Genomic DNA, 72,089 nt, shown 5'->3' with positions numbered 1-72,089 from the left:
AATTGATCACCACATTTAGATGACATATAGCAGTAATCTATATACAATAGAATGCACATTCTTAATGTCTAGTTCAATAAATTTTAATAAATGCATACCCCAGTGAATCTGCCATCCAAGATGATAGCACATTTCTATCATCTGAGAAAGCTCATTCCCTTTTCAGTTAGTCTCCCTCCCGCCCTTGTCTCTCACCCAGTAAGTCCCACACCACCACTGTCCTCATTTTTATCACAGTAGATTAGTTTTAATGACATGGAAGAATGGCCCTCTTTTTCAGCATCTCACAAAGTTGGCAATCAAGGTCAACTGGGGAAATTTGTCTATTTTTGAATTTCATATTCTTTCACGTTTGGCTTCTTTCACTCAACATAACATTGTAGAGATTCATCTGTATTTTGCATGTGTGTTCCTTTAAATTGCTGAGTAGTATTCCATTGTATTAATATACCATGACTATCCATTTTATTATTGATGGGCATTTGAGTATTTTCCAGATTGTGAATAAAACTGCTATGGATATTTGTGGTTTTTTTTCTTTATGAGATCACAGGTTTTCACTTCGGGTATATACCAGAATTGAATTGCGGGCTCATAGGGCAGATCTATATGCTGAACTTCGTGAGAAAAGAAAAGGACCGTTTTCAAAGTATTTGTAACATTTCACACTTCCACCAGCAATGTATGAAAGTTTCAGTTGCTTCTGCATCCTTGTTAACAATTGGTCAAATCAATTTTTTAGCCAGTCTTGTAGGTGTGAAGTGGTCAACTTTAACTGTGTTTTATTTTTGGAGAAAAACTCCTCATTAGTCTGGTTTCAAGTTTGTCTAATAGATAATTACCCCAACCCCATGTGTCCTGTGTCCATTAGAACTGGACTTTCCTTGTGCACTGAACCACCCATGTTCTCCTGACTCTGTAATGACAGAAGATTGAGGGGGAGGAGTTAGGAATGAAGAAGGAGGAAGGAGGGGAGAAAGACAAAAACAGAAACGGAGAGAGATACGAGAAGACAGAAAAAGGCAGAGCAGCAGAGAGATGGAATGAGATGAGGGAAATAGACAGTTAAGCAAAGGGGGTAGGACCAGATAGAGGAAAGCCAAACAATGAGAAAGCAGGAAAATTGATAAGGAAAGAGAGTAAGAGGTGCGTGGGGGTGAGGGGAGGGGACAAAAAAGAAAGTGAGGAGGGGACAAGGAAGGGAAGGGAAGATAGAGATAGGAGTTGAAGGAAGAGAGAAGACCAAAGCAAGGAAGAGAAGCCAAATCCTTGCTATGCTACCCAGCAGGCACTTAGGAATGGCCCATGACTGTGGGGAAATGCATTAGCAAGATCTGTCTCTGTTCTTGGTGGGCTGACGTCCAAAAAGCAGAGCTGAGTTGTGCTGAGAGCATTCCTCATTAATATCACAGGCTCCAGCCAGCCCTAATGGCTTCTTAGCCTTGCGTGCTCCCAAGAGATTAGAGAGCTGACATGTTGATAGGGGAGGTGCCAAGCTGTGTTCACAGAGATGGCACCTCCCTGGGCCAACCTGTGGTCCGATGCCAGACCAGGACCTAGAGGCTGCTGAGTCACCTGGAGGGTAAGGAGTAGTTTGTTTGGAATAATGGAAACACAATGAATCCAGTTCCTTCTTCTAGGCCTGACCAGGGTGACAAGCAGCCCCTGTGAATATAGTTAACGGTCAGAGAGAAGCCGTGTATTATTAGTCCGTGCTTTTTCCAGTGGCAAGTTATAGGAACCCATTTTAATCTTGTTTAAAAAAAGAAGGGTCTCTGAACATGGCAGAGGGCACAGCCACCTCTGTTCCTGTTTTCAGGGCCTATGACTGAGGGTTGTTCAGGTTGTACAGTGATATGGTGCCAAAGAGTTCTTTTAATTTGAAGAAAGCTGCTTTTTCCTAATTCATGCAAAGGTACTATGTATATGACTACGAAGACCCTGGACAGTCTTTTACTCTTCATCTCTTGGCTCTGCTCTGTCATTCCCTTCCAATGGAGAGGGGCTCTTCTACCTACATGGGTCAATGATGGCTCACCAGTGAAAAAGTGATGCGTTTTTTCTTTATGGAAGGTACCCTTTTATGGGCTACTGTCAGTAATAACCAAAACTTGATCAGCGCTTTGAAAGTATTTCGTACTTTATTAGCTTGTTTAATCCTTACAACCATCCTGAAAGGTGGGCATTTTAATTTCCATTTAGTAGTGAGGAAACAGAAGCTCAGAGACATAAAATGACTTGCTCAAGTTTACCTGGCTTTACTTAGCTCAAGTTCAAGACTGCTGACTTCAATCTGGTTCTCTTTCCCCTTACTGTAATTGCCTCCCCTGTTGGCATCTTTGAAGAGTGGGTTTTTGTAGTGTTTTATAGTGTCTGGTCAAATTAAAATTAAGGGAGCTAGAGAAAAAGAAAATAGGCTAGGAAGAAAAAGTGTTTATATGCATATAACGGATTTTCTGTTTATCAGTGGATAACATGTTTTCTTCTATGAGGAACCATAATTCACTCAACAAATCTTAGTTCTCATTAAATTAGCTTTTATGTAGTCTTTCAATTCAGAAATTAGTATAAGTCCTAATAAATAATTATATTTCTTCTTAATAGATTTGAAGAAACTTGTGTGTTCCTGGTTCCTGTTACAATATTTTGGGCAATACCTGTTGCTGAATGAATGCATTTTCTCCTATTAGAATCCAGAATCCTTTTCTCTGGAAACTACATATTTAATACCTTGAAGAGCCACCAGGTGGCGTTGCAAGATTGCCTACTGTAGGTCACACTTGCTGAAAAAGAATTCTGAGCTCAGAGACAAGGAGCTGAAATGTGATTTTTGGTTTAAAAGAAGAAGGGAGACAGAGAAGAGAAAACATCTTTGGTCTTGGCATCCTTTGCATTCACAGTTGAGCCATAGTATGAGACCTCCCGTGGTTTTACGTAGGCATTTATGACTCCTTCATATTTGATGCATTTTCTAACTCCTACAGGTCAGGGGTTCTCCTATACCTCTTTGTACTCAATACAGGCTCCAGCACATAGCAGGAATGTGATAAATTCTGGTTGATCTGAGATGGCTAGCTCTATTGAAAGCTAACCCCCATAATTCTTCCACGAATTAGGCTTCCTTCCCTCCATTCCCTTTTTGGTTGATGGCATCTGCAGCCCTGGCATTGTGGTTGAATTCTCAGAGCCACCCTGCTGCCCAGCAATCCCCCTGTTGAGTCTCTGGTGGGCAACAAGTCTCATTCCCTACAGTAATTGTGTCAAAACTTCAGTTCTCTCTTCAATCCTCCCTCCTCTTCCTTGCTACCTCTCCCTTTCAGGAGATTACCCCTCGCCCCCCAATTCACAGATAAAGTGACCTTTGAACTTTCTCCTATTCCCATCTTATCCTCCTCTGCTCTCCTCTTGTGATGCTGGAAGTGGTGCCTTTTATTTTGGTCAAGATGAATTCTATTCACCCACACTCTTTCATTCTTTCATTTGTTCATTTATTTACCAATCCTTTAAATGTTTATTAACTATTACTATGTGCTAGGTTCTAGGAATACCGTAGTGAGTAAAACTGACAAGGTCTTATAGAAGAGACAGCTGCTTATTAATTGAATAACCAACCTGCTAGATTAGTGGTCCCCAACCTTTTTGGCACCAGGGACCAGTGCTTCTACAAGATTCTAATGCCTGATGATCTGAGATGGAGCTGAGGCAGTGATGCTAACACTGGGAGCAGCTGAAACTACAGATGAAGCTTTGCTCACTTGCCCACCACTCACCTCAGGCTCCTAATAGGCCACGAACTGGTAGGTCCACAGCCCCAGGGATTGGGAACCCTTGATTTGGATTATTTCAAAGCCTCAGATATCCATAGTCTTGGAGAAATTGGCCTGTGGACATTTTTCATCGTCTTATACCTCTTTAGACACACTCAGGTTCTCAGTGTTGTAGTGCTGATCCTGCTAATAATAATTCCCAAACTTCTTGGCACTTAAAGTCCTGCTTGTGACCTAGGTGTACCTGGGGAGACTTGATGACAAAAGTGAAGAATGTAAGGTGGCAGAATGTAAGGTGGTGGCCACAGGGAGAGAGATTGGATCTTCTTGGTTGTTGTGGTGGAGTGTCTATTTTCTGGCTCCTGGCTCCATAAATTCCCAGAGACAGACAGCAGAAGGAGTGTGATTTCTAGTAGAATATTTTCATGGTGTGGTTGTGTGTATATCTTGGCTGCCTTGTCCTAAATTTATATCTTAATTTCATATATCCCAGAAATTCTGTAAGTCATACGGTAACAAGTCCTTTTCTGCTTAAACTAGCTGAAATAGATGAAATCAGAGTCAGTCTCTCTCCTTCTCCATCTCTAGCCCAGACTCTGATTTCTGGATCCCTGTACCCAACACCCACTGGGCATCTGCACCTGGGTGCTCTGCCGGCACCTCAAAGTTAACATGTCCTAACTGAGCTCAGCATTTCTCCGCCCATACCTGGGCCTCCTCCCAGGCTTCCAAAATGCAAACTACTCCAAAAATACAGTCTTGATTGTGTTCTCTCACAGCTCACCAATCTCTAATGATGCCTTTCTATAAAATTCCTTAGTTTGGTTCTTACCACTCGCTCCTTCACCCGCACAAGGCATCATCCATAAAGAACTCCTCACGTTCCTCACACTCGTGCTATCTCTCACCCTGGACCCTATGCTGCTGTTCCTTCTGACTGAAATACTTCCTTTCCCCATCCCTCAGTTGGTGCTCTCAGGCTCTTCTTTTGCACTCTTCCCAAGTCCCCAAGATTAAGCCAGATATTCCTGCTATGTGCTCCTGTGGTACAGGCAATGGGTAATGAAAGGTGAGAGGAAAAGAGAGAGATGCTTTGAGAAGATGGAGCCTTGGGCATAAAGAAGATCTGCTGTGCACAACATCTATTGTTCAGATATACTTCGAGGCCTGACTCTGTGACTCTATTGAAAGGAGCATCTTGTTCAAGGCCCAGAATAGCTGAGTCATAGCCTAAGGTGTGTTCTGAACAGACCTTCGATCACTGGCCACATCTATCCTAAGGGATGATGCCCAAAGCATGAGACTATTCATTTTTAATGCCTTCCATAAATAGGCCGCTTTGCTTTTTATAAGAGCCTGGGCTAAGAGTGATCAGTTTCATTGACCCTTAGAAGTGGCATCACAATGGCATCTTTGACTGCCTCCTAGAGCTGGTCCTTCAGAGAGAAGAGCTGACAAGCACAGCGTAGCCCTAGCCCTGACCTGGGTGGCTGGAATTGCTTGCTTTGCCATTGGCTTACGTGTGGCCCTAGATAATTCACTCCTCCTTCTCTGGTAGTCCTTTATTCACCTATAAAATGGCTATAATCATTTTTACCTACCTCAGAGCTGTGTTGAGAAGTATAATTAATGGTGGTTAAAATACTTTGAGAGGCACAGATGAAAGGCCCTATATAAGTATACACCATTATTATGATTAATGATATTTTTCTCTTTGAACACACTGAGAGATAGTCCTCTTAATTTAAGTCATTTAACTGCATCTAAGCTTTCCATTTAGGCAAGAGACTGTACAGACTCCAGTCTAGCCACACAAAAAAACTTTAAGCTTTGGAAATCAGCAGACATCCTAAAAGTGATTTAAATCCCTCTCTTATTTACTCTCTTTTGACATTCCCCCTAAATAATCTGACTTAAAAACTGATAGTTTTGTGTATCATGAACGATCTGTTTACCCAAAGTATTTCACCAAGTGTGAAGGGAGGAGGGCAAATGTTCATCATTGTTAATTAATATGCACTGATTAACTTGGCACTGGTTCAAGCTTTTCCCAGACCACAGAGAAAACCCAGACACCTGTGAGCCAGCAAGGGACTGATTTCTCAAGGTGGGAACCCAAGTGAATGGGCGGAGGAAGCTGATCTGATGTTCAGTTCACCTCACCTTCCCTGGGAGGGAGAGGCTCAGGAAGTCAGGCCAGGGCAGGCTCTTCTTCACACCGAGCAGTATGTGGGTGGGTGACAAGACAAGGGAGACACTCCTGAGTTATGAAACATAAATGTTGGTGGCTCAGGTTGGAGCAAGCACCCCAGAGACCCAGAGGTAGACCTAGCAGGGCAAATGGTGGCCACCTAAGGTATGTTCTAGTAACAAATCTGAGAAGCACACTTGTGAAGGTTAATTTCATGTGCCAACTTAGCTAAGGGATAAGTACCCAGATATTATTCTAGATGTTTTTGTGAAGCTCTTTTAAAAATGGAATTAATAGTTAAATCAATAGACTTTAAGTAAAACAGATTACTCTCCACCACGTGGGTGGGCCTCAACCAATCAGTTGAAGGCCTTCACTGAAAAAGACTGATCTCTCTAAGAGAAGGGGGAATTCTGCCAGCAGATGGCCTTCAGGCTTGAACTGTAACTCTTCTCTGGGTCTCCAGTCTGTCAGCCTACTTTGCAGATTTTGAACTTAACCAAGGCTCTGTAATCACATGAGCCAGTTCTCTCCATATATTTATCCCATTGGTTCTGTTTCTCTGAAAACCTTGACTTAATACAACACTCACCGGGATGTGGCCACTTGCATGTTAGGAATGCCATGTGATCCCTTGTTATAGTACAAAATTCGAAAGCACATTTTGTCAACATAGTTGTTTAAAATGTCCATTCCCTCCCTAGGCTGGAGGTGGGTGGTGGGTAGCAGTGTGGCATCTATCGTGGTATATTTAAACTAATCTCACTCAGCATGAGTCAGAAAAGGGAAGCTGGTACTGCGGGGGCCATATCCCTGTGACAAAGGAGCAGGCACTAGTTTGGTGTTTTTCTTCTAACGGTTGACATACATTTTTTATTTTCTATTTTGGGATACTTAGCATTTTCAGCTTCAAAGGGCCCTGCAAAAAGTAATTCATACACTCTTACAACAGCCCTGAGAAACAGTGGGCGCTATTTCCATTTTATGTCCAGTAAGACTGAGGAAGTAAGATTGTGACCCATCCGAAGTTGTAAATGGAAACCTTACTTGAGACTCCCTGGCCTCCTACTAAGACTTGCTTCCTTCTAAAGACATTCACAATTGGAAGATCAAAATGATTTTTATTAACAATAATAACTACCATGTACTGACAGCTGTCATGTGGCAAGTGCTATATAAAATACTCTGCATACATCATCCAATTCTTCCAACAATCCCATGTAGCTGGTGAGATAATCATCCATTCTTCACAAATAAGAAATTAAGACTCAGGAAGATTAAGACATTTGTTTAAGGTAGCTCAGTTGGGAAATGTGAGTGATAGGGTTTGAAGTCAGATTTGATTTTTTCCAAATACCACACCTATACCACCACATCCTAAGACCTTGTTTGAATCGTGAGGATTCACTCGAGAACAAGAGCTTGGAGGCCAGTGAATCTGAGCATTAGAAACTCCGAGCATTGTCAGATTGTAAACAACATGAAGGCAAGGACCTGGGCTGGCTCGTTCACTCCTGTAGCCTCAGTGCTTAGCACAGGCCCTGATACTCAGCAGGGGCTCAGTAAATACCTGTGAAATAAAAGAATGAATAGTAGAGTGTTTGGGGAACTTTCTGAAGAAATGCATTGAAAATAAATAGGGCAGCTTCTTCTAGCTGCATAAGAAGTTGCCAGTATTATTTTAGTGCCCCATGAAAGACGGAAAGCACAGAGACATCCTTGGAGGTCTAATGTGCGAAGCGATATGGTACCCAAGGAGTTATGGATGTCGTTTATGGTGTTAATGGCTTCTTCTGGACAGTGTTTTGTTTGGATGAACTACCATATTTTATATCCCAGCACAACTGGAGGAATAATATTGGGATTCAAAATATCATTTCAACAGGATGGAATGATGTCCACTACAACAGCCATCTGCGGGAAGTACCGGAACTCCGTTTACAGTGCTCCTCCGCAATTTCTGTCCACTAGAGCAAAACTGGCTTGGTCAGTGCTCTCTCCCAGCTTGCTGTCTTGGAATCTAGACGCTTATTTCTCATTGCCAATAACATATGCTTGTTATTGGCTCAGCCGTATTATCTTGGTAGGGCTGTATTGAATAAACTTATTTTTAATTAATGATATATTTTAATTAATGATATATTTTAAACTACTGAATATTTTTATCGTGATAATATATATATGACATAAAACTTACCATTTTCAGTGTACAACTCAGTGGCATTAAGCACACAAACATTGTTGGGCAACTGTCATCACCGACTTTTTCATCATCCCCTGAACTGAAACTCCATACTCATTAAACCATAACTCCCCGTCCCCTCCTCTCTGAAGCCTCTGGCAACCACTATTCTACTTTCTGTCTCATGAATTTGTCTTTTAGTTAATTTTATTGCCTTTTTGTCTTTTAGTTTTGAAAGGAAACTAGTAAGTGCCAACCCTAGGTGAATGGTTATGAAGATCATCCATGCTCTGGAAAGATAGGATGCTTTTTTCCTTCTTTTATCTGGGAGGAAAGAGTGAATCAGATGGCAGAGGAGAGAAGGGAGAAAACAAGATACTCCACGCAACCTCTCTGAGGCAAGGCTTAGGCATACAATCCCCCTGCAAAGGGGCTAGTGTTATCTTTATCTTATAGGGGAGGAATAGAGACTCAGATTGGTGGTGTGACTTAGCCAAGGTCATAAGTGCAGAGCTGAACTCAGGTCTGATTCCTAGTCCAGTGCTTTTTCCTTAAATCTTTTTCTTTTTGTCAATAACAGCTTTACTATACAGCATAAAATTTATCCTCTGAAGTAGACAATCACAATGTCGTATATTGCATATTCACAATTGTACAACTTTCACTACTAATTTTAGAATGTTTTAGCTTTTTAAAAATTGTTATTTTTTGATTAGAGTTGACATTCAATATTATTTTATATGAGGTTTCAGATGTACAGTATACTGGCTAGACATTTATATAATTTACAAAATGATCTCCCTGATTAGGCTAACACTCATCTGGCCTTATACATAGTTATTAAAATATTATTGACTATACTCCCTGTGCTATACTTTGCATCTTTGTTACTATTTTGTAACATCAATTCTACTTCTTACTCCATTCACTTTTTACACCCAGCCTCCCTCAGCCCCCTCCTACCTGGCAATCACCAGTTTGTTCTCTGTATCTATGACTTTGTTTTCATTGTTTGTTTATTTAATTTGTTCTTTAGATTCTGCATATAAGTGAAATCATATGGTATATGTCTTTCTTTGTCTGACTTACTTCACTTACCATAACACCTTCTAGGTCTATCCATGTCATTGCGAACAGTAAGATTTCATTTTTTTTTTATGCCTAAGTAATATCGCATTGTGCATGTGCACCACAACTTTATCTAATCATCTATCGATGGGCACTTAGGTTACTTCCATATCTTGGCTATTGTAAACAGTGCTGCAGTGAACATAAGGGTGGATATTTCTTTTTGAATTAGTATTTTGGTTTTCTTTAGATAAATACCCAGGAGAGTAATTGCCAAGTCATAAAGTAGTTCTATTTTTAGGTTTTCGAGGAACCACCAAACTATTTTCCATAGTGGCTGTACCAACACCAATAGTGAATGAGCGTTCCCATTTCTCCACATCCTCACCAACAATTGTTTTTGATTTAATGCTGATAGCCATTCAGACAGGTGTGAGGTGATGTCTCATTGTGATATTAATTTGCATTTCTCTGATCATTAGTGACATTGAGCTTCTTTTCATATGTCCATTGGTCATCTGTATTAGAAAATTTTTATCTTGCCAGAGAGAAATCCTGTACCCATTAGTGGTCAGTCCCATTCCTTTCTCCCCACTAGCCTCTGCCAACCACTAATCTACTTTCTGTCTCTATAGATTTGCCTATTCTGGACATTCGATATAAATGAAATCATGCAATATGTGGTGTTTGGTGACTGGCTTCTTTCACTTATCAGAATGCTTTCAAGGTTTATCAATGTTGAAGCATGTGAACAGTTATGAAGATTATCCATACTCTGGAATGTTGGGATGCTTTTTTCCTTCTTTTATCTGGGAGGAAAGAATGAATCAGATGGCTAAAAAATATTTAATTCTATGGATATATCACATTTAAAAATTTATTCATCTACCAATGAGTATATGAGTTGTTTCTACTTTTTGACTATTAAGAATAATGTTGCTATGAACATTTGTGTACAAATTTCTGTGTGGACATGTTTTCATTTCTCTTGGGTATGTACCTAGAAGTGATATTTGCTATGTGTAACCTTTTGAGGAACTGCCAAATTGTTTTCCAGACTTTTCCACCAACAGTTTATAAGGGTTCCAATTTCTCCACATTCTTGCTATTATCTGTTATTTTGTTATCTAGAACCACTTGTTATTATCTGTCATTTTGATTTTCGCTATCTCGTTGTGGTTTCTTTGTGCATTTCCCTAAAAGGGAATGATGCTGAGGACCCTTTAATGCGCTTATTACCCATTTGTATATCTTTTTTGAAGAAATGTATATTTAAATCCTTTGCACATTTTAAAATTATTTTTCTGTTTATTGTTGTGTTTTAAGAATTCTTTACAAATTCTGGATATAAGTTCCTTATTAGATATATGATTTGCAAATACTTCTATTCTGTAGGTTGTCTTTTTGCTTTCTTGATGATGTTCTTGAAGCACAAAGTTTTCTATTTTTGTTGAAGTCCAATTTATATATTTTTTATTTTGCTCCTTATGCTTTTAGTGTCATATGTAGAAAACTATTGCTTTACCCAAAGTTACAAAAATTTGCTTTTATGTTTTTTTCAAAAGTTTAAAAATTTTATCTTTTACATTTACGTCTATGACACATTTCGAATTAATTTTTGTATATTGTGTGAGATAGGAGACCAGCTTCGTTTTTTTGCACATAGTTATCCAGTTGACCCAGCACCATTTATTGAAAAGAATATTTTTCCCTCATTTAATTGCTCGCCACCCTTGTGAAAAATCAATTGATCATAAATATAAGAATTTATTTCTGAATTCTCAATTCTATTCCATTAATCTATATGTCTGTCCTTATGGCAGTACCATAATGTCTTGGTATTTAAAGCTTTGTAGTAAGTTTTGATATTGGGAAGTGAGAGTCATCTAAGTTTGTTCTTTTTCAAGATTATTTTGGCTACCCTGAGTCCCTTGCATTCGCATATGAATTTTAGGGCCTGCTAGCCTATTCCTGTAAAAAATGCAGCTAGGATTTTGACAGGGTTTGTATTGGATCTGCAAATCAATTTTGGTAGTATTGCCACTTTAACAATATTAAGTCTTGTAGTCCATGAACATAGAATATCTTTCCATTTATCTAGGGCTTTAATGTCTTTTAACAATGTTTTGCAGTTTTCAGTGTACCAGTCCTATACTTCTTTTATTAAATTCATTCTTAAGTATTTTTTTCTCAACTTTATTTTTGATTGTTTATTGCTAGCGTATAAAAATACAATTGGTTTTTGCATATTGGCCTTGAATCCTGCAACCTTACTGAATTAACTTATTAGTTCTATTAGTTTATTAATGGATTCCTTAGGATTTCTATACACAAGACTATGTCATCTGCTAATAGATATAGTTTTACATTTTCCTTTCTAATCTGGAAGTGTTTTATTTATTTTCTTTTTTCCTTTTTTTTTTTTTTTTTTTTTTTGCCTAATCACCTTGCCTAGGACCTCTAGTGCAATGCTAAATAGAGTAGAGAGCGGACACCTTCATCCTGTTCTGACCTTAAAGGTAAAGCTTTCAGTCTTTTACATTAAGTGTGATCGCTGTGGATTTTTGTAGGTGCTCTTAATCAGGTTGAGGAAATTCCCTTATATTTCTAATTTGTTGAATGTTTTTATAAAGAGTGTTAGGTTTTGTCAAATACTTTTTCTCTATCGAGATGATCATGTTTTTTTTTCTTTTTGTTTTGTTAATATAGTATAATATATCAATTAATTTTTAGAAGTGAAAATAACCCTGCATTCCTGGGATAAATCCCACTTGATTATGTGTATAATCCTTTTTACATGTTTCTAGAGTCGGCCAGTGCTTTTTCATCTGTTACAAAGCTGCATCTCACCAGCCTTTCTGTTCCTCGAAGCAAACAAACCTCTAGTGGTGGTGCTAAATCACATCTCTGATCTTAGACTCTGCTGCATGGTAAAGGCTGACCTGTATGCTAAACTCCATCCAGCTAGTTCCTCGGGGGACCCCTTGGAGCTTGATGAGATCAGCCACAGAGACAGCCCAGGCGACGCACCAGGGCTGCTGTTTTTCTCCCAGTGTGTGGGAGAAGCATGTTGGTGAGTTGCCTGTGAGTTTAGTGAGCTGATGTACCAGGTCTCCTCTGACCATCCTATTATTAAATATTTTGTTGTCTGGCATCAGACCACATGTCCAAACTTTCAGCCTGGGAAACATGGCCTCTGTTTGTCATTATAGCCAAGCCATCCAGATCTCAAGCCCACACAAAGCACCATTCTGTAATACGGACCATCGTCCATGGCTGCAACCTGGGGAATGGTCTGGCTCAAAGCAGATGTTCCTCTGCCTCAGACTCTTGATTTTCCTATTTGGTTCTATTTTTCTGTTTTGTTTGCTTTTTAAACACTACAAAAAATTCAAGAGAAAAAACTCTGAAACCTGAGGGATGAAAATTTATTATAGCTAGTTAGTAGTTGGTGGCTTATTAAGAACCTTAATTATAACACATGGCCCAAAATGTACCTGCAGTAAAGGAAAAATAGTCAGTAAATCAACTTGGAGCAAATTTACTGATGAAATTATAGGAGTAAAAGAGCTTTAGGTTTGGAATTAAATCAGACTGAATCCTCAGAGTTTATGACTTTCTGTCCTTAACACCATTACTATATATTATTGTTATTTGCTAGAACAAGGCAGAAGGATAAGAATCCTGGGTCCTCTATGACATTTATGGGCCTTGAGGCTGTCATGCCAGCCCTGGAGCCTCCTCACTCCTTTTGGAACATCCAAGAGGCTGGCTGTAGGGGGCAGGTTCATTCTCTCTCTCTGATGAGCTTTGAAGATAGCTTCACATCCGGGCATAAAATGGTGTTTTGAACATACTTCTCTCAATAGTCAGAGCTGATCGTGCCCCAGTTCTTTTTTTTTTCTTTCTAAATATTTTTTATTAGTTTCAAATATACAGTACACTGGCTAAACATTTATATAGGTTTACAAAATGATCCCCCTGATTGTTCCTTCTCTCCTCTGGTTTCCACCTAGCCAATATATTCATGCTAACTGCCCCAGTTCTTGAGGGAAAATCCAAAAGGCTACAGGATACGCAGAACTTGCCATGCCCATGAATAAGCGAGCTTGCCCAGAGCCTTCCCCCGGGATAGTGTGATGTGGAAAGCAGGGTGAGTGAAGCTGGAGTTTTAAGTTCTCGGCCTCTTGTAGCTGGGAGATTTACCTTAATTAGAGACCGAACTTCTGTTTCGTTTCCTGTACAATGAATTAACCTTGCTTCTCCGGGTTGTTGTGATCACCGAGTGAATGTATGCAAGGTATTCAGCAGGGAGCTGGACACAGAGGATGCTCAGTAAATGTTGATTTGCTTCCTTTTTTCTGTTAGTTGTTCTGTAGCTACGGACTCAGAAAAGAGTCAACAGCGCATGGTAACTATAGGATTGTAGCCATAAAACCAGGCACAGCCATGCCATGAAAAAGTTAAGAGCCAGAAAGCCTGGGTTTCAGTTCTGGCTCTGTTACTTACTAGTCACATGGTTTAATACAGGTCACCTAACCCCTCTGAGCCTCAATATGTTCATTTTAATAAGAGGTGATAACAGTTTCTCAGACTGAGGCACTTCTTTTCTTGCTGCTGCTTTGATACTTATATACAAGAGTTTGATTTTCATGCCTGGGCCAACAAAGCCTCCCAATCTTTTGCCTTTCCCGTCTCTACTCTCCCCAGAGTGCTCCTTGAACTTTTCTGTTGGGATGACTGGGTCATGGCTGGATTGGGATGGTGATCATGGGCCCCTTAGTTGTGGCATAGAGACCTTTTCTGTTCGCTGTGGTGGTTAGTAGCATGTGATCTGGGTCAGTCACACCTCCATTAAGTATGGGCTGTCACTTAAAGTCAGTGACCCTGATAAATGACTTCATTTCTGACTTTCCTCATATATAAAAATGGACTAATGATATCTAATACTAGCTTCATGGGGTTGTTGTGGACTTTGGTATTGGCTAATATTTATTAAGCACTTAATCTCAATAATTTAATGCTGGTTATTAAGTGCTTCACACAAGTTTCCTTATTTAATTCTTACAACTCTACGAGATCAATAATATTATTATCATTTCCATTTTATAGATGAGGGAATTGAGAAGCCAAAGGTAACTAATCTTGTTCATGGTTACATAGTTATTGTATGACAAAGACAGATCAATGCCCACATCTTTCTGACTTCAGAAGTAATCTCTTAGTCAGGTAATGATATACGTAAGGCTCTGAGAACCACACCTGGGAAAGGAAGGCCACCCTGCAGCAACACAGCTGTTTCCTCATAAATCTCACACCTGGCTCATTCCCAGAGGGCTGAATGAAAGAAGCAAATGAGTAAAGCAAAATTGTTAATTAATCAAATTCTACTGAAGAGCAGTGATTGCATGAGGTTGGGCCAAAAGAGGTGGAGGTAGAGTTTAGGGCTAATGGTGGATTTTCCACCTACTTACTATGGAATGGTGTTTAGCCTAATGAATATTCGCAAAGGGTCTTTGAAATTTGTGAGATGAAAGGCCATGCCCTGTTTTTCAAGGAGCTTTTCTAGTTCTCGCTGATCTGTTTTTCTGCTATTTGGGATGGAGGGCAATTAAATAATCTGTGCACATCAAAGATGCAATGCACCACTTCGGATCCTCACTGTGTAACTCAATGTTCCTCGTGTATAATGGGAGCACTATAAATGTCTGTTTTCACAAGTGAAGATGAGGATCGCCTGGCTTTTCTTGCTGGTTCTGCTTTTCTTCATTCAGCTGATCCCCTCTTCAGTTAATTGAGCACGCAGTTATGAGGTGCCATGCCATATTTATGTGGGAAGTAGTGGAGGAACAGAGATGGTAAAAAGGAGAGAAATGGAACATTCTTTTCCCTCTTTTGCATGCCAGAGTATATAATTGTCAACACATGGTAGTTCCTAGCACTAGGGGGTGTGTGTGTGTGTGTGTAGCAAAAACCTAATGCAGAGCAACAATAAAATGCTCGATTCCGAAGAAATCGGAATTCACTGCTACAGTGAAAGCTCTCCTGAAAGGCCCTTGAAGCTTAGCCAGGCATTTGGGCTAAAGTTGTGTTCTCAGGAAACCAGGTCTGGAAACACCTCTGAGGCAATGCCTGGGAGCTTTCCATGCACCCTCAGAAGCCATGGCACTTATTTACCCAAGATAGGTCTCAGGTTAGAGTAATTATAATTTGCTTGCTGTTACCATTGGCTGAGCCATGTCATTGTTGATACAAAGAACCCTGGGTGTTTCAGGCCTCCATTTCTAGACTTTCTCAGATTTTCTTTATCATAAACATTGGTGAAGCTCTTGATTGTCTTTAATTTCCTATTGGGTTGTCAGGTTGCCAGTATTTCCTCCTTGCAGGATTTCAGATGAGATACTATCTGTGTTCAGGCAAGCAAGCTGGCTGGGCTGGTTTGGTGTAACGATGTGAGGCTACAGGTGAGCTGTGCCTGCCTAGGGAGAGCATGAAATAGTTTCCGAATTTTCCCCAGAAGGTCTACACCACCAGTCAATCCGATAAACTAAGTTACGCAAAGGACATCCTGGTATGGCGGGCAGAGCTGTGGATTTTAAATCAGAAGTCTCGGGTATAAATAATGTCTCAGCTGCTTACTATGCCGTGTGTAAACTGACCAGCTCTCTGCTTTCTTCACTTAGTGACATGAGTATATTTGTTTATCTCTCCGTTTGGGGATCAACGGGATGTGAATGGTGAGAGGCTACGTGGAGGAAGAGATTTGTGGACAGTGTTGGGAGAAGATTAAAGAACTAACCCAGAGGCTGGGGCACGTCTACATTTAAATTGTTTTGTGGAGAAAATACTCTTTCCTTCATTGTCTAACTCAAAGGAACTCCATTTTAGGTGGCTCTCAAATCACATAGCTAAGGATCCATTTCCTAGAATAACAGGTGACATATGATAGGCACTTAAACATTGGTTGACTGGGTGACAGAATTAACTGGGTGCGTAATGGAATGTGTTATGTAGACACCTTCTGAGTATTGTGGGGACTTAACAGCATACTAAGTGTAGGAACTCAGATACCATAAAAAATAAAGAAAGCTCTAAATTTCTCAATAGAGAATTAAAAAAAATATTACATTATATATTACAGATTACATACCCAGCATTATTTCTAGCAATGTCGAAATAACTGAGTGTGTCCGTTATTAACCTATTGTCTCCCATCTTCAAATCTACTCTTCCATATTGGGCTCTGGGGCTGGGACTCTGCAAATCAACTTTCTCCTTTGCCAGCTGCTCCCCGGTAGCACCAGGAGGGGGCACTAGAAGAAGGCTGGAGTAGGCAAAAGGGACAAGGACAAGGCCCTATCTGTTTGCCTTTCAACATCTTCCCAGCAATACTTCCTCCTCACCTTAGCAGGGTTGGTGTGTTCCAACAGCAGCAGGTGAATCCAATTTGTGGTTTTCCTGTTGGTTGGTAGAGTCATACTCACGGCAACAATCCTCCCTGCCCGACTCAGGCCATTAGCTCCAGTTGGCCAGTGCCTTTTCCTCAGAGGTCTGTGTCTTGCCCTTGTTGCCTCCGTGATACCTTAGAGTTCTCTTTTCGCCTTTTTAGTTTTTCCAGACCTAGCCAGCCATTCTTTATATTAAATTATCTCCGTTCACATAACTGGTGTGGCAGTTGGTGTGGTGTGGACTGCCTTCTGACAGAAACTCTGAGTCTTAGAAAACTCTGAGAGCACTAATGACAAGTTATTCCGTTTGTAGGGGTTAGTGGGTCCTCCCTGAGTGACGACCTTTGTGGGAGGCAGGCACGGCGTGCATGGGACAGTTAGATATATGAAGAGGCACTGCTTGTTGCAGACATTTGAAGAGGTTTCCTTATCTGTGAGTTAGGGGGCAGATCTTTCAGTGGAGGGTGAAATTACAAACATCTCTTTCTCAGTCTTTAGAACTTTTTCTCTAGGATTTTAAAATAAAAAGCTGGAAGAGACTTCAAGGAGCGCTTAGCTCAATCTCTTCATTTTCTAGGCAAAGTAACTCAGGTCCAGAGAGGTTCATTTTGGCTTCTCAAGTTCAGTTAATTAAAGCCACATGTCTCTTGATGCTTATTCCTGTGCATTTGTCACTAATTAGTTTTAAACTCATCTTGGCCCTATTGGGCTAATTCCAATTTAGATGGCTCTCAGACCCACCTGGTCTGTACGGGGTGGCTGCGCTTTCTGGGGTTATTTTTTCTGGCAACCTCACATCTTAGATGCCATCGAGAAATTGCATTACGGCTTTGCGGAGGATATGTAAATTTGCGTTGCTGGCTTCATGCCTAAACATCAAAGTTCCCCAAGACTTAGACTTTGAAACTTTTCTTTAGCTACACTCACTCTCTAGGTGATCTTATCTAGTCCTAATTTTAAGTTGTTCTCTATTCTAGATTTAGATCTTCAATCTTGACCTTTACCTTACTTTCCAGACACATGTAACCAACTGCCTATGTATCATCTCCCCAGGGATACAAATAGAAAACGCAGACTTGACATGCCTGAAACTAAACTTTTATCTTGCCCCAGTCTCTCCCTAAGCTTGTTTCTTCCCCAATGTTCTCCATCTCCATAAATAGTACCATGATTCACCTCACTACGCCAAGTCAAAAAGCGTTGAAATCATCCTTGATTTTTCTCTTTTGCCTCTACATATAATTAATTGGAAAACCCTGTGGGTTCTACCTTCAAAATATATCCAGATTCTAACTTTTCACTTCCTCTGTTGCTCTACCCTTCCCTTAAGCAGATGACTTTTGTAGTCTCCTAATTCATCTCCTGTTTCTACTCTTGCCATCTTTCACTCTATTCCCCACATAACAGCCGGACTGTTTTAAAACTGCAAATCAGAGAACGAGAAACAAACATGGTGAGCCCTATGATCACTCCAGCTAGCTCCTTGGAAGTACTTTCCAGACTGTAGTGCAGGGAGAGAGAAGCCAAGCAGAACATGGTAGCCTTGCTGAGCTGAGGAGAGACAAATTTGTGGAGACTGAGGCAGCTAAAATTTGCAAAGCAGAATAAGGAAGAGGAAGAGGGGGCCACACAGAGAAAGAAATCTGGGGAGTCCCCTTGAGTCATTTAACTCATCTTTTGCCTCTGATTTTCTTCCTTACAATTAGTTGTGTGCAAAACCGACCACTTCACTCTCTCTTCTTACAACTATTCTCTCTTCAGAATAAAGCCTAAAGTCCTAAGCATGGCAAAGCAGAGGAGAGCATTGCATTGTGTATAATCTCTGCATTGCTAGCTGGCTGAAGTGCTGGAAAACCAGAGTAAAAGTACCTCGATTGAGTCTGACTTGCCATTCTCTATAGTCCTTGAACCTGGCCCCACTCCTGTGGTCTGGCTAAACTAAACCATCTAGAGGGAAAGAATGCCAGGCAAACGACAACAGCACCATGCGGTAAGTGCCATCATAAAAGCCAACACTGAATGTTCTGTTGGAAGCAAAGAAAAAGGTGCTTGGCTGTGCTTGGAGTGGCAGGAGAAAGTTGAATCTTAAGAGATGAGTAGGAATTTTGGTCAAGGTGAAAAGGGGCATTCTAGTCAGAATATAGTATAGCATGGATGCAGAGGTGTCAGATGATAAAGAGTTTGATGTGTCATGCATATGAGTTTAGATACATCCTGACAGAGAATCACTGGAGAATTTAAAATCAGATGTGTGTCGAAAGGTGACTTTGGCAACAATGACCGGGACAGATTTAGGTAGGGACTGGAGGCAGGAAACCAGGCAAGAGATAATGAGGGGCAGAAGTAACACCATTAGCTAACATTGATTCAGAGCTTACTGTGCTCCTGGCACATAGTATGTCCCCCTTTAATCTCATTTTATCCTAACAACATTCCTATGAGGTGAGGAAACTGAGGCAGTCTGTGGCAAAGCTAAGGTAGAAACCCAGGTAGTGGCCCCAGAGCTCATGTTCCACGACAGAGAGGATGGACTCTAAAATCTTTTAGAATATTAAGTAATTAAGGGATAAGTTTCCATTTCCCTCCCGGAACAGTCTAACTCACAGAGTGCTTGATTTGGCTTGTGGGAGGGTCACCAGAAGCCAACCCAATTTCCCCTGGGCAAGAGGACATGAGTCAGGCCATCTGGGCTGGCAGCTGGGCTGGTTTCTTCTGAGCTTTGCTTGCTTTGTTTCTGCTTTGTCACACAATGCCACTAGATTAGAATTACGAGTTACTGCGGCAGGCCGGTGCCAGCACGATGCATGACGAACGTGCTCTCCAAATTGGGAGGAGTGTTTCCTATGGGCTATGTTTAGGGCACGTATGGCTCATCAGGAGGTCCAGAAAATGCCAGCATTCAGAGATGTATCCGCAGCCTCTGTAAGGCAAAGCAGATGGCTCTGTTTTCTCTGAAGGACTAAATTAGAAGGAAATGAATTCCCAACATTTACCACTCATCAACAAGGTAGATTTTGAAGACCAAAAGTTAATAAAGAGTGTTTCAGTTTGTTTTTCCCAGGTCATTTCTACCTAATAGGAACGTGAGTTTGTTTTAAACTTTAAAATTAAACGCTCTCATCATCTCCTTGTGATGGCTGTGCTATCATACTTCTTTTGCCAAGGTAAACTTGTTTCTGCTCCAATGGCAGTTAGTTGGATGAAGCAGAAGCAAAGCAAGCAGGAAACCTTGCTTCTTGAGAACCTCTGTCAGTGCCTGAGCAAACTCCAGCAGCTCTTGCAACCACACGACTGGCTTGCAGGTCCCTTTAGTGTGACAGCGTTCACAGCAGCCTTGGACCTACCGAACTCTCTGTCTTGCAACATAAATCCACTAGCCTCACATTAAGTAAACTAAAGTCTTTGAATTAACCCAAATTAAGTAGTTGAAATAGAGAGTTCCTTGGTAGCATTTTCACCGTGTTTAAACCTATAGATCCCAAAGAATCTCTTCTTCACTTCCTTTAGGTCTCGGATCAAAGCCATCTTATCTGAGGGGTCTTCCTAAGGACCGAATGTAAATACCAGCATCCCTTTGCCCTGCCCACAGCATTTGTCTCTAACCCAGTTTTCCTGATTTATTTTTCTCCATAACACCTAGCAGCACCTGATAAATATATTGTTTGTCATCCACCTCTCCGTACTAACAAAAAGTTCTATGAGGGCAGGGACTTTATTTTGTTTACCGCTCTATCACTATTATCTTGAACAGTTCTTGGTACTAGTAGATGCTCAACAAATGTTTATGGAATGATCAAATAAATAACTCCTAGCTTACTTCTAATTACATTAGTCTAATGTGTATTCGGAGTTCATGTTGATCATCAGGGTACCTACTCAAAATCTTTCCATATCCTTTGTCCTTTTTCCTCATATCTTACAGTTATAGCATTCCTCACATGTGGCAGAATTTTCTTTGAGTTTTGAAAATGATTCCTGTTGTCAAAGGCCTCAATCATTAGAATGTACAATATTATCCCTTTCTTATTACTTTTCATCTCTTTTATTTTGTCTTTACTTTTATTTCCATTGTAAGAATGCTCCTCAACAATCTCAGTAAATCCTTAAAAGGGTCTGAGCATGGCCATGTGCCCCAGCAATCTGTCAGAGGGCAAACGACTGCTTATACCAAGTGCTGGTCAAGGGCACTTTGCCTCCAGAGTTCAGCTTTGTTTTTGTATGAAAGTTCATACATCACAAGTTCACATATAGAAGAGCTTCTCCACTTCCAGATGTGAGTAGTGTTATGCCACTGTCCCTGTCACCCGACTCCCACAGTGCATCTCTCAGAGGCCCTGAGAAGTCTCGCTTCCTCCTTTTTCTCCTGCCATTCCCTTTGCCTGGAATGTCCTCTCCTTTCCCCTTGTCCAGCTCAAACTCCTCTCCTCCTGAGGCTTCCCTTTCTGCTCCAGCCCAGAGCATGATGCCCTCTGGTTCCTTCCTCCAAAGTGATACCTGTCTTATCTTTTCAACCAGGCTCTGAACAGTGAGATTCTGTGGAAGAAACTCTTGGACTTGGAGTCCGAAGTTCAGCCTTGAGCCTCATATCTGCTTCCTCTTGGGCAGCCACCTCTGAGCCTCTGTTTCCCCTTTGGCAAAACAGTGATAATCATTTGTCCCTGGACAATGTGACACGACTGTTTGAGGGTCAGATATGATTATGTGGGGGAAAAAGCATTGGAAATGATTCGGCCTACGCAAAGATCCACGCATTATCATTATAGGATTTTGTGTGTTATGCTTGTAAAGAAAAAAACACTTATTGTTTTTCTTTACACTTTATTCCGCATGCTTTCATGTGCTGGTCAGCAAATATGTGGGGTTTTTCTCACACCAGGAAATTCTGCAATACCAGCTGGGTGAACTACAACTCAACTCAGTTCTGATAACACCTGGGGACAGCATTGGACGACCCCCCCCCCCCCCCCACAGATTAAGGGCTCAGTCTCACCAGACTGCATTCCCCTTGCTACCTGTGCTTTTACCTACTGGCTAGAAATCAGAGGTTCCCAAGATCCCCTTTTTAGGTTTGATTAATTTACTAGATTGGCTCACAGAACTCAGGAAACCAGCTTGCTTACTAGATTACCAGTTTATTATAAATGTATATAACTCAGGAACGGCCACATAGAAGAGATGCATGGGGCAAGGTATGGGGAGGGCACATGGCTTCCATGCCCTCTCTGGGTGCAGCGCTCTCCCAGCACCCTCCATGTGTTCACCAACCCTGGCCTTTTGGGTGAGGGTAGGAGTGGGGGTGCTGAAAATTCCAGCCCTCCAATACTGGTTAGCTCCCCTGCCGAACAACCCCATCCTGAGGAATTTCCCCAAAGTCATCTCATTAACACAAATTCAGATTATGGTTTGAAAGGAGCTTGTAATGAATAAAGATGCCTTTCGCTTTCATTACTTAGGGAATTGCAAAGTTTTAGGAGCTCTGTGCCAGAAATGAGTGAAGAACAAATTATATATTTCTTATTCTAAACCATAGTATCACAATGTCACATCTAGAACAGCGTGGCCTATACTAAGAACTTCACATAAACCTAGCTGATGGGTGGTGCCAGCTACAGAGTACATTTAACAACAGTTGCAAAATGAAACTACTCAGAACCGACTTTGTTTCTTTCCTTTTGGGAACGTCCACATCTGGGCCAGGTTGATGAAAGAGGAAGAGAATAGAGGAAGTTGAGTTCTTAAAGAGCTGTGCATTCAGTCTGTATAAACTACACTGCATAGTTACATTTCCTGAACCCCTTTGCAGGTGTGGGACATTCACTCATTCATTCTTTTGTTTATTCATCCACCAAACATTTATCGAGAGCCTATTATACCCTAGGCACTGAGGAAACAATGACGATAAGGCGCATCCTGCATCACAGCCGGGTTGAGGGATCCTGTATGTGAACAACAAGATGGTTACAATTGGAGATATGTCCAGGGATGGAGGGGGCACTTAGTTCAAACCTGGGGGCTACTGGTTACTCTCAGAGTACTGTTTGCACAGAGAGTGAGAGGGTACAGTGGGCATGTGACAGCACTTGCTAGGGCAAGAAAACATCCAATATGAAGGGATCCATCAGACTATACTGTTGTATTTCTGAACCCACGTCCTCACTCACTTTAGGGCCATACTGCTGGGTTATCAGGGGTCAGGTGGCATGGTACTTGTCTCATTTATATAAAGTAATTCGCTCTCAGCATACTGCCTTGGAGGAAGAGGCCAAATCAAGGTCCCCAAATAAAGAACCCTGAGTTTCTCGACTGTGTTTTACTCACTTTAGCCGCCTGTGGATAAAGCCACTGCTCAGGCGATGATACTCGGACACAGGAAGAGCTAGTTGAGTCTGTTTCCGAATTGGATGATTCTGAATTTCCTAGACTGCTGCTTGGGTAGGTTGGGAACCTCAAAGCCTCTTAGTCAAGGAAAGCCATTTCCCTCTTTTTCTTTTTGTTTTAAATACTTTATTAAATTTCATAAAATTTTAAATTTAAAATAATAAGTTATTTAAAAATAAGTAATAACAAAAATGAGCCCTGGGTATAATCACTGCCACTGGGGTGTCATTGCTTCTAGTTCTCTCAGTAAGACAGGGCTGGGAAATATATACGTGTACAGCAACCCACGCATACGAACATCGGTATTGCTGAATCTATACATTTGTATCTGTATTAAGCCAAACATGAGTTTATACAGATGTCCTTGACTAAAATCCAGCACTACATGGATCATTCTAGCATTCCCTCTTTGCTTATCTATGACTTCTTCCTTCAACATGGAGAAACCTGGCTCCCGCCATCCGCCTCTCAGCCCCATTATACATGCAAAACAGTTTTATAATTGTTAACTCATACCAGTTTGAGAAACGACTTTAGATTACAGTGTTTATGTACAATTCCCTTTGTCTTTAGCCTTACTGTTTCTAGTCAAAACAACTTTTTCCAATTTTTCCAGAGCTACTTAGGGTAGCTTCATTTCCATCCCTCCACTCCCCGTAGTGCATCTCCTTCTTTTGAAATTATTTTCTGCCCATTTGACTTGGAGAAATACTGAATGTTGATCTGTCAACGAGTCTTTGAGCCACGAGTTTCTCTCAAGTCAGTGTGAGACCTACAAGAGTGTTTCACCAGACGTGATAGACAGATGAGTCTTCTAGATAGTGTTCATAAAATGGTAAAATCATTTTGTTCGCATATATTTATAATTATACGAATCATCCTGGCTTAACCTGGCAAACGTGGAAATTGATATACTATATAACAAAGTATAAAGAATGAAATGGAAAGATTTGTGAAACTCTCCCAGAAGAGCTTTGTGGTTCATATTTCTAATAATGCGTGTATCATATTATATAAACATTGTCATAATCTGCAGTAAAATCAATATTTAACATCCACAATATGAGTTTGGAAAAAAAAATGTCAGTCAACTCTGGTCTGGAAAACATATGGTTTTCCCCGAGAGAGTAAGGAATATAAAAAGATGAGATATGCTTGAAGACACAGAGATGGAAGGGAAATTATCGCCTTTCCCATTTTCCCCTCACATCGGGGTGGCTGTGCATTTAGATTTTCCCGACTGCTTTAACCTCTTCTTCCAGAACTGAGGGCCCTTCAATCCCTCCTTTCTCCAGGCACTTTTGCTTTGCACACTGTAGGAAACTCAGGAAGCAACTGTCATGTAGCCAAAGAGTAGACCTAAGCCTGCCTCGAAAATCGATGATTTCGACGTAATTTCAGAGAGCTATTTCCTATTTGTCAATAAACACTTTTACAGGATTAATCATGAATCACATTATGGCCAGCACCACGTTTCAAACGAGATGGTGCTCTTCCCGCCCCCAAAAGCCCTTGATGGTGTGCATTACCCAGCCCTTTACGAGCTGGAGCCCCGCCCAAGGGCAGCGTGGTGGCTCCTCTACCCACTTCATTGGCCACAGAATGCTTGCACTTTGGTGTCTGTAAGAATGAGTTCCTTTTACGCACCAAGAGAACAACCACAAGAGGGCCTTTTGCCAGAGGCAGAACACTTTTCTCCTCCCTTGCTTCAAATCCATCACTTTACTCAGAGGTGTTTTAATGGAGAATAGCTAATAAAGCTTTTTGCTTTGGATTTTTTTTTCCTCCCCAGGAAACAGTATTTGGGGCATATACAGCCCTTCTATCTGGTGGACTGACTGTACTAAAACCTATACCTCCCCAAGCCCTGACACCCTCACAGCGCTGTCAGGGCTGAGGGAACAACCTCGGGTACAGTGCAGTGTTGGGCTCAGTGCAGAGTATTTAGCGCATCTCTCATCTGGATTGTATGTGTCGGGCTTCATGCCAGTGGAGAGCTCAGGGGAAACTAAAGAAACAGGTTTTGCAGGGCACTCAGGCTTTGGTGACACCAGCAGGGCCACCCAATTCATTTTAGTTGAATAGGTTGTTTCTGCACAAGGCAGCATGCCCAGATGAGTGCAGGGGCTGCTCCCTTGTTCCCTGGTGTGGGGCTGTGTATGAATTTCCCGAGGGCACTGTAACAAACTACTACTAACTGGGTGGCTTAAAATAACAGACATTTATTCTCTCCCAGTTCTGGAAGCTAGAAGTCTCAAATCAAGATGTGGGCTGGGTTCTGGAGGCTGAGAGGGAGAATCTGTTCTATGGCTCTCTCCTAGCTTCCGGTAGTTGCCACAGTCTTTGGCATTTCTTGGTTTATGGCCCCATAATGTCAGTCTCTGCCTCTGTCTTCACATGGCCTTCTTCTTTGTGTGTGAGCTTCTTTCTCCTTCTAAGGACACTAGCCATTTTAGATTTAGGGCCCACCCTAATTCCATATGACTCCATCTTAACTAACTACAACCCCAAAGACCCTATTTCCAAAGAAGGTCTCACTCTGAGGTTCCTGTTAAACATACATTTCAGGGGCGGGAACATTATTCAACCCAGTATAAGCTGCATCAACCTGCAGAAGGCACCTTTTTAAATTTTGCCATTGGCTCCATCAGCTTGCCAAGTTGTATCCTCTGCTTTATTTTCTATTTTGTGCGAAGGTGCCACATGGGCTAGCAGGGGCCCTGGATATCATCTATCAAAGCAGTCGGCTATGCAGGAGCCATTAGTTTGCAAGGTTCCTGTCCCAGGGCTCTGTGAAAACTGCCATAGTTTGTATGGCACATTCAGTTTTCAAAAATGTTTGTTTCAATGACAGTAAATAAACCTGAAGAGAAAACTTCCAATTCCTGCTATTACAGCAGGCTTAAAAAAAAAGAAAAAAAGAAAAAAGGACACCAGTGGTAAGAGAATGTTAACCCCAAAAAATCGTTCCAAGAGAAAAGGGTTTTGTGGTCAAATAAGACCAGAGAATTGCGCATCTGCTATTCTCTTCCAAATTAGCAATGCACATTGGCTTTGTAAAGGTTCTGACAAGTCCTGCAGTAGAGAGACCTATTAAACTTTGTTTAATCCAGTGTATTTCCAGTTAATTTGACCACAGAGTTTCCTCCAATCCTTTTTTTTTTTTTTCTGTAAATGAATAACACCTATTACAATCCATGGAACTAGTGTACAAGCAATAAACTCTGAGATCTTCTGGAGAGTGGTCTAGAATATAAATGTTAGAATCAGGCTCAAATTCAAAACTTAGATTCATTGACTTCAGACAAGTAAACCAAACTTCTCTGAGCCTGAGTTTTCTCATCTGCAAGGTGGCATTATAGTGCCGCTTGCTTTATAGGGTTAATCGAAATAACAGAAAAAGTGCTTAGACAGGGCCTGGAATATAGTAACAACTGAATACACTTAAGCATTTATTATTATATTACTTTTTTATTTCTATGATCGTATATCTCTATGATTTCTTATATAAATCTTAGAGGTCATTTGGGGGAAACAACACTCTTGAATCTAGCAAAGAAGATGAAATTTGCAAAACTGTTGTCGTTTTATAAAAGTCTACACTGGTAAGAAAGTTGTATTTTTTTATTTTTCCCTCAGCTTCTCAGAACTCTGGAGATTGACATCCAGCAAATCCAGTCCTTCTGAACCTGGGAAACTCTCTTTTGTCTGTCAATCAGTTGTGATTTCTTAGGCTAGTCATAAACCAGTTATGTTCACCTGAAAGAAAATTAAGCCCAAAGGTGCAAATTAAGTTGCATGTTTCAAAAGGCATTTTCTAGTTACTGGCTTACCACTGGGAGTATGAGGTTAGAGCAGTGTGACTAGGTCAGGGGGAAGTGACTTTTAAATTCCTGGGTTCTAGAAGCACCAACCTGTCCTTTTCGGATGCAGGTATCACAGTAGATGTCACAGAGTCCACTGACGACTTGGCTAAGGCAGAGTATAGCTTCCATCACACCTATCCCCAGGAGAGTGGAAAACAAGACCACATTCCAGAGGACAATATGCTCAGGCTCTTGGCAGATGGCCCAGGTGGGCTGGTTGAATAAGTAATTGCCCCTGCCAGGACAGAGGAGAAAATGAGGCTGGCTTTGAGAAACAATAAAGGGAGGGAGCTACTACTTACTAGCATGTGAGGAGCACCAGTCTAATACAGGAAGTTACGAAGCCTTAGGGTCTTCATTGCTGTCATCTTCATAAAGACAGCAGATTTACCATCGTCCATCAGCGAGAGAGTTGAAAGCACCCTCTCTCTGACAGCACATCTCAGCAAGGCGTTGTGGATGCAGACATAGCCACACAAGAGGGCATATAAAGAATCAGGAGACCCTAAGCTACAAGATTTTAACTGCTATAAGGATCTCAGAGGCAGTAGGACTGGTTAAGAACTTAGGCTTCAAAGTCCCACAGACCCAGGTCCTAACTCCAGCTCCCTCACTAAGAAGTTCTACATAAGTTTCTTAAATGCTTCCGTACATCAGATTTCATGTGTGTAAAATGGGGTTAAAAATAGCATCAATACCGTAGAGCGGTTAGGAGGATTAGGTAAGATGTTAGCACGATGCCCTCTTTGCAGTTGGCAATAGGTTTTAGTTATATCATAATTATTATCATGGAAAGGAGGAGTCTAGAGGTCCAGAGTAGCTGGAGAAGGATTCATGGGGAAATTTGAAGTGACCTGGCCTGGAAGGAGGCAGTAGCAGAGAGAAGAGCAGTGAATTGTAAAAAGAAATAGCACATAAGCAAAAACTGTAAGAGAATTTTGGAATTAAAGTGTACTAGTTGGACAAAAAGAAAATGAAATAGGTTTCAGGGCCTATTTCATAGTGCTGTGTATTATTTGCTATCTCTGTCTCTATTTCTACCTTCATCCATATTCATATTCATATCTACTGAGTTCCCAATGAGACTGCAAATTCCTTAAATGTAAGGATTTCTTGGTCAGCATCTTTACATTTTACAAAAAACCCTTTGGCTAATCTATGGCAAAAGGATTGAAAGGCAAAATGGAACTGGAATACTGTTGCTTCCTAAATTCGGCCAGGAGTTTACCAGGTGTAATCCAAATTGGCCCAAACACAGAGGGCAGGGAGAGACCAAAGGAAAAGGCAGACCACTCCAGATTGGTAGGTGGCAGGTTTAATGAGCAAGAGAACTTATTTAAGAGGCTTGTATTGAGGCCACAGATGAGTAGTTTTCTGTACCCGCCTGCCAGAATCTTAAAAAGTTTTTATAGAGAGGCCCTAACTGGATTCAGTCACGTACACTGTTCAGATGGTCTTAGCACCACATTTCTATTTCAAGACTTATCCTTGGAGCAGCTTCTGGGAATGGGGAAGACAAGTGGACACATGTTCCAAGGCCAGGGGAGAGGGTCGGGAGCCTCCGATTTCCTGGGTCTGGCTAGCAGATTGACTGGCAGTCACAGCTTCTTGATGACCTCTCCCAATAGATACTTGTTGGAGGTCTATTGTGTAGCAGTGGAGGCAGAGGGTTTTAGAGATTTAGAATGGGGTGAAGACAGGCTAGGTAAAGAGCAGTGTATATTCAGGATATATTGTCAAGGTGGAATTGACAAGATTTAGTGGTTGATTGAACATGGGAAGTGAGAAGAGAGAAGAACCAAGATGATTCACAGGTTTTAGGTGTCATCTGATGGGATGGGGATGACCGAAAGGAGATTTGTGTGGGGACATCAGGGTTTTGGCATATTAATATTGAAATGCTGTGAGATGTTCAAGAGGAAATTTCAAGGAGGTACTTAGATATCAGGGCCAACTTTCAGAAGAAGACAAACATTTTGGCATCATTTTCATAGACAGATGGGTGGTACTAATAGCCACAGGGCTGGATGAGATCTTCCAGGGAGAGAACATGAAATAAGAAGAGAAGTAGGGTCTTCCTCAATCAATTGGTGCTGGGTTTCTGTCTGTATTCCTTTAGGAAAATAAACATGCATCATAAGGCCCAGCTTTTTCAGGATTTTTGTGCAACCCCAAATTTGGTAATTAAGTCTTCCCAGTTTGACTGTGAGCAACTTGCAAATAGGCAAGTTGTCTTATTCTTCCTGTGTACATTCTTCTCTTATCACATAGCACCTAGTCAGTACTAAGCAACTCAGCACATACACACTTGAGTTTAATAATTGGGCTAATGAAGTCAAGGTATTATATTGAACACCTTGAGTGGACTGTTTAACTCATAAGCACTTCTTGCCTTGGCCAATCACCTGCTAGAGATTGTTGATTTGGGAGCAGGTATGGAAAGAGGAACAAGACACTAGATATAGATGAAAGTACCTGGTCCCAATATTGGATGGTCAATACTGAGAGCACAAACTCTTCGTGGTCATTAGCTGTATCATCATTAGCTGTTAGACACTGACAAAGACCGTGAATGTTACTCACTCTAGGCTGTCGTTCCTGAAAGGGTAGGTGTAGTTTCCACTGCCTGTGTCACAGAAGGGGCCACTGAGCAAACCCAGTGAAGAAATGATCACACAGTACACAGCCCCCACAGTGCCCTGGATGGCCAGAAGCACAGGGAACAGCAGCTGCAATGGAACAGAGTTGGAAATTCAGTACAGCCATGGGGAGGAAGGTGGTGGAAAGTCAGCTTTTTAATAATGTGACCCTCGAGTTCCCCTCGAGAGGGTTGGAACCTTTTTTTTTTTTTTTTTTTTTTTTTTTTTTGTAGATGCCAGACCAGGTTCGTGTCCTTGTTTTGCTGACCAAATGTACAAAAAATGGATGCTAGGGCTAAGAAATCCTCTATCCATCCATCTACCCCAGCTGTAATTCTAAAGAATGAAATCATCCACTACAAAACTGTGAGTGGGAAATGTGACTTATTCACCATGAACCCCCAGTGTCCACACACTGCCTGGCACATAAAGTAAGTGTGCTGCCAGTCCCTTGTCTACACTGGTGGTAGACTTCAGGAATTGATCTCAGTGCTCTTCCCCTCCAACCCTGGATGAGGCCTCACAGTGCTCCTCCAAACAGAGTGACTGATCAATTGATGCTGGCGCTTTAAATGAAACCTATCTGCTATTCTGGCGGTGGGTCTTCCATAAATGTGTGTTGTATGGTTGGGTGAGTAAATGAATAATCATTTTTTTTAAAGCCTGAGTCAGTGACCAACATAGGCTTTGTATTGTGTACAAACTTCATAAATATGTGTTGATTGGGCGGGTGAGTGTGTGACAGCGACCAGAGTGTCAAGGAAAGGAGACCTTCTGGCATATTAGCGCATTAATGAATTGGGGTAAAGCTGAGGGATTTGTTTGCTTCAAAGCCTAAGCTTTTATCCTTGATACATCCATGTCTGGAATGAGGGAAAGGGGTGGCTGGAGGTGAATGGAATGATTCAGGGAGCTCTTTGGAGATGGCCTTCAGCTGATGTGGGGCTAAGGTCTCAGTGAAGGATCTGATTGGAAGCTACAAGGGTCGGGACAGGGAACTTTTGGAGAAGTAAAAGGAAATGAGATGGCATATGAACTAGAAATGTAAGAGAGCAGTGGACAACTTGCTGTAATCAGGGACAAGATATAAATATTTAATGGATGAACTTATAGCATGTCAGCTTTTTGTTCTTCACAGGGCATTGTAAGAAAATGCCTGTGAAAGTATTTTTGAGAGTACAATATTTAATGTCCCTTCTCACTGGAATCCCAGTTCTATGATGTGTTGCCCCATTGGCTACTGGGAAGATGGGAAAGACAAAGGATGGGAGGGTCCTAGACCTCCCCATAGACAGATGGGCAGGTAGAAACACAAACCACTGAACCCCAACAGGCTGGTCTACCAGAGCTTGTAGGCTTTGTTTCCACTGCAAATGGCTCTCCTCACATCCTCTCCAGTCTCGTTTTTCCTGGGATCTCATGCAGCAGCCCTCATCTCAGTTGGCTAGAACCTTGCATAATATCTCTATGCTTCAAAAGTAGCATTGGTCAAGAGTGTATCCTTCAAAAGAACCAAAGCTCATGGCCTAGGAAATAAGCCCTTTGGGGGTGGGTGTGGGTGGGAGGTTAAACAGTCTGTAGAGCCCACAGTACTTACCCCACACCTGTGAGCACAGCAACCCTCTCTACCTCCTCTCAACAGCATTAGTGCTGGCACCATAACCTGTTTCAAGAAAAAAAAAATGCTTGCATAATGAAGGGAATTTTACCTTTTTGGAACAGGTTTTGATTGTGTCTCTAGCTATTTAAAAACGCCTAATGATTTTTCATTGCCTGTAGAATGCAACACAGGCCCTGGGGTTTGTACTTGAGCTCCTCACAGCCTGGTTTTGCCCTGCCTCCAGAGCCTCACCTCTCCTCCATCATGTGGACCTGCTGACAGAGCAGTTTATGGGCTAGCCACCAGAGAAGACCCAGGACTTTCCTGCCTCTGGGCCTTGGAATACGCCTTTCCCCCTTTGCTATCAGATAATCTCATCTTTACCCTCCAATGGTCAGTTTAGATGTTATCTCCTGAACAAACCCCACACTCTCCTTTCCAACCCCAAAGACATACTCACTTCCTAGTCTTGAGACCTGTGAATGTTACCTTATATGATTAAAGACGGGATTAAGTTAGGATCTTAATAAAAGGAGTTTATTTGGGCCCTAAACACAATCATACAGAAGGAGTTTTCAAAGACAGACACACAGAGGAAAAGGCAGAGGCAGAGACTGTGAAGATGAAGGCAGATTGGAGTGATGCAGCCACAAGTCATGGAATGCCAATAGCCACCAGAAGCTGGAAAAGGTGAGGAACGGATTCCCGCCTAGGGCCTAGAACATGGGGCTCCTCTAACACATTTACACAGAGCTCTGGCCTTCAGAACTGCAAGAGAATACATTTTTGATGTTTAAGCCACCAAGTTTGTGGTAATTTACTATAACAGCATGGGAAACTACATCTCCTCTTTGTAGTTTTCAGTGACCCCCGCCAGGCAAATTGATGGTTCCTGAGCACAATGCATCTCCTTCTCCCCTGGGCTGTGAGCTATGGGAGTCAGCAGCTCTTGCCCCAGGGCCCAATAAAGAATTGGACCCAATGACATAGTGGTAAAATTTGTGATGACATTTCTCCACGTTTCTTCTGGTAGTATGGGGTAGGAGAAAGTGCACTAGCATCGTAAGACCATGGGCCAGGAACAAGAAATAAATACATAATGGAGGAACTTAACTTTATGAAAAAATCACCTCATCTGAGAAAGGGTTGATGATGTGTTTGCTGATGCAAGCATCTGAGAGATCCCCAGTCCTCACAAAGGTTAGACTAAGATATGTCCTGAGAGGAGTATGGTTGGTAAGTAGTTGATGCTAAAGATGACTGCTACCTACTCAGACGCATTCTTTCACCTGATAGTCTGAGGGACGTATATGTGTAGAGGCAGCGGATGAGGGTGCAAACTCACGTGACTTTAGAAGTTGGGCAGGTAATTTTAAGTAAGAAAAATACCCTAGTATAACCAATGGGGAGAGGAGGAGATTGTAGAGAACTAAAGGGTGTGTACCCCTACCAAGGGTATTCAAGTCACTGTAAAGGAAAACACATAGGCACTGCACAGAACGAACTTGAACCAGCTCTCAGCCGGTTTGCAAATTTTGTGAAGGCTTGATGAGGGCTGGGGTAGTTACATGATATCTAGTAAAAGGAGAACCACGGTTTGAGGATTTGACAGTGTGTGTCCACAGTGCTGGGGGAGAGAGTGTAGAGTACCTGATTATCAGCTCTCTCTCTTTCACAGAAGTAGGTGTATCTGACCATCACAACTCCATAACACTAAATACAAAGATGGTTCAACCTCCCTTTGCTCTGATTTCTTTATGGCTGACATTGAATGAGCAGTAGCCATGGGCCAGACTTGGGACTGGGTGCTCTCTATGTGATTTCCTACGATGCTCACTATAACCACAGGAGATGGCTATTATTGATATCCTCATTTTACAGAGAGAGAGAAACTGAGACTCAGGGAGGTACAGCACTGTGACTATGATCTCACAGCTCAAATACACCCCCTTCTCTCCAACCCCATGGCCACTGCCTTAGTTTGCCATAGAGCTGGGCGCATGTGAAGTCATATAGTGAACACTAAAGACCGATTGAACAAAGAAAGAAGAAAAAGAGGGAAGAAAAAAGGAAAAGAAAGGGAAAGAAAAAAGAGAAAGAGGGACTGGCTCATTGGTTTTTACTTAATGCAGCTCTATGGACTGGTTTGGTCCTGTTTACGTTATTCCCATTTCACAGTGAACATACAAATGTAACCATCTTTCTAGGAGATCTTGGGAGCTATAGTTGGACAAGCTGGCTGGTGGTAAGGATTGTGATGGAGACATAGTGTTAGGTCCCTGACTGAGTCAGGCTCCATTCTCCAGACCAGAAAATGTCTTCCCTCTGGGTCGCTCTTTCAATAAACATTCTGAGATTCTGCTAGTAGGAAACCCACATCTCAAGCTGCTTGACTCTTCTCCATAGTCACTGTATTTGCTCATTTATATCTTGAGAGAAGTTGGGTGCTGATGTTCCTTATATTCTACAGATGAGGAGAGTGAGTATAGGAATATGCTTGGCGGTGGAGCTGAGACATGCAAACCTGTCCATCAGAAATAAGCAGCAAAGGTAAGAGGCAGGAGACAAGTGCTGGGCTGGATCTGCAGAGGAGGTGGGGGAGCTGGTAATCTGAGCCTGGAAAGAGGACATATTGCATTTTACTGGCTGTCAAGTTTGTGCCGGGTGCTCTGTATACATATCTCATTTAATGCCTCCACCTGCTTGTTGAGATAGCGTGATTCTCCTTTTACTAAAGCTCAGGATGGTCGCACTACAGGTCGGGGCAGACTCATTATTTGAGCAGGGTCCGTCAAACTCATAGTTCTGCGCTGCTCTTTAGGAATGGCTCTGAGCTGAGACCCAGACAATCTCGGGCCAGGTATTGCTGATTGAGATATTCTCTTGTGCAAGATGGCCCAGCCTCTGTTGTAGATACGAGGGGTGGTTCATCAGTGGATACAACTTGAGACAACACTGTATCTACTACTACTGTGTGGAAAGAAGAAGCAGGAAGGGAGGTGGTCACCTTTTTTTGAGGTTCTTTATGCCTCATGCATTCATCCATCCATTGAGCACCTACTCAGTGCCTGGCATTGGGGTGCCATATAATCAAGTGATCTTTCCATAAAGGACCATTGGATACCTGGGAGAGGAGGAACCAAATGGAAACAAAAGTGGAAAGGAAGAGAAACAATGTCTACCTCAGGATGGAGGTCAACAAACTAAAACAAATGAAACCCAGCAAGTTGCCTGTTTTATGAATAAAGTTTTACTGGAACATAGCTATGTCCATTTGTTTACGTATCATCTTTGGCTCCTTTTGTCCTATGACAACATAGCTGAGTAGGTGAAACAAGTGACCACTTGTCCTGCAAAGCTGGAAATGTTTATCATTTAGCCTTTTACAGAAAAAGTTTGCCAACCCCATAATTTTTTTTGTACACCTACAGCAGCCAGTATTCCTAGGTGGAATCCCATCCAAGTACTAACCACGCCTGACTCTGCTTAGCTTTCAAGATCAGACAAGATTGGGCTGTTTAGGGTGGCCTGGCAATAGATGCCAACCCCATGGTTTTGCCTAGAGAAGCCTTGATGGGAGTGACACAATTTATTTTTCAAGTCAGTGATGAATATGACAAATACTCAGTTATTGTTCTCTTTATAAAGTAAATCTTTTATATAGTTAACAGCCACATAGTAAGCTCTAGTCTCAGTCAGCACTTTGTTAAGTAGGCACTCAGAGGGCAAAGGTGAATGAGAGTTGGGCTCCGTTTCCGAGGAGCTCACAGCCTAATGGGGGAGGTGGGGACATGAAAAGATACTTGCAGCAAGATGCGCCAAGCACAATGTGGAAAGTGTTTATGTATCATGTGTTGTGGGGTACAGAGCAGCTGGCTATGCTCTGGGGGCCCAAGGAAAGTGGCCCCAAGATGATATAATTGCTCCATGACTTACAGGGTATTTAGGGGCACCCTTCACCTGGAGAAGGTAAGCTAGCTAAACCTTATTCTTACCAAGAGTCCAGCTCCGAGAAAGCCATGGAAAAACCAGACCAAGTCTGTAATCTTGGCAAGCTCCAGCACCTGTCCATTGGGAAAGTACAGCAAAAGGTTGGAGATGATGGCAGCGGTGGCCAAGGTCAACAGCAGCAAGCCCGTGTACCTGGAGCTCATGTCAGAGCACATGGTGAATTCTCCCTGGAAGAGAGAGAAAACCGGGAAATTGCCTGCTTCAGCCGCTGCAGAATCAGGAGAAAGTACACCTGCCACAGAGCCCCAAGAGCGAGGTGCCAAGCTCAGCTTCGCCATCGATAGGCAGTTTGACCTAGGGAGGCACTTCACCTCTCTGAGCCTCAGTTTCTTCTATAAAACAGAAAAAATATCAACTTCCTAGATGGTGGTATGTGGAAAAAAGGAAGTAAAATAAATGTGAAAGCAGCTGGTTCACAGTAGGTGTTCCACAGGCTTTCTTTAAAAGACTGAGAGGACTGAGGTAATGTTTAGGAAATTACTGGTACCCTGTTCTGGTTCTCTCATCCACTCCCAGAGGAATTCCAATGGTGATTATGAACTAGGTGCTGGGTCCAAACCCTCCACCACTTAGCAGCTGTGAGACCTAGGCCAAGTTATTTAACCTCCCTCACCTCAATTTCCTCATCTGTAAAATGGGGCTGACAGTAGCAGTCCCCTTGTGGAGTTGTCGAGAGGATTCAAATAAGATAATATATTCAAAATATCCTCACACAAGGCTCTCAATGCATGGTAGCTAGAGACTAAAGAACTGAGGAGATTCAAATCATCATCTTGGCCTCTCATTTTATTTATGTGGAAAACTTCCTTCCTTATTTTCTTTGTCGATTGAGTTTATTGAACCTAAAGTTTTCAGAGAAGCCATGCTGGGAGCACCTGGAGAGAAGGAAAGGTTTTGCATCTTGTTTCCTCTCTGTGTTCACTGCACCCGAGCATACATGAGATTAGAGTGAAGTCAGTTATTCACTTGCTGAGTGCAGGCTGCCAAAGAAGCATGCGGAACACACCTCTGCGACCTGGAGAGGTATTCTAGTTTCGTGGTAGGTGGCACTCTCCTAACAGTTCTTTGTGCCCATTCCGACTCAGATTCCTGTTGAGACTGGCTCATGAATAGCAGCTCATCACTCCCCCAGACCCCAGGCACAAGGGTCTGGTGCCATGGCCGGCCCATCCCAGAGGGGGAACCTGGAGCAATTTGCAAACCCAGGGCCTCTCTTTGGGGACAAAAACCAAAAAATGTCCGGCCTTAGCTTTCTGCTGCCACTGAAGATTCAAATAGCTATTAATGAACAATGGTTTAAGTGGGATGATAACGTCTGGGGTCTTATTTCTATCTACTATCTAAATTCAGGGCTGCAGAAAGCTGATGCCTAAATGGAGTGCTGCCTCTGGCTCCTTTGTTTGGGTGAAGGAGATTGAAACTGCTGACTTCAATCCCCATTATGACCCTTAACAGCAGTGATCATGAAAATTTAACACTTAGGGGGAAATAATACTGGATGATGTGCAATAACAACACACACAACTATTGCTACTTGCTCAAGGCACATTGTAGACATTATTTCATTTAATCCTCAGAACGTCCCCATGAGGTAATAACTCCACAGCTCCTTTAGGGAACAGGCTTATACGAGTTAGATAAGATTCCAGTGTCTCCCAGCGGTCAATGATAGACTGGATATCAAATGTAGGTATGCTCATTTCCACCTTGTTATTCCCAGTTAGGGCAGATGAGTAGGAACTGGAAGCACTGAGAAGCCAGGGCTGTTAAGCCTTCTTACATCCTGTAAAAGAGTAAAAAACCAACAGCCCGCATTTGTTCCTTAAAACCTGATGTCACAGCTCTTACTGCAATGAATACAGTTATGCTCACTCTCCAGGAAAATTGCAAATCTTAAGAGAAAGGGAGAGGAGGTGGAGACTTGGGCCACAGTTGGAAAAGGGGACTAAGTAGCACTCAAGATTGTCACTTAATTAAACAATAGGAAGCTGATCATTCTCTTGGGTCATGACAGAGAATGTTAGAGCTACTAAGGACTCTTAGAAATCCAATCCCTTCATTTCATAGACCCTGGGAGTTAAAATGATTTGTTCAAGATAATGCAGTTAGGTAGTTAGAAATAATAGCAAAATGAGTCGTGGTCATGTTCGCAGGCATGATCTCATTTGGTTCCTCAGTAGTCCCGTTACAGAAACATCATTATTATACTTATTTAATGTATTTGTCTCTGGACATTCTGAGGCTCAGAGAAACTAAGGAACTTGTCTGAGGCCACGCAGCTTGTAATGGAGCCACTGGCCTTCTGAGTCTATCCCATTCCTATAGCTTTTGACCTTAGTGGGTAGGACAATCAGAAGCCCTTGAGTTCATTATTCACAGACTTCATTTCAACTTGTCAAACAATTGTACCCGAAGTGTGGGTTTGGGCAGCTTGGTTGCTGCACTGAGGCTTTTAGGCCAGCTGTGTAGCACCTGGCTGTGAAGACCTGCTTTCAACACCAATCCTGCTCATTCTTAAGCAGAAACACATAGACACCCATCAACCCAGTACCTCTTCAGTGGGCAGTTGGTGCACAGGCACGTTGGGAGTCCCTCCTGGCAAGGCACCCTGGCCCTACTAGGCCAGCAGCAGTGAAGGCTCCAGTAATCCGTGTTGCAGTTACAGAGAATCTTCTGGTTCAGCTGATGGAAGTTTCTGGGCAGGATCCTGGACCCTTCCACCTTTCAGGAGGCACAAGGTAAACACTTAGTAGATGTCAGACAGCAATAAGTCCTGGGCACCCACTTTACAGGACAGCTTAGGCATTTAACCATAGCTGCCTACTCTTCCCTGAAGCCCCCTCAAGGACAAAGCCCCTTGTCTCTTTGGAGACTGAGGCCTGAAACCTTTCCAGGGCCCTCTGAGGCCCCTCGGCACTATGGCATACTAGATTCCAAGAGACACAGGGGCTCTCCTTTTCTTATTTGGCCCCACCTCTCTCCTGCTCCCCCTGGACTGGGCAAAGTGGCTCAAATTCTCCCAGTAAGAGCTGGCATTGCTTCCCCTACCAGGTGGCCTCAGGGGAGGAGCCCAGCCACCCAGCCGCAAAGGCGCTTATTGCACTCTGCTCCTCTCTCTGGGTCACTCCTGATAACCTCTGAAAAGTTTCCTGGGCGGGTGTGTTTCCACTGAGCCGAGGTGGAAGAGGATATAGGGAATACGATTGCTCTGGATGTCGATGGCAGGGCAGGCCCATCAGCCCTGTGTGAACACATGTGGGAAAGGCCCAGGTTATTGACTGGGGATTGGGGTAGGTGTTAGAGGGACATCTTGTCATCTTGCAGCTCCCCTACTCAAGGCTCAGGGTTATTGGCCAATCATACCCCATGCTGATGGGCGGTTGGGCCTCCCGGCTGGGTTTGGTTTTCCAGCTGGACTTGGTGTCTCTGCCAGTCAAGGATTGTCAAGGAGGTCCTCTCTCACTTCTCACCATTCCTCTGGCCCCCAAAGCTGTGATATTAATGCAGCAAGAGATGAATGAAGTGTAACCACCTGGGGCGTGGTGCCAGGAATCTGGTTACCTAATCACCCCGTGGAATGAGCTTCAAATGGCTCTGCTCCATGTCTATCTCGGCTTTCGCAGTCAGTGACCAATGGTGGCCATGGGAGAATGGCCTCTTTGTCTTTGGTCTGGCTGCCATCCCTTTCTGCCCATGAGAACACATTTCCCTTTAATAATCTACCAAGTTTTAGTTTTCCTACACAGTGACCACCAGTGTGTTACTAAACCTCTGAGAAAGTGAAATCAAGTGATTCTATAATCAGATACCTGGCTCCCAGGGCCTAAGGTGTCGTAATTTGTAATCTACGTTGTAGCAAAGTGCTCTCCTATGCTGTGCCTAAACTGTTCTCTTGGTAACCCCAAGGGGCTGCCAGATATTTTTCCTCATTATTCAGGTAGGGAAACAGGATCAGAGAAGATCTGACCTACAAAGCAGTGGAATCATGAGAGAATTCAAAATAGTCATTTTTGAGCTCGTCCTATGGCATTAACCTGAACTTCCGAGCTTGGGCTGTCCCACCAGAGTCAATTCTGGCCCTCAGGTCTCCCCTGCCCTGCCTACCATCTGCAGAAAGTGCCTGGACATGCTGCCCATGATAATTTCTCCACCTTCTTTTTTTCTTGTCTGCTGGCTGGATGCAGAGATCCTAGGGGATGCTCGTGCCACAAGATTTTTTAGCTCTATCTTCCACCCCCACCTTCCAAACTACATAACTCCGGTTCCTGAGCCTTTTAGGTTTTAGGGCTGGACTCCATGGCATTCATGTTGGTATCCTCTGCTGGCATTTAGAGATCAGCTTTCTCCCTGCTAAGTTGGTTCCCACCCTTACATTTGCTTTTCACCTCCCCCAAACACATTGACATTTCCTGTTCTGTGATCTCATCTGTTCTTTTAAATTATTTAACTGTGTTTTTGGAGGGTGAATCCAGGAGAGGGAAGAGACAAACCACAGACACAATTCTAATGATTAAGCGGCAGTCGTAATTGATCATTTTTAGAACCGACACTGGAGATGCAACATTTTATTTTATTTTTTTAAATGCCAGTTTATTTTTTTTTCATACTATATATACATATATTTTTTTAACATTTAATTTTTTTATTTTCCTCCTCCCTCCTCCCTTCTGATAACCACTAGTCCATTGTCCATGTCCATGAGAGTCTGTTTGTTTGTCCTGTTCATTTGTTGCTTTTAGGTATATGTCCCATATATGTGATATGTGATTTTCAACCTTTTCTGTCTGGCTTATTTCACTTAGCATGATTGTCACAAATGGCAGTATTTCATCTCTTCTATGGCTGAGTAATATTCCATTGTATATATGTACCACAGCTTCTTTAGCCAATCATCTATCATAGGACACTCTGGTTGCTTCCATGTCCTGGCCACCATGAATAGTGCTGCTATGAACATCAGTGTGCAAATATCTTTTCGAATATGAGTTTTCAAGTCTTTAGGGTAAATACCCAGTAGAGGGATTGCTAGATCACATGGTCTATCAATTCTTAGTTTTTTGAGGACACTTCATACTGTTTTCCATACTGGCTGTGCCAATTTGCAGTTCCACCAGCAGTGTATGAGGGTTCCTTTTACTCCACATCCTCTCCAGCATTTGTTATTACTTGTCCTGTTGATTGCAGCCATTCTAACAGGTGTGAGATGCTATCTCATTGTGGTTTTGATCTGCATTTCCCTAATAGCTAGTGATGTTGAGTATCTTTTCATATATTTGTTGGCCATTTGCATGTCTCCTAGGGAGAAGCATCTATTCAAGTCCTCTGCCCATTTTTTTGATCCAATAGTTTGTTTTCTTTTGTTGTTATTGAGTCGTATGAGTTCTTTGTATATTTTGGATATTAGGCCCTTATCAGAAGTGTTGCTTGCAAATATATTTTCCCATTTGGATGGTTGTTTCTTTACCTTGTTGATGGTTTCTTTTACTGAGCAGAAGCCTTTTAGTTTGATATAGTCCCATTCATTTATTTTAGCTCTTACTTCCCTTGCCTTTGAGGTCAAATTCATAAAATTCTCTTTAAGCCCAAAGTCCTTGAGTTTCATTCCTATGTTTTCTTCTCTGCATTTTATTGTTTCAGATCTCATATTTAGGTCTTTAACCCATTTTGAGTTAAGTTTGGTGTATGGTGATAGACAAGAGTCTAGTTTCATTCTTTTGCAAGTGGCTTTCCAGTTTTCCCAGCACCACTTATTGAAGAGGCTTTCCTTTCTCCCCTGCATATTTTTGTCAAAAATATTTTGCCCATATAAATATGTTTTTTTTTTCTGGGATCTTGATTCTGTTCCACTTGTCTGTGTGTCTATTTTTCTGCCAATACCATGCTGTTTTGATTATTGTTGCTTTGTAGTATAATTTGAAGTCGGGCAGAGTGATGCCTCCAGCCTCATTCTTTTTTCTCAGGATGGCTTTGGCAATTTGGGGTCTTTTGTGCTTCCATACAAATCTGATGATATTTTCTTCTATTTCTTTAAAAAATGCCAATAGGATTTTGATGAGGATTGCATTAAATCTGGATAATGCTTTAGGTAACATGATCATTTTAACTATGTCGATTCTTCCAATCCAAGAACACGAAATACCTTTCCATTTCTTTGTATCTTCTTCAATTTCTTTTAATAGGGTCTCATAGTTTTCATAACTTCTTTTTCTGACTCTTCATTATTAAAGTATAGGAACACTGGATTTTTGAATGTTGGTTTTGTATCTGTAGACTTTACTGTATTTGCTTCTTGTTTCTAGTGGTGTTCTTGTAGAATCTTTAGGGTTTTCTATATAGATAATCACGTCATCTGCAAATAGTGACAGTTTGACTTCTTCATTTCCTATTTGGATGCCTTTTATAGCTTTCTCTTGCCTGATTGCACTTCCTAGGACCTCTAATGTTATATTGAATAACAGTGGCAAAAGTAAACAACCTTGCCTTGTTCCTGATCTTAAAGGGAAGGTTTTTAGTTTTCCATCATTAAGTGTAATGTTGGCTGATGGTTTGTCATATATGGCCTTTATTATGTTAGGGTACTTTCTTTCTATACTGATTTTGTTAAGTGTTTTGATCATAAATGGGTGCTGTATCTTGTCGGAGGCTTTTTCTGCATCTATTGATATGATCCTATGATTCTTATTTTTTAATTTGTTTATGTGGTGTGTCACATTAATCGATTTGTGTATGTTGAACCATCCCCATGCCTCTAGGATGAAGCCCACTTGATTGTGGCATATAATCTTTTTAATATGTTGCTGTATTCAGTTCACTAGTATCTTATTTAGGATTTTTGCATTTGTGTTCATGAGAGATATTGGTCTGTAGTTTTCTTTTTTTGTGTTATCTTACCAGCTTTTGGTATCAAGGTAATATTGGCCTCATAAGCTGATTTGGGAATTATTGTCTCCTTTTCAATTTTTGGAAGAGTTTGAGGAGAATAGGTATTAAATCTTCTTTGAATATTTGACAGAATTCACTGGTAAAGCCATCTAGTCCTAGACTTTTACTTTTGAGTAGGTTTTTGATGATTGTTTCGATTTCCATACTGCTGATTGGTCTATTTAGATTTTCCAGTTCTTGATTCAGTCTAGAAGGTTCTATTTTTCTAAGTACTGGTCCATTTCTTCTAGGTTATTCAATTTGGTGTTATATACTTTTTCATAATATTCTTGTATGATCCTTTGTATTTCTGCAGTGTCTGTCATAAATTCCCCTCTCTCATTCCTGATTTCGTTTATTTGTGCCCTTTCTCTTTTTTCTTTAGAGAGTCTAGGCAGGGGTTTGTCAATTTTATCAACCTCAAAGAACCAACTCTTTGTTGCACTTATTTTTTTCTATTGATTTTTTTTTGTTTTCAATTTCATTTATTTCTGCTCTAATTTTGATTATTTCTTTCCTTCTGCTGACTATAGGCTTCATTCGTTCTTCCTTTTCTAGCTTTTTAAGATGACGCATTAGGTTGTTTATATGAGCTTGTTCTTGTTTTTGGAGGTAGGCCTGTAATGATATGAACTTTCCTCTTATGACTGCTTTGCCATGTCCCAAAAGTTTTGATATGTTGTACTATCATTATCATTCGTTTCTATGTATCTTTTGATTTCCCTTTTTATTTCTTCTCTGACCTGATTATTCTTTAGTAGTATGTTGTTTAATCTCCATTTATTCGTGGTTCTTTCTGCTTTCTTTTTACAGTTGATCTCTAGTTTCAAAGCATTATGATCAGAGAATATGGTTGGTATGATTTCAATCCTCTTATATTTGTTAAGGCTATCTCTGTGTCCCAGTATGTGGTCAATCCTTGAGAATGTTCCATGTGCACTAGAGAAGAATGTATAAGCAGCTATTTTGGGATGGACGGCTCTGTAAATGTCAATTATGTCCAGTTGGTCTAATGTGTCATTTAAGGATGTTATTTCCTTACTGATTTTCTGTTTGGATGATGTGTCCATGTCCAATAGTGGGGTATTTAAGTGCTGTGCTGTGATAGTGTTTTGGCCTGTTTCTTCCTTTAATTCTATTAGTAATTGCCTTACATATTTCAGGGCTCCCTGATTGAAAGCATAGATATTAATAAGTGTTGTGTCTTCTCGGTGGATGATTCCCTTTATCATTATGAAGTGTCCATAAGTATCTTTCCTTACCTTTTTGATTTTGAAGTCTATTTCGTCCAATATTAGTACTGCTACGCTCGCTTTTCTCTGAATGCTATTTGCTCGAAACATCATTTTCCACCCTTTCACTTTGAGTCTATATTTGTCTTTGGAACTGAAATGTGTCTCCTGGAGGCAGCGTACTGTTGGGTTTTGTTTTTCGATCCGTTCTGTAACTCTGTGCTTTTTTATTGGTGAGTTCAGTCCATTTACATTTAGGGTGATGTTTGAAATATGAGGTCTTCTTATAGCCATTTTATCTTTTGCTTTCTAGTAGCTCGGTGATTCCATTGCTTCCTTGTCCTTGTGCTTCTATTTTCTTTATTTTGGTTGGCTTTTGTGGGTTTTCCTTCTGTTCCTTCTTGCTTTATGTTGTATACTTCAGTTCTAAATCTTTGGCCTGTGGTTACCATTACAAATATGAAAAGGATAACTGTATATATACAGTCATCCCTTTTCTTCTGCGTGTGCTTTATCTCCATTCCGCTTTGAGAATTTGGATCTTTGAATCCTCTCCTTTTCAGTCATTGTTGTCTCATTTTGTCCCTATGTATGCTGAATATTCATTACTATTTTGTTATAGCAAATCTCTTTTTATTTTAAGCTTATAATGCTCTGTTCGTAGTAAGGGTTGCACTCCTCTGCTTTTATCAGCCTGCTATTCGCCTTACTCCTGATTATGCTTTTTTTCTTTTAATCATTTTGTTTTAGGTGAGCTGACCTCTTTTAGTATTTCCTGTAGTGCAGACCTTGTAGTGAAGAAGTCCCTCAATTTTTGTATATCTAGAAAGGTCTTTATTTCTCCTTCACATCTAAAGGAGAGCTTAGCTGTATACATTATTCTCAGCTGGTAGTTCCTTTCATTTAATAGTTTGGATATTTGATTTCACCCCTTTCTGGCTTGTAAGATTTGTGCTGAGAAGTCCAATGATAATCTAATGGGTTTTCCTTTATATTTCTTTTCCCTGGCTGCCCTGAGAATTCTGTCTTTGTTGTTGATTTTTGATAATTTTAATACAATTTGTCTTGGTGAAGACCTTTTTGGGTTGAGATAATTGGGTATTCTATTGACTTCTTGAATTCCAAACTCCAGCTCATTTCTTAGATTTGGGAAATTCTCATCAACTATTTGTCTGAAAATGCTTTCTAATACCTGCTCCTTTTCCTCCCCTTTGAGAATTCCCATTATTCTTATATTTCCTTTCCTGATGATATCAGCTAGTTTTCGTATTTTTCTTTTATTATTTTCATTCTTCAGTTTCTCTCTTCTTCCTTCTGATTTATTTCTAGATTTCTGTCTTTGATATCACTAATCCTTTCCTCCATTTGGTTGATTCTATTTCTCAAGCTTGTTATTTCATTTTTCAACTCTTGCAGTGTGTTCTTTATCTCCAGAGAGTCTATTCAGTTCTTTCTGAGGGTTTTGATCTTGCTAAAGGACTCATTCTGCTCCTCTGGTTGTTTTTTCAATTCCTGAAATTGTCGACATGATTTGTTTTGGATCTCACTGAGTTTTTTCAGAAGTATTGTGCTGAATTCCCTGCCATTTAAGTCACATATGTCTATGTCTGTAAGCTTATTTTCTGGAGATTTTTCTCTTTCTTTCTGAAATGCCTTGTCACCTTGATTGTTCATGGCGTTTGATGGACTATTTCTCTGCCTGGATATTAATGGAAATGTGTTCTCCCCCCCCCCCCCCGAAAGAAGATTTATTTTATAATGGTCCCTAGCCTGTTGCAATAGGTGTTTTTCTTTTGGTTTCCAGTAGGTGGCATCTAAGCCTCTTGGATCTCTGCTTTATATAAAGCGTTATTAATGTCTTTTTTTCTTATAGATGTTTAATCATGCTCACTACCCTCAGTCTCAGTTTCTGTCAGTGTTAGCGAAAGTTTCAGTAGCATTTACTCAGATTCCCCTGGTGCTCCACGGCATTCCATCTCGGAGGGTATGGGGGGAGGGGTCTTTGGGTTAGGGGTTGGAGACTGTGGCTCAGACTCAGTTTTGCAACCACGGCTGGTAAAAATCAACTTGTTTCTCTGCCATCTCCTCTTTTCTGCCATCCCTATTTCTCTGCCTTCTGCCCTGATGATTGGCCACTGCCACCGGTCACAATGAGCTCACAGCACTCCGAGGCAGGGCTGTTCAGGGAACTTGCCACTCCTTTTCCAATCCCCCTTCTCCTACAGGGAGCTTTGGCTGTGAGAGGCAACTTCTTTGTTTCTCCCAGTCCACTGCCTGACACCTGGGTTTCTGACCTGTGGTAGCTCAGATCACGCTCAGACATGCTGGTGTGCAGTTTGGGTGCTTTTTGTTGAGTTTTAGGTGTTCAGCTTATCGTTGTTTCAAGGGAAGAGATCTGGGAACATCTCTTATGCCGCCATGTTTAATCCCTGGAGATGCAATATTTTAAATAACTTTAGAAATAGTGATTTTGCATTTATTAGAATTGTTTGAAATTTTAAAGCAGAAACTATACCCGTATAATTCATTTGCCTTTAAAAAATTGATAATTAATTAAATAACATTGAAATTTTATAGAATATATATATTTTTTCTTTTTTTAAGAAAAAGGAATCCTGGGAACTGCCTCTTCAAGTTTTGCATCATGAGCAGCCAGCTTATTTATTGCCATCACTGACTTAGACTCATGCAGAGTTAGGATAAGGGAGACTGGCAAGTTACCCTGGCAGGATATGGTAGAGGGAACTAAAGGTCAAGTGGGCAGCTGAACTAGATGAATGCTAGATTCTCTAACACCTCTGAGGTTCCATAGCTCTGTCTCATATCTACTGTCCTTTTGTTATTTCATAGCTCTTTCAGTTCAAGCATGACAGTCTCATTACCTCAATTCTTTACTGACATTACTGAACACTTTTTATGTGTGTTTTAAAATTTTATTTTTATATACTTTGGATATTAGCCTCTTATCGGAAGTGTTGTTTGCCAATATATTTCCTATTCAGTTAATGGCCTTTTTGTCTTGTTGACGGTTTCTTTTGCTTTGCAGAAGCCTTTTGATTTGATGTAGTCCCATTTATTTATTTTTGCTTTTATTTCTCTTGCCTTTGAGGTCAAATTCATAAAACCCTCTCTAAATCCAAGGTCCATGAGTTTAGTACCTATGTTTTCTTCAATGTAATTTATTGTTTTAGGTCTTATAATCAGATCTTTGACCTATTTTGAGTTCGATCCATTTTGACAGATAGCATTGCAGTTTCATTCTTTGGTATGTGCCTCTCCAATTTTCCCAGCACCATTTGTTGAAGATGCTCTTTTTTCCCCTCCACTGTATATTTTTGGCCCTTTTGTTGAAAATTATTTGCCCATATATATGTTTATTTCTGTGCTTTCAATTCTGTTCCATTGGTCTGTGTGTCTGTTTTGATTATTGTCACTTTTCAGTATAATTTGAAGTCAGGCAGTGTGATGCTTCCAGTCTTGTTCTTTTTTCTCAAGATCAACAGCCGTATGAAAAGATGCTCAACATCACTAGCTATTAGGGAAATGCAAATTAAAACCACAATGAGATACCACTTCACACCTGTTAGAATGGCTGTCATCAACAGGAAAAGTAATAACAAGTGTCAGAAAGGTTGTAGGGAAATAGGAATCCTAGTGAAAATGTAAATTGGAACAGCCATTATGGAAATCAGTATGGACATTCATGAAAAAATTAAGAATGGAATTACCGTATGACCCAGCAATCTCTCTTCTGGGTATCTATGCAAAAAATGTAAAGACATTTGTAAAGATATATGCACCTCAATGTTCATTGCAGCATTATTCATGGTGGCCAAGAGATGGAAATAATGAAAATACCCTTCAATAGATGATTGGATAAAGATGTGGTACATATATGCAATAGAATATTACTCAGCCATAAGAAAAGATGAAGTATTGCCATTTGTGACAACATGGATGGATATCGAGATTATCATGCTAAGCAAAATATATCAGATAAAAAAAGTTGAGAACTATATGATTTCACTTTTGTGAGGGATATGAAACTGAAAGTAGCAAACAAATAAGACAAACAAAAACACATAGACAACAGTTTAGTGGGTACCAGAGGGGAAACGGGGAGGGGGGAGGTAGATAAGGGTAAAGGAGGTCAAATATATGGTGATAAGAGGAAATTTATATGCAGTGGTGAACACACAATGCAATATACATGTGATGTATTTTTGAATTGTACACTTGAAACATAATTTTATTAACCAATGTCACCTCAATAAATTTAATTTAAAAAATTTATTTTGACTCCTTTTCCAAAGATCAGTTGACAGAAATTTGGATTGAACATCACCCTTTTTGGGCTTTAGTACTCACAAATGTCAGAAGGCAGCAGAGAGTCCAATAGACCACATCCTGGTCATCACTACTAAATGTCCCTCGATCGGAGAGATTAGACCAGATTTCTGAGTGAACCTGAGGAAGTTCTTTGTAACCAAATGTGACCATTAGAGGGAGCCTAGACCTTGTGAGAACATAGAACCCTGGTGAGGTGAGGAGAACTATATGAAAAGAGCAGCAGAGCATAGGTTCTCTTATTCGGTTTTTAATTTTACTAATTAGGAAAATATTAAGCTTGGAAAATGTCATGCCTGTTTCCTGAGGGTTCATGGACAGATCCATGAACCCTACAGGGGTTTTTGTGAAACAAATAGTTAAATTCATTACTATTAGTAATATGTATTTATGCTGACTTTGATAACATTAGTTACAATAAAATATTTATTACTAATAACTTAGAATCATCTGTTTCTAAGAGAGAAGATATATATGTAACAGGCTCTGTGTGGGGACACAAAGAGAATTAAGATGCACTTTGCAGTGGAGACAGATGATCCTGAGTTGAGCCAATACAGGTGCAGGCACTCTCCCGCGGCTCCATGGTTCTTAGGGAGGGTGATGGCTGGGCTCCTGCACTCAGCAAAGGCTCTGCACAGACTGAGGATCTGCTTCTTTTTACTTAGTAAGCCTTGTCTTGAGTTATGAACAGAGATTGTTCCTGAGTTTAGCTCTTAACGCTTAAATGAATAGAAAAGGAATGGGGAGATAGGGCAGCAGAGGAAGGGCACTGAAGAGGTGGAAAGTCAACAGCTTTTAGAACTGGTCCAGCACATAGAAACCATTCAGTTCTGCTGTCATATGTCACCTATTGTTCTTGTTCCAGAGAAAGAGAAACCAGGGACTCATTTCCTTTGAGGTGTGAAGGAGGTGGGTTGTAGCTGTTGATGTGCATTAATCCAGGTGATTTCCTTTTATCTAGCCCAGAGTCCTAGTCACAGGCATTCAGAGAATATTCTTCCTTGGTTGTTAAGCTGGTAAACTGAGCGGTTGTCCCAACGCTCTGACTCCTGGTCTCCATGGGCAACAAGTGGGGCTGAGAATGTAGTGCACTCCTTCTTTGGTGAAACCCAATGCTCTGTGGGCTTTTGCTCCTGCTGAGTCACCCAACATGATCCAACAGCTTAACAGGCTGGCTTTCCTTTGGGAGCCCATCTGTTGACTTGCAAGTAGGTCTTTGACCAGACATTGGTGTCCTGTGTCAGATTCAAGATGCAACTTTGTGGTGATAGAAGCAGTTCTTGGGCAATGAACTCATAGAAACAAAAATATTCTTACTAAAGAATATATCTTTTAACCAAATTCTTATTAAAAAATTGTCAGGAGTTTCTTTCTTCTCCTCCTCCTCCTTCTTCTTCTTCTTCTTCTTCTTCTTCTTCTTCTTCTTCTTCTTCTTCTTCTTCTTCTTCTTCTTCTTCTTCTTCTTCTTCTTCTTCTTCTTCTTCGCAATAGACACTATTTCAGTACCACTGTTAAAGTTAGGCAAGGCAAGAAAAAGATGGATTTGGGGATGGAGGAGGCATACTTTTCTTAAATTCAGTTAGGCAAAAATGGATTCAGTGGAGGAAAGAGTCCTGGCCCAGGAGAAGAAAACTGGGTAACCACAGAGAAGGATTTTCAAATCTAAACTGAAGGCCTTCTTCTTGAAGCCTCTTTCTTCCATTGCCCTCTGTCTGGATGGCCCCTCTCTCTACCCAGAAGTTCTCTCTCTCCTTAGCAGGCAGAATGTCCATTTTTAACTTAGGCCTCAGTTTATAGATCTTACTTCCTCTGGGAGGCTTTCCTAACCACCCTTTCCTGCTGCACACTCCCTGCCAACTATTTCTCCCCAGACAATCTAGCCTTTGAGCCCATAAGATCAGGGATGGGGTATTGTATATTCAGCCTCCAGTAGGTTGCCTACCCTATTTTGCTCAATAAAGAAATACAGGTTGAAAAAATGACTATTCAAGCCCTTGCTCACCTTACTTTCCCATTAAATATTATTCACTTACTGTTCTGTTTACACCTCTTGGTTCATTTGTTTCCATAGTTTTCAATGTGTATATTTCTTATGAATCCAAGTAAATTACAAGCTACTGATGAATGGGTGCCAATTCTGTTCTTCTTTGAATTCTTCCTGCCATCAAGCACAGACCTGAAAACCTAACAGGGGGTGTTGTAAATGCTTTCTGATTAATTTAGTGAAAAGGTAAGACTCTGCCTGTGATTAACTCATTTCTAGCTCATTTCTTCCGACCTTCATGCACTCTCTGTGACTTATTCCCTTCTTTCCTCGGCTCCACCCTTCCTTGGCCTAAGATCACTCAGCTGAAAAGGGGAAAAGATGGAGCCCATAAGTAAGCCTACTCACAAGTGTTTTCTCAAAGAACCCTCTTTAGGATTTAAAAAGCCAGATTAAAACTCCCAGAGTCCCTTACAAGGGTCCTGAGGCTCAGCAGTTATCCCCTTAATTCTGAGTGATAGAACCAACCTAGCAGGTTGGTTATGAGAGTCCTTTGCCTCAGTTTTCCCATATGCATAATGGGGTTAATAACACCTGCCTCCTACCTTCTCCACAGGAACATGGTGAAATGTCATAACATGCACCGTAGTCCTCAGATGAAAGGTACCACATAAATACCAAAAGCTGTTAAAAGTCCTTGACGTATGGAAGATTATGGAAGCTTTATGGCTTATGGTGTTCACAGAAAGATGGATGAAAAGACAGGTGGTTGCACCCAAGGACTTCTTGGCACTGGGATCTGGGCAGCTGCCCATGAGAATTAGAATCTGTACATGAACAAGGGCCTAAAAGCTGTTGGCAGTGATCCCAGAATCCTTTAAAATTTAAAAATTAAATTTATAAAAGAATCGACCATAGTTAATAAATCAAATAGTGTAAAAGAAAAACAAGCTGGTAATAAAAGTTCCTTGCCTCATCCTTTTCTGACTCCTGTCCTTTTTCCTAGGGCAGCCACTTGTAATCTTTTGGTTTTACCTTCATACCTCAAAATAAAATGTTTACACTCCCATTTTTTTGATTGCTCAGTTTTCAAAATTAGTTATTGAATTGCTGCCATTGATCTACTATGATTTTACCATCCTTCATCCCCTTTCTCTCAACATTTTAATTTAGCTGTATCAGTATCTCATTTCTTTTATTAGTTTCCTTTGAAACTTTGTCATAAAATTACCACTCTATTTCTTGTTCAGCAAGCTACAGACATCTTTGACTTTCTACCTTGCAAAAAAAAGAACATTTACATTTTCCCCCTTTCTTTCAGCTCTCCTTCCTGCCTTCTACCTCCCAACTTCTATCATTTGAATTTCCACATTGTCAGGACTGATAATATTTGCACTCTGTTCTGAAACCATAACTGTACTTTGTGCTTTGTCTATGGGTTTAGTTTCAGAGCCGAAGATCATTTTAACTGTTTAGTGCAGAACCTGATTTTGTTTTATGATTATATTTCCTCTCTTGTAGAGCTTTGGGTGTTTTTTGTTTGTTTGTTTTTGTTTAAATAATGTCTGATTCTTTCCTTTTTCTGGCACTTTTATTACATCCTTAATTTATTCTCGAATACTTGATCCAATAGTCATTCTGTTAAATATCCTCCATCTATTTTCCTCAGACACCCTCTCTAGGGCTCTCTGTCTGGTAACTAACTGCTCTTTAGATGCCACATGATCATTGCTCTGGGCTCCCTCACTGCTTCGGTTTTCTGGAGCCTAAATCTTTCCTGTTCTTGGTTTGCTCTTTTGCTTTACTGGGGCATATCATCAACAGTTTCTCCAGAAAAGCATATTCAAAATAAGTTCTTGATTTTGAATGCATAGCTTTGTTTTTATTCTGCTCTCAATGCAAGTGATAGTTTGTCTGGGTAGCGAATTCAAAGTCGAGAATATTTTTTTCCTAGAACTTTGAAGGCCTTATTCCATTGTCTTCTAGTTTCCAGTGCTGCCAACGAGAAGTCTAGTTCCAGTCTGATTCGTGTTCCCTTGTAGGTGACCTGTTTTCTTCATTCTAAAATCTCATAGGGTCTTCTCTTTTTCCTTATTATTGTGAAATTTCACAGTGATGTGTCTAGGTGAGGGTCTGTTTCATTGTGCTGCACACTTGGTGGGCCCTTTCAATTTAGAAATGCTTATCTTTCATCTCTGGTAAGTCCTTTCATATAGTTTCTTTGATAATTTTCTTCCCTTTGTTTTTCTAAATTTTTTTTTTTTACCTCTACTGGCTATCATGGGCTAAATTGTATCTCCCCAAATTCATATGTTGAAGCCTTACCCCCTAGTACTTCAGAATGTGACCGTATTTGAAGATAGAGCTTTTAAAGAGGTGATTTAGGTAAAATGAGGCCATTAGGGTGGACCGTAATTCAGTATAACTGGTGTCCTTAGAAGAAGAGGAAATTTGGACACACAAAGAGAGACATCAGGGGAAATACTTTGTGAGAGGAAATATCAGAGGATACAGCGAGAAGGCTCCCATTTGTAAGCCAAGGAGGGCAGCCTCAGAAAAAACCAAACCTGCCAGCGCCTGGATCTTAGACTTCTAGGCCTCTGACCTGAGAGAAAATAAACTTCTGTTGTTCAATCTACTCAGTCTGTGGTACTTTGTTATGGTGGTCCTAGCGGATTAATACACTGGTCAAGTTCTATATGAATAAATACAAAAACAAAAACAAAAACAAAAACAAATTTGAATTGGTTGCTTTTAATAAGGAGAATTTATCCAATCACATAACTAAATAGTCAAGGGTGGTAGGCTGGCTTGGACCACTGCTGAATTCAGGGGGCTAAGCAACATCGCAATGCCACTTCTTTCATCTGTCAGCTCTGTGCTCTGTTGCTCTGCCTTTATTCACAGGCCCGGGGTAGAGTTGGGTCACATGTTCTGAGGTTTAAATTCAGTGGAAAAGAATTGCTACTTCTCTTTTTGCAGCTCCAGAAAAGTCTTTTTGTTCTTCGTTGGCACCTTCTGAGCCAATGACTGAGATCAAAAAAATGTGGTGCTCTGAATATCTAGTCCAATGTCACATCTTGAGCTGGGGGTGTGGAGTCATCCTCATCCAAACTGCATGAGTGAAGATGGAAGAGGTGTGATTACCTTATCATTACTAATAAATGCTGGGGTGCTAAATAACAGCAAAGGTTTATATATGGAGAATTAAATTTAGAATTTTGATTTTAAGTGTGTCAGCAACAGGAGCATATCTGCATTCGATTAACATAATTGTGGGATTTAATAGTGGAGAATGGTGAGAGGCAATAAAGATTTGACCCAAATAATATTTAGTGGGCATCTACTATGTATCTTGGATATAAGTGAGTATGAAGACAAAGAACATTTTTGTCTTCAGTGAGTGTGTATGGTCAGTGATTATTGGGAAGTTTCATTTGTGGACAGGTGAGCCATCCTTTAGCACTTTTCTATGACCTCTGTCTTTGTAGTGGGATCTTATTCACCAACACTCGCACTCCATGAGAGAGCTCTGGTAAGAGAAACTTATTTCAGCGAGTTTATCATCCCTAGTCCTTATATCCTTAAAATTGGATCATTTGCAGGCATGCCCATGTGCCTTTCTTTGATAGATGGCCTTCAAACTGATGTTAGGGCAGAGAAAGTGGAACACTTTCTCATTGGGAAATCTCATAAGACTCAATGAGATCTGAACATGCTTTATAACTGTCCTCAGGAAACCCATTTTTTGGCTTGATTCCAGGTTCCATTACTCACTCACTGGCTGGCCTTTGGTCTGCAATTCCTAGCTCATTGCCTCAGTTTCCTCATTTGAGAACAAGCTCCAACCAAATCTGTTTCTGCTGCCCTGTCGACTGATATCAGTTAGAATGAAGGTGGTACTCATTATCATCACTATCATCACCATCATCATCATCACCATCATAATCAAACAATGACAATAGTAATAGTAGCTTTCTACATATCAAGAACTCTGCCAAGTGATCGTTTTTCATACGACAGCACTTTGTAGTAAGTGGTCTCATTACATTATTTTCATTCAACACATGTGTAAACTGAGGCATAGAGGGGCTAATTTTGATTTGCCTCACCTGGGGCCATTGTTTTTAACTATTATACTCTGCTACCTTCCCAAACATCAGGAAATCAAAGGGCTTATGGCCCAACAGCCTGCTTCTAGCCTGAGAGGGCCCAACTTCAGTGTCCAGAGAACTAGAACTACTTGGGGGATTTAAAAATTACTTTAGTGATCATGGAGCCTGACACTCAGATCACAGGTAAGGAAATTGAGGTAAAAAGATTGAGTGACTTAGTCAATTTTATACCTAATAGGATCTCTTAGTCAACAATGATTTCAAATATCACAGCTCACACATTAATTGCTAATTAACAAAGTGTTCTATTCCTATGACACTGGTTTTCAGTGACAAGTAGAAAAGTTGCAAGCACCTCTTTCTGATATGGGTATTTTCCATTTCAAGAATCAAATCAGACTCTTCACATGGGTGTTTCATCCAACGCTTCAGCAAAATTCTTGCTAGTTTATGCATGGGCTCCTCATTGCTGTTCCACAGTGTATACTGTCGGTGTTATCTGATACCAACAGTGTCATCTGATATAGGAATTTTGTCATTAGCTCCTCTATTTTCTCTTTAAGTATCATATTGGTTTTTGAACTTTGGGGCTGGTTTTAGGAGTTTTTGGAAAAATTCGCCTATTTATATTTGTCCTGAGGAGTACAAGTTTGAACCATACCTCCGTAGGTTTTTTTTCTCTTCTCTAATGACTAGATTAATCAATTTCTTTAAAAACAAGGCCAGTGGGCTTTGTTTGAACACGAAATGAGCATCAAATGGCTTTGTACTTGAGACGTTCCATAAGAGACAGTGTACTGGGCACTAGAGATGAATTAATTGCCCATAATTAAATCAAATTTTCAGATTGTAAAAGAAGGTGACTTTATTTTTTAGTTTCTGTGGAAAATGATCACATTCAGAGATTTGCTTCTCCCATTACAAACTCAGTCTGTAGTTATACGAGCATCCTTTTCATTCTTTATATTTATGATTTTATTTTAAAATGTAGTATGGCTATTATTATTTTAATCATGACTTTTATACTTCAATGAGTCATATTTGAAGTCTTTATCCAATTTTCAAATTGGTAGCATAATATAATACCATAATTGACATAAAAATGCTGATTTAACAAATATGAGCAACAATATGCCAATGACGTATGATGCTTTGGCTGAGACAAACCACGTTCTATTAATTGAACGCCAGTTAGAATAGGTCAATTCGGTCCTTGTAGGAGATGAGCAACCTTTAAAAATGTAACATTTATTGGAAATTATATGAAATTTCCCACAATAATAATCTTTCCCTTCCAAAAATACAAAATACTATAAATTAAAAATTTCCATTTTTTTCCTCATAAAATTACCAAACCATATGTAGCCAAACTGATAGACTACTTGTCAACTCCTGTAGCTGGTGGGACATAATAGAAGAAACAACACTCTAAGACTTTATTCTGGGAGAATCTGTGCGTCTTCTGGGAATTCACCATAAAAGTTAGGGTCATACACCGCAAACATCCTTGTGGTCTTTCACCAAGTCATTTGAATTTGTCTCAGAGAGGTCTTGTCCCTGACTTAAATCTGTGTCTAATACAGAAATGCAGGTGGGAGGTTCTAGTAGAAACTGAAATAGCCCCTTTCTCGGCAAAATTGTCTTTGGTGCCTATGTGGACAAGTATAGCACAGGAAGACAAAACATTGTCCTTGCATCTGCCTGGCTTGAGCTCCTCGAGGATTTCATAGGACATGGGTCTGCTTTTGCCCTTTGTCATGGGCTGAATTGTGTCACCCCAAAATTCATATGTAGAAGTCTGAACTCCCCAGTACCTCAGAATGTATTTGGAGATAGGGGATTTAAAGAGTTCAGTAAGTTGAAATGAGGTAATTAGGATGGGTCTTAATCCAATATGACTGGTGTCCTTATAAGAAGAGGATATTAGAACACAGACACGTATTGAGGGAAGACCATGCAAAGATACAGTGAGAAGACAGCTATCTACAAGTTAAGGAGAGAAGCATCAGGAAAAAAAACAAACCCTACCGACACCTCGAAATCAGAATCAAGTTTCCATCTGGTAGTATTTCCCTCAGCCTGAGGAACATCGTTTAGCATTCTTTGTAGTGTGGGTATACGAGTGAGTGACAAATTCTCTCAGCTAACTTTTACCTAAGAATGCCTTTATTTCATCCTCATTAGAGGTCACAAAGAATGTTTTTGGACTGAAATTTAAAGGGAACTTCTTTTCTAAGACTGTATTAGCTCGATACTTCCATTAAAAAGCAAGTTACAAAAAGTCTCAATAGTGAGAACCAACGATTTTGAGAGTGTGCTAAGGCTAGGAAGGCTATTTATTAAAGGGTTGCTTTTGAAATGGAGAAATGCTAAGTAATCATTTAGATAGAATACTAACAGCTCTGCCTATACAGACATCTCCCTTAAAAACAAGGGGCCTTTATTGTAAAATGCTTTGGGCAAATGAAGCCTTTGATGAAGGTGTGTCCTTTCCACAAATGACATGAAAGGCGACACACCAGATGTAGTCTTACACCACATAAAACACATTTGTAGGAAGAAGTATCAATACATGAAAACCCTATTCTCTGTCTCTATGCCTCTTTCATTAGGATTTATTATAGTATCAGTTGTTCATTTGTAGGCTTTATTAAGCACTGCAGAAGGTACTGCTGGGGGATGTAAAACTGAGCAAGCATGCCATCTGTTTTGTGGGGACACGTTGGCTAACTGGGGACACAAGTCACGGGCACAGGGCAGCTTGCACAGGAACTATGGCATAGCAGAAAGACACATTGGCAAGGGCATTATTCTACAGAGGACTCGAAGGCCTAAATAATACAGGATGTGAGGGAAAAGGGGGCAGGGCTGATGTTACTATGGGAACTATTTCCGAAAGAGCTGGATTTTGATACATACCTTGAAGGAAGTGGAAGCTGTGATCAGAAATGAGAAATTTAGGAAAGAAGTGTTGGAGAAAGGAAAAAAATATAAAACTATAATGGACTTGGTAAAACATTTGTTTAGCAGGACATAGACAGCATGATAGAAAGTAGATATGAAATTACAGAGGCATAGACTGTGGGGAGGTGTGGGCTGCATGGAGCCGAGACATGGTAGGGAGGTCTTGATTATAAAATGAGAGGTTATAATATAACAGGTAATTGTGAGGCACTAAATAGAAAACTACCATGTGCAAAACAGAGTTTGAGAAAGGACTTTCTGGGAGAGAGAGAGCAAAGCTTGGAGTCACTGGAGGTTGGAAACTAACTAGGAAATTGTCATCATTTTAGAGCAGTGCTGTCTAACAGAATATAATGCAAGTCATATAGGAAACTATATATTTTCTTATAGGCACACTGAAAGAGTAAAAATTAAAGTAAAATTAATTTAAATAATATACTTTATCCTGATAATTGAAAATATGACAAACTAACATATAATCAGTGTACAAATTATTAATAAATGATTTAATAGTTTTTTTATACTGCATCTTTGAATTCCAATGTACATTTGCACTTATGGCACATTGCAATTTGGATGTTAAATTTTCATTGGAAATACTTGATCTGTACTTAGATTTTATAAAATTTAGTTTAAAAATGTTGATGCATATAGTCAAGTTCTTCCAAACATACTTAAACGTTTTCCGAAAACTGAATTGAGTATCAGTTATTAAATAAAAATTAAATGAAACTCAATAACAGTAAAATATTCAGTTCCTCCACTGTACTAGCCATATTTCAAGTGCTCAATGGCTTCATGTGGCTGGTGGCTACTGCGTGGACAGCTCAGGTGTAGAGGCTCGTCCTGAGGGTCTAGGTAAGAGTAGGAACTTGAGGTGGAGGGAGTTTTCCTCTGAATTGTGCTTATCTTGATGCTCTAAAGAGCAGAGGGAGCAAATTAATTTTGTTCTGGGAGAGCATAAAGATGGTCTCCTTGTGTCTAAAAGTGTTACTTCGTAAGTTTTCTGATGACAGGGACAGGCAATTGATTCTACTCACTTTTTTCCCACTGTTTTTTTAAAAAATTATTTATTTTAATAAGTTTCAAATATACAGTACATTGGTTAGACATCTATATAGTTTGTAAAATGATCTCCACAATTGCTCCCGCCCTCCCTTCACCCCCACCTAGCTGATGGATTAATGCTAACTGCATTCCCTATGCTGTGCTCCCCATCCCTGTGACCATCCACCAGCTACTAATTTGTACATCTTTAACCCTTCACCCCATTCTCCCAGCCTCCCAACCCCACCTCTGTCCATTACCAAATTGTCCACTATATTTGTGAGTCTGTTTTTGATTAGTTTGTTCTTTTATTCCTTAGATGCCACATGTAAGTGAAATCATATAGTGTTTATCTGTCTCTGTCTGACTTAAATACTTTCTAGGTCCATCAAAGCAATATCTTTTTCTATCCCCTTCCTTTTTATATGTAGGGGTCTTGTTTTCTTATCCTTTCAGCCACTCTATCTTTTGGTTGAAGCACTTAATTTTTTTCCATTTAAGATACTTACTGATAGGAATGTAGTTGTTACCATTCTTTATTCCTGTTTTTGATACATGTTTTTTCTTTTTAAAGAAGTCCCTCCAACATTTCCTGTATACTAGCTTGGTGGTGATAAATTTCTTTAGCTTATTTTTGTCTGGAAAGCTCTTTCGCTGTCTTTCAACTCTAAATGATAGCTTTGCTGGATAAAATATTCTTGGTTGTAGATCCTGGGTCTTCATCCTGTCAAATATTTTTTGCCAAGCCCTTCTGTCCTGCATAGTTTCTTTTGAGAAATCAGCTGCCATTCTTATGGGTGTTCCCTTATAAGTAACTATCTTTTTTTCTTTTGCTGCTTTTAATATTCTTTCTTGTATTTAACCTTTGGCATTTTACTTATGATGTGTCTTGGTGTGGACCTCTTTGGACCTTTGATTTTTTGAATTCTCGGAGCTTCCTGGGGTTTTATGTCCATTTCTTTCACCAAGTTAGGAAAGTTTTCCATCATTATTTCTTCAGACAACTGTTCAGCATCTTGATTTTCTTCAAGTATGGCTATCAGACAGATATTTGGACCCTCAATAGTGTCTTATATGCTCCTTAAATTATGTTTATAGTCTTGGCATCTTATCTTTTGCCATTCTGCTTGCGTGTCCTTGGCTTTCCCATCCTCTTGATAGGGCATTTGATCCTTTTCTTTATTCACTTTGTTTATTCCTTTGTTTATTCCCCTTAATATACTTCTCATCTCAGATAATGTGTTCTGCATTTCAGACTGGTTCCCTTTTATAATTTCCATTTCCATTTTTATGTTTTTTTCCTCTTCGTCGAAGTTCTCACTGAATTTATCTACACTTCTCAAAAGTTTGTTGAACATCTTTATAACCAGTGTTTAGAACTCTGCATCTGTTAGATTGCTTGACTCTATTATATCTGGATCTCTGTTCTGTTTTCCCATATGGCTTCTTCTTTGTCTTCTCCTTTTGGCTGCCTTTCTGTGTCCATTTCTATGTACTAAGCAAAGCTCCAAGTTCTCCTCATCTTATTAGTGTGGATTTGTGAAGTAGGTGTCCAGTGGCACAGTCCTGAAAGGGATTCAGCTACAGGCCAAACGTAGCCTAAGCCTCTACGCCTCCGGGGCCACCTGTTAAGATTAGCAGGTAATCCACAGATGCTTATAGTGTTTATAACTGCCTCAAAAGGCCACTCTGGAAACCAAGGCCAGCTGCCTCCAGTGTGAATCTAGGCGCTGCTCAGCAAGAAGCACCTGACTGGCTGAGGATACACCGGGATGTGGCTTGGGTGGAGCCGCGAGTTGGAGGAGCTGGGGTTTCAGGGAGTCCTCTGGATGGAGTGATCTCTGTTACCACTTTGATGACGTCACAGCTATGTCGGCGCTGAATCCTCACACTGGGAGTGTGGAGAGTCACCAGGAAACAATGGATACCGCAGGCACTTGTCTGTACAGACAAGTCTCGCTCGGCCCTCACTCCAACAATGCATCCCTGTAAGTCCCTGGTGCCCCCTGCGCGCAGCCAAATCGGCACTGGTGCTCAGAGTGAGCAGGTCTGTTGCCGTGAAAATCTGCTCGCTGACACGAGGCATCCGACACTGCCACCACCTCCGTCTCTGTCTCACTCAGCTGCTGGAGACCAAGCAGCCTCACTTCCTCGCCCCTTCCTACCTTCTGCCATTGAGGGGTGATTTGTTGGATTTCTCCCTAGTTGTATGACTTGTTCATTTAAATCCCAGGTGATTTTTCCATGTTGCTGTTCCTTCTTTCCATTACAACTTTGGTCACCAGAGGGATGAACAGAGCCTCTATCATCTACACCATTTTTTTCGGCCCCCCTCACTTTCCTTTTTATCCTCACCCAACGCAACACCTGATAGTGGTGAATGATTATAATACACTCACTGACCTAAGGAAACCACTGCAACCTAAGTCTTGAATTCTTTTCAGCTTCTCGGAGCACCATGGTCTGTTCATTTTTATCTAAATGTACCAGTCTATATTCACCTTCTAGTCATTATCAGCATCTGCAAGCGTGTGTCTACCTGCCTCTCAGGGGCCCTGAATTAGAGAACATGGAGTGGAGAGTTAGCAAATTGGGTTGAACAGAGCTTGACCTGAGTATTCTCTCCTTTTAAAATTCTTTTCTAGCCCTTCTTCCATTCCTCTTCTTGTTTCTCCTTCCCTTATACTAGGATTAATCTCTGAAATAAACACATGAAATTGTTCTACAGCGCTATAAAAACCTGATAACTTCTCGTTTTGACATATGATTTTTGCAGAGTCGTGGTCACCTCTCTGTGAAAGGACAAGGGTCAGTTCAACCCTACATAAAGTGCCCTTGACTCTCATCTCAGCCAAGATAAGTGACTCACACTACCTGCCACTACCTGCCAGGCCATTCCACTCTCTGCTGGGCCCAATTAAATCACTGTACTACCTAGAGCCTCACAAATCAGCTGCGTGTCAGATATACTTTTTATCTTTTTTAAAATCCTTTTTTTGTTAATACGGTTTTGGATTTATAGGATAATTGAACAGATAATGCACAGAGTTAGTTTCATGTCCCCATTACCCTCAGCGCACAGTTTCCCCTATTCACACCTCGCATTAGTGTGGCACATTTGTCAAAATTAATAAATCAATATTGATACATTATTATTCACTAAAGCCCAAAATTTACATTAGGGTTTCTTCTTTGTGTTGTACATTTTATGGGTTTTGACAAATGCATAATGAAATGTAGCCACCATTATAGTGTCATACAAAATAGTTTCTCTGCCCTAAGAGTCCCTTGTGCTTTACTTAGTTAAGAATTCAAAAGGACAATATTTCACGACATGTTGAAATTATTTGAATTCAAACTGCAATGTCCATAAATAAAGTTTTATTGAGAAAAACTTACATCTGCTTACATCTTGTCTATGACTGTTTTTACTTTACAGCAAAGTTGAGTAATTGTACCAGGGACATCCAGCCTACAAAAGATGAAAACATTCACTATAGGCCTTTTATGGGAAAAGTTTGCTGACCTCTAGTCTAGATGATACATTCTATAAAGTTTGAATTGTTACCTCTCAGCACTTAGCTAGGGGATATAAACCTAGTATCTAACCTGACTGATTTAAGATACAAAATGTCCTCTCTACAATGTTAGCTATTAGTTCCATAGTCAACTTTCTCCTGAGGCCAGACAAACACATAAAATAACAGCTACAACACAGTGTGGTAAGTGCTATAACAAGCCTCAGGCACCAATAACAGAATCATAGGCCCAAGAATCAAAGAACCACCAATCATTTATTTAACAAATGTTTATTAGGTACCTGTTAAATGCTGGGTACTGGTTAGGTGTTGGGACTATTATGGTGAGCCAGACAGATCTGAAAGGACTTTAAATCTAGCTTATAATTATTATAAATACAGGAAGAATTTTTGAGGCCATCTGATGTAATCCTCTTATCTGATGAAGAAACTCTTGCTACAGCTGTCTTGGCAAGTACCATTTACATTAATGTGGTCTATCTCCAGTGACTGAAAATTCATGAATTAATTTGTGTCGAATATTGGACAATTATAAATGTTAGTTGTTATGCCTTATTTGACTTTATTCTACTTAAACTGTCCCTCTCAATAGAAATGATGTATTTCAGAGCTGAAAAGTGCCTGCTAGAAAATCTAAACTCATTTTTTTTTCATGAGACAGAAAAAGGTATTAACATTAACTAAAATATAAGCTCTAGGAGGATAGGGATTTTGTCTTTCATTCACCACCTGATTAACAGCATTAACCCTAGAATAAACTTTGGCACATGATAGACACAGCATGTGTGTATGAATGAGTGAATAATAGTAGGTATCATATACTGAGCATGGACTATGTATTAAACTCTTTACATAAATTATCTCGTATCTTTCTCACAATAAGGTGGGTGTATTCCTTCATTCCCATCCTACTTACTGGTGGCTCAAATGATACTTAAAAAACTTGCTGAGGCTAATAGACTTAAGGGGTAAAGCTTAGGTTAAAGCTTCTTTATCCTTCTTGTGGGCAGTTGTCATCCTTACCTGTACTCTGGAGATTTAAGCTGTGTGGGCATTCCATAGGCTTTTCTTTCCCAGCACAGGAGGATAACTGGATAAGGGCAGGCACAAGTACATTGAGGAAATAGTTGAGCAAATGTTGAACGATCTTTGAGACACTTCTGAGCCCAGGGGCACTGTATGGGGACCATTTGTAAAGCATACCGCATGTCTTAAGGATGGTATCACAGCTGGCTGATTCCCTACCTGTTCTCAGATCCATCCCCTGCTTTCCCCCATCCTTTTATGTGTCACAGAGAACTACATTTCACGAACTCTCTTGTTGACAGGATTCTAGATGGCAAAGCCAATAAGACACACTGGTAGAAGAAAGCAGAAGCCAGGACAATTCTGCGTCTCTTAATCTGCCTTGGGTGGCACTTTCAGTTGTGGCTGTCTCCCCTGAGCTCTAGCTTCTTCAAGATTCCCTATCACTTTGTGGTCCCACCTCTGACTGGCAGCCCCACAGGGGTTCTAGCTCCAGCCTACCAGTTCCAGTATTGATCAAAGCTCCCTTCTCTTGTTGTTCAGCCAAGCCCAGGGATGGAGCAGCACCCTGCTTTTGCTAATCACAGGGCTGCCTCACCATCTCATGTTTGGCTTCTAAGCTCTTTCATCTTTTGTAAAATAAATTCCTTATATTAAAGTTCCTCTGGTGAAAGACTTAGAGTTGTTTCTGTTCCCTGACTTGATGGTCCTGAGTGTTAAGTCCCCAAGTTTCAATATCTTAGAACGATACAGATTCATTTTGTGTGTCCTTAAAGGCCAGTTGGGTATTCATTGGGAAGCCTTCCACCATGACTCAGGGCCCATGGTCCCTCTTCTTGTGACTCTTCCTTTCCCTGGGCCTTAGAGCTCTCTCTCCGATGCTCTGGTGGCACAGGGAAGAGTCCAGAATTAAACTTGGGAGGGTTTAATGACCCTGTCTTGGAAGTGGCATGTAACAGTAGTGTCCATAATTTATTGGCCAGAACTTCAAGAGAAACTGAGAAATATATTTTTGCTGTGGATCCAGGAGGAGAAAAAGATAGGCCTTTACTATACTGGGATACTGGGAGGCTGAGAATCTGATTGAGTTGACCAGTGTGGGCACAGATTGCTCTCCATTCCTTACCTTTCCCATTCATTCTTCTCATCTTACCTTGTTCATACATATTTTAGCTGAAAGACACTTATCGAAACCTAATACAAGGTGATGCCTATTCTCTGGAGGTAGGGATGAAATATATATTAATATGTTCTTAACCAGCCAGTCAGACCACAATATTTCCCTCCAGTTCTCAGAAATTGGTACATGGAAGTAGCCCCGAGCAGACTGGTGATAGCTGAACATTCTTTCATATATTTCACCAGTGCGGCTAAGAATTTGCTCCCCTATGCTTGGATATGGTATGTCCTTTGCTACTCAAAGATTGGATCCCACCAATTAACAACATCACTCATATCTGGGAGTTAGTTAAAAACGCAGAATTTCAGGTTCCCGGTTAGCTGTACTGAAGCAGAGTTTGTAATTCAATAAGATCCTCAGGTGACTTGTGTGCACATTAAAGTTTGAGACGCACTAGTGTAATTCACAAAGTTAATATTTTGCTCAGCTGGTATCACAGGCCTCTATGGGGGACACTCTGTGCTGGAAGGAAGGGAAGGAAGGAAGGAAGGAAGGAAGGAAGGAAGGAAGGAAGGAAGGAAGGAAGGAAGGAAGGAAGGAAGGACTCCACCAAACTTGACAGGAAATTCGACTCAGGAATTTGGAGAGATCCAAAAAGAGATGAGAAGAGGCTGTGTCTTTAGGTTCATAAAGTTACCATGAATCCGTCAGTTAACAGGGCAATTTCCCAAGAAGTGCCAGGATTCTAGAGATGGCTTTTCTTTAATCTTGATGACTCATTCTTCCTGAACTAGCCCTAATCCTTTAATAGAATGTTTTTCTGTAATATAGTTTTGGTGGTGCTACAATGTGTCTAATGAACTAATGATATATGGATGCACAGGGTGTACAAGGCAAGGATGGGGGCCAATTTAGTGAGCTCAAAAGGGAAGCCAAGCCATCAACCGAATTTAGAAGCTGCCTATTGCCCAGGCTCCATTGGTTGCCATATGTTGGGCTCTGGGAAACCTGTGGTTGAGAAGGAACTTAATAATATTTTTATATTTTATCTTTCAAATCATTCTTCTAGGAAGGCAGCAGGGCAGATGGTACTCATTCGAGTGTCAGATTATATCTGAATAAACTGGCAGCAGGTTCTGCTGGAAGTTCCTTCTTAGAAGGACACTGATCTTTGGAAGGCAATAATAGGCTAAGATTCTTCATGGTATGTAGAGCAACCCCAGGTGACAGTCCAGGAGGCCAGGACTGTCCCCGGTTCTCTTCCAAGTGCTCCTGATGATGCTCCTCCCCGATTCCAGACCAGTGATTCTGGTCCTGTCTGATGCCTCTGCCACGTGTTCTCCTGGCATCAGGCACTCCGCCATCATGGAACTCGCCATATTGTCACTCTCTTCTTACTTGTCCATAGGCCCCACTAGACTGCAAGCTCATTATTTACTCACTGAGATTGGGACAGCCCCTACAACAACGTCAACACAATACATAGGTCAGTCGAGTAAGTGAATGAAATGGATGGTAGAGATGAATCCATTAATGGCATCTCTGTGTTATAAAACAGAAGCCTCAGTGCTATTTGCATTTTTCCTGCTTCAGCACGTGCTCATGTGATTTGGTCACGAGGTCCTATCAGTTTTAATCAGTTTGAACCATCAAACTGTTTCCACTTCAGCCATATCATTTTATATTCCCATCAGCAATTCACAAAGGTTCCAATTTTGCCACAACTTTTTTAACATTTGTTATTTTTGTTCTTAAAAAAAATTGCAATAGCCATCCTAATGAGCATGAAGTGATATCTTATGTTTTATTTCATTTTATTATTAATTAAATTATAGTAAGAACATTTAACATGAGATCTGTTCTCTCAATACATTTTTAAGTGTGCGATACAGTATTGTTAGCTACAAGTACAATGTTGCACAGCAAATCTTTAGAGCTTATTCATCCTGTGTGATTGAAACTTTATACCTGTTGAGTAGCGACTTCCCCTGACCCCCGCCTCCTAGCCCTGGGCAACTACTCTTTGTTTCTATGAATTTGAGTATTTTAGGTATCTCATATAAATGATATCATTCAGTATTTGTCCTTCTCTGACTGGCTAACTTCACTTTACATGAAGTCCTCAAGTTTCATCCACTTTGTCACATATTGCAAAATATCTTTTTTTAAAAAAAGACTAAATAACATTCAGTTGTGTGTATGTCTATATGTTTTCTTTATCCATTCATTCACCATGGCCGTTGAGGCTATTTCCATATCTTTGTTATTGTGAATAACGCTGCAGTGAACATGGGAGTGCTAATATATCTTCGAGATCCTGATTTCAATTCTTTTGAATAAATATCCAGAAGTGTGACTGCTGGATCATATGATAGTTCTATTTTTAGATTTTTTTTTTGGGGGGGGGAGGGAATTCTCCATACTGTTTTCCATAGCAGCTAGACCATTTTACACTCCTGCCAAGAGTGTACAAGGGTTCCAATTTCTTCACCACCTTACCCACATTTATCTTTTTCTTTTCTGATAATGGTCATCCTAACAGGTATGAGATGAAATCTCATTGTGGTTTTGATTTCTGCTTTCCCGATGGTTAATAATGTTGAGTATTTTTTCATATTCCTGTCAGCCATTTGTATGCCTTCTTTCGAAAAATGTCTGTCAAAACCCGTTGCCCATGTTTTAATTGGGTTGTTTCTTTGCTATTGAACTGTTTTCCTTATATATTTTGAATATTAACCCCTTATCAGATAGATGGCTTGCAACTATTTTCCCCCATTCTACAGGTTCTTTTTATGCTTCATCGTGGCTTTGATTTGTATTCCTCTAATAACAAGTAATGTTGAGCAGCTTTTTTATGTGCTTATTGGCCATTTACTTATGTTTTCTTTAGAGAAATGTCTATTCTAGTCCTTTGCCCATTTTTGAATTTTTATTGTCGTTGCTGAGTTGTGGGAGTTCTTTATATATTCTAGAAATTAATCCCTGAAACCAGATATCAGATACATGATTTTAAAATATATTCTCTCACTCTATGGGTTGCCTTTTAAGAGGTCCTGTATTTTTATTTGCTAAATCTGGCAACTCCGTGTGTTTGTGAGAGTTCCTCCATACCAGTGGTTCTTAACCAGAGGTGATTCTGCCCCACAGGGATATTTGGAAATGTCTAGAGATGTTTTTGGATATCATAATTGAGGAGGAGTGCTATTAGTGTCTGTTGGACAGGGGCCAGGAATGCTGCTCACCATCTTAAAATGCACAAGACAGCCCCAGGTACAAAAAACTGTCCAGTCCAAGATGACAATGATGCCAAGGTTGATAAACTTTGTACACTGCTGCCTTTCAACTCTTCACCTTCCAGGATATTTGGAATTTGCACCTCCAGGGATGACTCTGTTCTTCAAGCTTCTCCCAGAGTCCTCTGAAACCCAGTTCTGCTGCTATCGGTAGAAAAGAAGAATCTATGGCAGTGAAAGCAACAAGATCACTGGAGGAGGTATTTAGGAAAACTACCCTGCTCACCTGTTTCATGGAGATATGATAGCCATTAACTAACTTCCTCTACTCTCATGGACCAGATCAAGTAAAACTTCTGATCTGAAGCATCCCAGACACAGTAAATATTTATTGATCACCTACTTTATACACGAGGTACTGTCCTAGGCACTTTGACAAATATTATGTACTTTAGTCCTCACAATGATCTTGGGAAGTAGGTAGCATTTCCATTTTATACATAAATAAATTAAGTTTTACAAAGGTTATAACTTTGTTAAGCATTTCTTATGTTGGATTGTATCCTACATGCCTAGCTCATAAATTGAAGAATAATAGAAACATAATTAAATATTTGTCAAATAGGTGAGAATTAACACAGCAACCAAATGGAGGAGCTAGGGTTTGCCTTGCTAATTCAACTGTAGGGTCTCTGAGAGCCAGAATTGTTCACTATAATTTTTAAATAGTACCTTGAGTACCTAGCATGCTGCTAAGAATATAACGTATTCCATAAATTATTTGTTTTTAAAACTAAAGTGCACTGTACCATTTTTGGAGCAAATGCATTTCTTTGGAATTTGAATGTTTGTCTCATGTGAGGCTTCCATGGAATCATAGAATCTCAGAGCAGGAACATCCCTCGGAGGTTATGTAGTACAGCATCCAGCCCAACAGCAGGATATCGTTTTTAGAAATGGTTCTCAAAGTGTCGTTCCTGGATTAGTAACACCAGGAGCATATGGGAATTTGTTAGAAAAGCAAATTATGTAGCACCACCAACGACCTGCTGAGTCACAAGCTTTGGGATGGAACTGAGCAATCTGTGGTTTAAGAAATTTTCCAGATGTTTCTGATGCAGAGAAAGTTTGAGAACTGCTCTACTGCAGTCCTGATGGATTGATCTGCTCTTTCTTGGACATGGCCACTGATGGGTTTCACCACAAGGCATACCTTGTTTTATTGAGCTTTATAATGCTGTGTTTTTGACAAATTGAATGCATGACCCTCTACCACCAAAAAGATTGCAACTCGCTTTATGGCAATACTCACTTTATTGTGGTGGTCTGGAACTGAACCCACGATGTGACCGAGGTCTGCCTATATTATCAGATCGTCCATCCATTTTCTCATCATTTTAATTGTTAAAAAAGATTCTCCTTATTTCTAGCCAAAATCTGAAGCTTTTCCTACATATTGGCCTGATTCTGTATTATGGAGCTAGATGAAATGAGGATTAATATACTAGAATTTTCTATGTATAGATAAAAATAGGCATTCTTCATGAAATACAATTCTAGCATTAGAAAGATGGGGGTGGGGTGGACAGCAGCAGCTTAGTTTGCAGCTCATCATGGATGATTTGGAAATTGGCCCCATTCCCTGAGGACTAATGAGGATCAGATCGAGGCTCCACATCACGGTCAGGATTAAATTACTGGCCTCCCAGTCTTTCCTTCTCATCCTCCTCCACTTGATTTAGGTCTCTCTCTAACAAAGCTGTTGATAGGGATCTCTCAAGGGCATTTCTCCACCACTTGATCTTTCATAAATGGGGGCTTCAACTTTAAGCAGTCCAGAGAAACTTGTCTTGATGTTCTTTGCTTCTGGTTTTTATAGAATCTCGTATGGCAGGTTCTCAGATAACATCATTTCATTCAATGTTGTTCAGATGTAATGTCGATGAGAAAAAAAAAATTGATTCCTAGCCAGGGACACTGTGGGGAGTCTGCACATTCTCTCACATCTGCATGGGTTTTCTCCGCGGGCTGGTTTCCTCCCACATCCCAAAGATGTGCACATTATTGTTAACTGGCATGTCTACTTTGTCTCAGTCTGAGTGAGTGTGGTGTGGGTGTGAATGTGTCCTGTGATGAAAGGACATCCTGTCCAGGATGCACTCTGAGCTCCGGGGATAGGCTCTAGTCACCTACGACCCTAAACTGGAATCACTGAGCTAGGAAAGAATTACCTTACTTGTTTTTATTAATCATTTTTAAATGAATGCATAGCTCACATTTATTTCAATGTTGAATAATAGACATGTTTGGGATCTTTTTTTTAGAAGTTCGGTGATATTTTCTGTGACCAGAAATATGCCATAGGAACTTAACTCTTACTCAATTAGCCTATGGTGAAATTGGTTTCGTTATATGTGTTTCATTATAAAGTCACTGGAAGAAATCTTACAGGTATGATAAATATGAAAATAGAAGCCAAATTTACCATATTAGTAGTAGTTCCTGGGATATTGTTTCTAATCAGTTTTATTTCACACTCTAAAGGCTATCACTTATCAAGATTTTTAAAGAACAGCTGTATTGAGATATAATTCCACACCATACATTCACTGACTTAAAATGTACTATTCAATGGTTTTTGACATATTACATTATTAATTTTTAAAAATTGTGCTAAATATACATATAACAAAATTTGTCATTTTAGCTCGTTTTAAGTGTACAATTCAGTGGCATTAATTATATTTACAATGTATACAACCATAACCATTACTTATTTTCAAAATGTTTACATCACTGCAAACAGAAGCTCTATAACCATTAAGCAATAACTCCCCATTTTCCCTCCCTCAAGCTTCAGTAACTTCTGATCTAATTTTTGTCTGTTATGAATTTGTTTATTCTAGATATTTTCTATAAATGAATTATACAGTATTTGTCCTTTTGTGTCTGGCTTATTTCACTTAGTGTAACATTGTTAAGGTTTATCCATGCTGCAATATGTGTATCAAAAATTTCATTTCTTTTTATGGCTAAAGAATAGTATATTGTACACACATACCATATTTTGTTTATTCATTCCTCTGTTAATGGACAGTTAGATTGTTTATACCTCTTGGCTATTGTGAACTCATTATCTTCAAGTATTTCTGCATTTTAAATCTCTTTACAACTTAACTTTGTCCATAACTAAACTTTATTCTGTTATTATTTTAAGCAATCAAATATTAACCACATTAACAAAAATCTAAAAATCAAACACAAAATTGTTTAGCCAAGTTGTGTAGAATATATATTTAAACCCACAAAATTCCCTAGTGCTTTGTGAGTAACCTAAATTCTATTTGAACTATTTGAAAACCACCTGTCAAAAATGAAGCTTGAAGTAAACAAATTAGCATAGTCCAATGCTATTAAACACTGTTATGGGACAGCTTAAATGTCATCAAAATATCATTGTGCTACTCCACATCTGAGGCACCATTCATGGACAAAAATCTGTGGTAGCAGAAAGTGCTGTAAAATACATGTCAAAAGTAAAACAACTAGATTAGAAATTTTTATATCTGAAGGAGTATAAAGATGATAGAAATATATAATATTACCATTTGAACTCGGGTTTGAGTGTAGTAAAAAATTAATAGATATTTTTGTTGCTAATAAAAAAATACAATATCTTATTGTGTGATAAAATGTTCATCCTTGGTAGAAATTAACAATAGGCAAATAAGAACAACTTGGAGCTACTATTATATTTCCACTAAAGAAATAAAACCAGTGATAAAATCTAATGATGACAAGTCTTGGGGAGAAATAGGTTTATGAGAAATTGTATAGCAGCCTGTTCTCTTTGGAGATCAGCGTGGTGATCTCTCAAGGGCTGTAAAGTGTTTAATATGCTTTGACCAAACAATTTTGTGCTGCCATATGGAAACATTTCTTTTTTAAGGCCAAAAATGTTTATAACAAAATCAATTATACCAAATATAAAGGGAAATGAATAAAAATGTATATAGCTATTAAAAATTGCAAAAGTATGTATGATGTAAAGGGAAAGACCATAATGTGGAATATTGTTCTGTGCTGACTACTATGGTGGAAAACTATGTATGTTCATTGATAGATAATAGAATTTTGAGTGATAACAAGAGTTAGTTCAGTTTATAAAACATTTGATATCACCCAAGGGGTCGGCTAGGTTCTTGGAGACCGAGAACAAAGACAAAGTCATAGATAAGTGCACAAATATTTTCAATGTGGTAAGTGGTACCAAAACAAATATAAAAGCTAGCATGTAGGGGCTGACTCATATGTTCTAGGCACTATTCTAAGCACTTTAAATAAATCTCAAGTAATTACCCTAATAACCCTGTGAAGTTCAAACTATTATTATATTTTACAGATGAGGAAACCAAGATAAGAGAGATCAGGTTCTGTGCCCAAGGTAATATGGCTATGATAGAGGTTGGCCTGAGGTTATGGAGAAGCCTTAAGGTGGAGAAGCTAACTCAAGCTGGGGAGGATCAAAAGTATTTCCAGAGAAGATGATACCTGCTATGAGTCCAGCAGGACAGGAAGGAGTTATGATAGGGCAAAGGCATTCCTAGGGAAGGAACTGAATGAGTAGAGCAGAGATGAGAAGCAGCATGGCATGGCATGCCCAAGGAGCACTGGTAGGGTATATTGCTGGAATAAAAAATCTCATTGGGAGAGTAGCAGGTTTCTGGTGTGGGCAGGGTTCAGATCAGCAGGGCTTTACATGCCATGGTGAAAACTCTGGGTTTAGTTTTGTTGAATTTGGCTTTAATGGTAGAAGGAAGAACTGGTATTTATTGTTTACAACCCTGTGACAAACCTTCTATTCGATGCTTAGCATGGGTTATTTCAATAGATTATCTTGTTTTTATAAAGTTTCCTCTATTAATAAGAAATAGGAATCACAAGTAATTTTAATCAGGCAAAGGCTCTATTGACAACCTGTCTCATTTCGTGTTGACACTATAAGAAAGATGCTACTAGAATTAATGTTACACAAAAGTACAGTTTTAATGAGAAAGTGATGAGAAAAATACCCATGCATTATTTATACTAGGTAAAATCTTTACAAGTACTGTATTAGTAACCTTAAAGTGACAGAACCAATTAATCAGAAACCAATTTATTAGAACCAAGTTATTTTTATCTCACCCTCTGATTCAATTTTAAGGAGAAATAAGCAAAGACAAGAAAATGGTTGATATTATAGAAATATTAAGAGAAAAACAACTTCTAGGTTAAGTCCTGAGGTCAATGAACATTCATTACAGCTCAGTGTCCCTACCCTAAAAAGTGTACAAAAATTATTAATCCAGTTCATTATACCATACTTAATAAGGCAAGGCAATTTAACAGACACCATGGAATGATTT

General features: G+C 40.3%; 1 protein-coding gene across 1 annotated transcript; it reads right to left on the bottom strand.

Moving 5' to 3' along the window:
* Window positions 1-26,772: 26,772 nt before the first annotated feature.
* On the bottom strand, window positions 26,773-64,827 carry LOC107517669 (transmembrane 4 L6 family member 1-like). The gene is given in 9 exon segments (XM_036221567.1): window positions 26,773-26,793; window positions 26,949-27,135; window positions 29,484-29,629; window positions 31,137-31,202; window positions 35,135-35,317; window positions 37,702-37,738; window positions 37,740-37,794; window positions 37,797-37,871; window positions 64,749-64,827. Coding segments are annotated over 9 exon segments (849 nt in total).
* Between the last annotated feature and the right edge of the window lie 7,262 nt (window positions 64,828-72,089).

Source organism: Rousettus aegyptiacus, unplaced genomic scaffold (assembly GCF_014176215.1).
Source record: "Rousettus aegyptiacus isolate mRouAeg1 unplaced genomic scaffold, mRouAeg1.p scaffold_m13_p_5, whole genome shotgun sequence".
Classification (NCBI taxonomy): domain Eukaryota; kingdom Metazoa; phylum Chordata; class Mammalia; order Chiroptera; family Pteropodidae; genus Rousettus; species Rousettus aegyptiacus.
This window is presented reverse-complemented; position numbering and strand designations above follow the sequence as displayed.